General features: G+C 38.0%; 4 protein-coding genes, 1 long non-coding RNA gene, 1 other non-coding gene and 1 pseudogene across 6 annotated transcripts; 2 read left to right on the forward strand and 5 right to left on the reverse strand.

The window, feature by feature from the left end:
- Positions 1-11908: 11908 nt before the first annotated feature.
- On the reverse strand, positions 11909-13232 carry LOC106373484 (methyl-CpG-binding domain-containing protein 5). Its single transcript, XM_048744095.1, has 3 exons — positions 12914-13232; positions 12471-12596; positions 11909-12387 (listed from the first exon to the last, which is right to left on the reverse strand). The coding sequence occupies exons 1-3, from the start codon at positions 13082-13084 to the stop codon at positions 12121-12123; spliced, it is 564 nt and encodes a 187-aa protein (XP_048600052.1). The 5' UTR covers positions 13085-13232; the 3' UTR covers positions 11909-12120.
- A 7053-nt stretch (positions 13233-20285) lies between these two features.
- Positions 20286-22784, reverse strand: LOC106373485. The gene is made up of 3 exons (XM_013813652.1): positions 21994-22784; positions 21139-21720; positions 20286-21072 (listed from the first exon to the last, which is right to left on the reverse strand). The coding sequence occupies exons 1-3, from the start codon at positions 22782-22784 to the stop codon at positions 20286-20288; spliced, it is 2160 nt and encodes a 719-aa protein (XP_013669106.1).
- Positions 22785-22976: 192 nt separating this feature from the next.
- On the reverse strand, positions 22977-24135 carry LOC111201739. The gene is made up of 3 exons (XM_048743807.1): positions 23722-24135; positions 23403-23669; positions 22977-23321 (listed from the first exon to the last, which is right to left on the reverse strand). Exons 1-3 carry the CDS (start codon positions 24133-24135, stop codon positions 22977-22979), a joined length of 1026 nt encoding a protein of 341 aa, XP_048599764.1.
- Positions 24136-32812: 8677 nt separating this feature from the next.
- On the forward strand, positions 32813-36485 carry LOC106373486 (annotated as a pseudogene).
- A 4369-nt stretch (positions 36486-40854) lies between these two features.
- On the reverse strand, positions 40855-43251 carry LOC106374654 (actin-12-like). The gene is made up of 5 exons (XM_013814631.3): positions 43125-43251; positions 42620-42695; positions 42145-42538; positions 41220-41833; positions 40855-41123 (listed from the first exon to the last, which is right to left on the reverse strand). The coding sequence occupies exons 2-5, from the start codon at positions 42677-42679 to the stop codon at positions 41058-41060; spliced, it is 1134 nt and encodes a 377-aa protein (XP_013670085.1). The 5' UTR covers positions 42680-42695; positions 43125-43251; the 3' UTR covers positions 40855-41057.
- A 6976-nt stretch (positions 43252-50227) lies between these two features.
- LOC111201738 lies at positions 50228-50671 on the forward strand. The gene is made up of 2 exons (XR_007318680.1): positions 50228-50320; positions 50409-50671. It is a non-coding gene; the product is annotated as an uncharacterized LOC111201738 (long non-coding RNA).
- A 4869-nt stretch (positions 50672-55540) lies between these two features.
- Positions 55541-55647, reverse strand: LOC125581087. The gene has a single exon (XR_007318798.1). It is a non-coding gene; the product is annotated as a small nucleolar RNA R71 (small nucleolar RNA).
- Between the last annotated feature and the right edge of the window lie 16442 nt (positions 55648-72089).

Below are 72089 nucleotides of genomic sequence, written 5' to 3' on the forward strand. Positions count from 1 at the left end.
AACTTAATGTAAAAAAAAAACGTTTGGATAAGTTATGACCTTTCGTTGTTTGGGGGTTTTGAGTATAACTTATGATGTTTGGGATTTGGAGTTTCGGTTTTAGGGTATTACCAAGTGGCGTCTCTATTTCGTCGTAAACAATAAAGTCATCGTAGACACGAAGTAAATAATGACGAATTAAAGACACAGCCTATTTTACAACGAAGTCACGACTAATGATTTTACGAGATATTACCATTCGTTGTAACTTGGTAGTGATTTTACGATGACTTAGACACTAGCACAATATATTCGTATCTATGTCGTCGTAAATTTACTTGGACATTAGGACGAATGCTTAGATTCAAGCTTATAAATATGGACTTCACTACCTCATTTCAAAATGTACAAGTTCAATCTTCCATTCTTAAAACAGATTCTAAATCTCTTCGAGAGATTTTTCAAACGCCTGAGGATTCCTCCCAAGAAACTATTATAAACAAATTGGGGGGGGGGGGTCCTTAAAGTCTTCCTATAAAACCGGTCGTCGTAACCAAGTTGTTAATTTGGGTTGTGCCAATTTCATCTTTAATTCATCGTAAGCTAAACACAGTCGTCTTTATTTCGTCGTATTTCTTCATGTGGGCGTCTTTAATTCGTCGTAAATGCAAAGTACATGTCGTTTTTAATTCGTCGTAAATTTTCTGTGGTCGTAAGTGAGACGTAAATTACGGCGAAGTTACGACCCACTAAAGACGAAACCTAAATCCTTATATAAACCCGGGGCGTGGATGCTATTTCGATGCTCACTCCTCTCTCTCTAACAACGACCTCGCTTCTCCATAAGGTAATTTTTTTTAATATAGTTTTTAGGTGGTTAGTTTAGAAAGGAATTAGATTAAGCTTGGAATTAGTTTAGGACTGAATTAGATTTAGTTTAGAATTAGTTTTAGAATATTTTTAATAACTTATTTAAATTATATTAATTTCTAAGTATAATATTTTTTTTAACAGATCGACGATATGGCTCCCGGTAGAAAGAGACTTTGGAACCTAGCAACTGCGACTCACCCCACGTATGGGGAAACATTTCTTGATCGGACGGACCCATCAGCTTCGAGCTCCGGCACTGAATTTGCACTGGAGCATGTCCCTAAGAGCCAATCTCAGGGAAGATCATCCGCACAGGAGTATGTGCCTCCTGCTCAGTATGCGCCTCCTGCGTATGAGCTTCCACCATACTATCCTCAATATGAGGCGGATTACCAGCCTCAGTATGAGGCGGATTTCCAGCCTCAGTATGACTAGCCTTCTCCACAGCAGCCTCCTCCACAGCAGCCTCCTCCCGAAGCTCCTCCGGCTCCTCCAGCTCCCCATCCGGATTTGATGGTTCCACTTAATGCTCCATATGCTCGATATACGGTGGAAGATCTCCTCCAGATGCCTGGACGAGAAGGTCTTCCCATCATCGACCCAAATCGACCTCCTAACACTTTATGGTAATTTTAAATATATTTTTAATTATTAAAAATTTAATTATTTTTAATTATACATATATCAGTCTCATAAATTCTTGTAAATTTTGTAGGTTTAAGACGGACTATTGTCTTGGACGGAGCGTTTCGGGAATCATCAAGGCAACCTTTCGGGAAGCGCATCCGAATTGGACTCTTACACCGGACCACGTACGGAGGATGTGGTTCAAGTGCTTTGCGGTAATTAAAATTTTAATTCTAATTAAATTTTTCAATATTTAATTAAGTATATTTATTTTGAAATTTATTTAATTATTTTCAATTTAAACTTTTTTGTAGCAACAATATAATTGGTCTATTGCTGTTAATGAGACGATGAAGGAAGCGTTCAACGAGAAGGCGATGGTTCGCCTACAAAACAATGTTGCCGATTGGAAGGAGAAGTGGAGGGTTTTAGGGGATAGGTCGCAAAAGCCTTCCTATAAAACCGGTCGTCGTAACCAAGTTGTTAATTTGGGTTGTGCCAATTTCATCTTTAATTCGTCGTAAGCTAAACACAGTCGTCTTTAATTCGTCGTAATTCTTCATGTGGGCGTCTTTAATTCGTCGTAAATGCAAAGTAGATGTCGTTTTTTATTCGTCGTAAATTTTATGTGGTCGTAAGTGAGACGTAAGTTACGGCGAAGTTACGACCCACTAAAGACGAAACCTAAATCCTTATATAAACCTGGGGCGTGGATGCTATTTTGATGCTCACTCCTCTCTCTCTAACAACGACCTCGCTTCTCCATAAGGTAATTTTTTTTAATATAGTTTTTAGGTGGTTAGTTTAGAAAGGAATTAGATTAAGCTTGGAATTAGTTTTGGATTGAATTAGATTTAGTTTGGAATTAGTTTTAGAATATTTTTAATAACTTATTTAAATTATATTAATTTCTAAGTATAATGTTTTTTTAACAGATCGACGATATGACTCCCAGTAAAAAGAGACTTAGGAACCTAGCAACTGCGATTCACCCCACGTATGGGGAAACATTTCTTGATCGGACGGACCCATCAGCTTCGAGCTCCGGCACTGAATTTGCACAGGAGCATGTCCCTGAGAGCCAATCTCAGGGAAGATCATCCACACAGGAGTATGTGCCTCCTGCGTATGAGCTTCCACCATACTATCCTCAATATGAGGCGGATTACCAGCCTCAGTATGACTAGCCTTCTCCACAGCAGCCTCCTCCACAGCAGTCTGCACCACAGCAGCCTCCACCTCCTCCACCTGCCCCTGCTCCCGAAGCTCCTCCGGCTCCTCCAGCTCTCCATCCGGATTTGATGGTGCCACTGAATGCTCCATATGCTCGATATACGGTGGAAGATCTCCTCCAGATGCCTGGACGAGAAGGTCTTCCCATCATCGACCCAAATCGACCTCCTAACACTTTATGGTAATTTTAAATATATTTTTAATTATTAAAAATTTAATTATTTTTAATTATATATATATCAGTCTCATAAATTCTTGTAAATTAGGTTTAAGACGGACTATTGTCTTGGACGGAGCGTTTCGGGAATCATCAAGGCAACCTTCCGGGAAGCGCATCCGAATTGGACTCTTACACCGGACCACGTACGGAGGACGTGGTTCAAGTGCTTTGCGGTAATTAAAATTTTAATTCTAATTAAATTTTTCAATATTTAATTAAGTATATTTATTTTAAAATTTATTTAATTATTTTTAATTTAAACTTTTTTGTAGCAACAATATAATTGGTCTATTGCTGTTAATGAGACGGTGAAGGAAGCGTTCAACGAGAAGGCGATGGTTCGCTTACAAAACAATGTTGCCGATTGGAAGGAGAAGTGGAGGGTTTTAGGGGATAGGTCGCAACCCCTCTACATCAGCAATGACGTTTGGAAGGGCTTAAAGGCTTATTGGAATTTGCCTAAGTCTGTTCGGAAGTCTCTCAAGTGCTCCGCGTCTAGGATGACTCGTTACGCTCAGGGCAATTTGCCCATACCCCATACTTCCGGACAGATCCCACACGCCGGGAAAGCCCTTCAAATTGTAAGTCTTCTTTTATTCTTCAATTTTAAAAAATAATTAACTAATTTTTTTTTTGAATTCATGAAATTAATTAATTTAATTTTTTTTGTAGGCGGCTCAAGAAGGAGCACCACCATCTCTTTCTCATCTTTACAAGACGACACACCAGCATTCTGATGGGATGTTTGTGCATCCTGAAGCAGAAAGGATCTACAACGATGTCGAGACTCGGATACAGGAGGTCCATACACAACTGTCCCAACAAAATCCCGAAGCTGAACCGGTTCAGTTGTCTACCGTCGAACAAGACAAAAATTTTGAACAGGTATAATTTTCAATTTTTTTAATATACTTTATATACATTTTAATTTTTCAGTTTTATATATGTACTAATATTCATTTCATTAATTGAGATTGTCCCGAAGAAAAGGGGACGGATGGTCGGGATCGGTACGGTTAACGATGTCCCGAGGGCAAGAGCTGAATATGCGGCGAGAATGCGGGACAATTCGCAGCGTCGAACAGATTTGACAGCTGCCAACCGAGTCATTTCGGAGGTCCGGGGAGACAACCAGACCAACAGAACCCACATTAGGTCCATCGCGGGGATGTTCGATGTTCTTGCAGAGACAAACCCGGCTCTTGCAGCGATGTGGCAAAATGTACGTCCGACCATTAATCCCGATCCCACTCCGTAAGAGCAGGCTGATTTGGAGCAACGGTCTGTTCACCACAGTGCTGAGGTCTTTGACGACATCAACCTTAACAATTAGATTTTCTTTCAGTTATGTATTAATGTTTTCTATTTTTGATATTATAACATTTTGGATGTTTTATGATATATATTATATTTTTCTTTAGAATTTTCCAAATTTTAAAATATTCTAAAATTTCATCTCAATTTTTTGATATTTTAAATTTATAATTAATATTACAAATAATTATATTTTATATTATATTATATTATAACATACGACGTAATCTGGTCGTAAATATTACGACCAATTAACATCGAAATGCGATATAATATAGTCGTAAATATTACGACCTTTTAACAACAGTTGTCGATGTTTATTCGTCGTAATATTTATGACGACATAACGTCAAACTGTTACGTCCAATAAACGACTTCTATAACGAATTATTTTACGTCTATATTACGACGACATGTGTCAGTCGTGAGGATTACGTCTTCTTTACGACGAATCGTCTATTACGACGAGCCGCTATTCGTAGTTAGTTCGCCGTAATCTATGTATTATGACGACTTAACAACTAATTTTGTAGTCGTTAAGCCCGTGTTTTCTTGTAGTGGATGATTTTTTCTCCTGAAAAGAAAAAGGAAAACATAGGAGAAAATAGTTCGGTAAACGGAAATGTAGAAAGTTTCTATGAAGAAAATGGAGATGTAGAAACTCTCCAATCAGCAAAGAAAATATGCTAATAATTGGAGAGATACAATAGCTCCTAATATGTTGGCAGATGCTACCGGAAGTCAACGATGAAGAATAGGAAAAATTTTCTTGTTTAATTATTAAACTATTTCGTATGTTCATGCCATTTTGAGCGTTGTTAGTTTTTAAAATGTTTTACATAATTAACTTCTGAATCTCTGAGGTGAATTTTTGAAATAGTTAGTCTCATGCGATGTTATTGCTTTGGCCTAGTTTATTTTTCATTATTGGAAGTTTCTCGTCTAGGTTTTGTGTTAAAAGTTCGATTTACCGCTTGACTTTGGTGTTATTTATGTTTGGTGTTGTTCCTAGTTTAATGATTATGATACATTTTAAACCACCAACAACGGTGACGCTACAGAGAGTGCAACAACATCTTTTCAAGAGTGACTTTTCAAGAGCGACTTAGTTTGAATGATTATGATACATTTAAAACCACCGCCGATGGAGATGTTATGATAACAACCTCTAAAGTTTACTATTCCCAATTGTTTTGCTTTCTTGCAAAACTGCCACCAACGGAGATGTTACGGAAAGCTTCACAGTAGGTTTTGCAAAAGTGACGGCTTAGACAGGCTGTGAAAGAGAGACAAAAGAGACCGAAGAGATAGAGAGAAGTGGAACAGAGCAAACAGAGAGAAGTGACGTGTTATAATTTTGACAACGGCAAGTACATGTTTTAATTACAGATTTGTGTTAATTGCTACGTTCCTATTCATTTATCAATTTATCTTTATTTTTGTTAAGTATCTCTTCTAGCAGAAAGATTGAACATAATATCTTTAACTAAAATTGTCTATATGAGAGTGATGTTGACTCCCACCTATCAAAATTGATATGTCTAAATTCTCTAGATCTCTGATAAGAACTGAAGTATTTATTGATCAAGTACCACCTAACCTCCCACTCTTAGTCTCTATAAACCAGAGAGCTAAGCCTATTCTCGAATCTCACAATCTGAGATCCAGCCTCTTGATTCATAACAGAATGAATCTCTGTAACTAACTAACCGATCTTTTATATCAAGACTCGTATACAATTTCTATTTATTATTAATTCCCACTTGCGAGCTCATCACTTCCTTCACTCTTCTTATTCACGTTCTGCTTCTTCCTCTTCGATACGTAACCCTTAATGGCATATCAATACCCCCGGGGTGGAGAACGAGCTTGTCCTCAAGCGCATAACTCGAAAAAACTGCCTTTTTAACTCGCGCAACAACATCCAAGAATTGTCGTGGGAAGGTAGATTCTTCCAAGCCACCAACACCTCTAAATGGCCTTCCTCGTTATAAAGAGTTCCCAACAGCTCCTGAGGTTCCACGACCAATTCATCTTCCTGAGATAAGATCGGAGGCAGCGGCAATACCATTTTCCCCCGACCAACCACCGGTTTCAACTGAGAAACATGAAAAACTGGATGCACTTTCGAATCATCTGACAAACGCAGTCGGTAAGCCACTTGACCGATCCTTTCTAACACCTCATATGGACCGTAATAACGAGCCGCCAACTTCTGACACATACGTCTACTCACACTTTGCTGTCTGTAGGGTCGTAATTTCAAATACACCATCTGACCCACTTCCAAAACCAAATCCCTCCTCTTCTTATCCGCATTGTTTTTCATCACTTCTTGCGCACGCAACAAATGCTGTTTAACATCAGCTAACAACTCATCCCTCTCCTTTAACATCTTCTCCAATTCAAAGTTGCTAGTGGACCCTTCTTCAAAACGTAACAATGATGGAGGGTCCCGCCCATATACCATCTTGAAAGGCGTGCAGTGAGTCGCAGTATGAAAAGAAGTATTATACCACAATTCAGCCCACATTAAGTATTTTTCCCAAGTCTTCGGGTGAGCAGACGCAAAGCAACGTAAGTAAGTCTCTAAACATCGGGTAAGCACTTCCGTCTGTCCGTCTGATTGAGGATGAAAAGCTGTACTGAACCGCAGACGAGTTCCTGAAGCTTTAAAACAATCTCTCCAAAACCCACTGAGAAACACTTTATCCCTATCCGAAATGATCGAACGAGGATACCCATGTAATCTAACAGCCTCGAGAAGGAACTTCTGAGCCACATCAGAAGCTGTAAATGGATGCTTCAACATGATGAAATGACTATACTTACTCAGCCTATCCACCACTACAAAGATTACATTAGCTCCTCGAGACGATGGAAGTCCTTCGATGAAGTCCATCGATATATCTTCCCATATTTGTTGCGGAATGTCTATTGGTTGCAACAATCCAGCAGGTGAGAGTGTACTGTACTTGTGGGTTTGACATACTTCACAAGTAGTCACATACTCTTGGATGTGTTTCCTCATATTCTGCCAGTAGAACACCGCACGTATACGCTTCATCGTCTTTAATATTCCAGAGTGGCCCCCTAGCAAGCTATCATGATATTCTTTCAAAAGCAACGGAATGAAAACAGAGCCTGAAGGAAGGACACCGGCCTTTATAGTATAATCTGCCTTGAATCACTGTATACCCCTTTTTAACCGACTCACCATGACAGACTTTAGCTATTAAGCCTTGAATCTTTTCACTCTTATCCAACTCTGCATAAATGTCTTGAGCCTGTAACGATGAAGGCAATGTCAAAGCAAAACAACGCGCCTGCACTTCCACTGACGCGTACTGAACAATGCGAGACAAACCATCTGCAACCTTATTCTCAGTCCCCACTTTATACTCGATATCAAAATCATATCCCATTATCCTTGTCAACCATCTTTGGTAATCTAAGGTGACCTCTCTCTGCTCCAAAAGGTACTTAAGACTCTGTTGATCTGTTCTTACAACGAATCTTCTACCCAACAAATAGTGCCTCCATTTTTGAATTGAGAGTACTATTGCCATCAGCTCTCTCTCATAGATGGGCTTGAGTTGTTCTTTATCAGACAACGCATGACTGAAGTAAGCGATTGGGTGTTTCCCCTGCATCAACACCGCGCCCAGGCCATACCCAGAGGCATCTGACTCTACAATGAAGACCTGTGTGAAATCAGGAAGTGCTAGTACCGGTGTTGTCGTCATTGCTATCTTCAAACTTTCAAACGCCGCTTGTGCTACCTGAGACCACAAGAACTGCTCTTTTTTTAACAACTCCGTAAGAGGTCGTGCTATCATCCCATACGCTTGCACAAACTTTCTATAATAACCGGTCAAACCAAGAAACCCACGCACATCCTTTACTGTTCTTGGAGTTGGCCACTTAACGACGACTTCAATCTTTTGTGGATCCGTTGACACACCCTGTGCCGATATAATATGACCAAGGTACTCCACCTGTACTTGTCCAAAAGCACATTTTTTTCTGTTAGCAAACAACTTGTGTTTCTCAAAAAGTTTCAGAACTTCTGCCACATGAATGACATGCTCCTCCAACGTTGAACTGAAGATCAGAATATCATCAAAAAACACCAGCACAAACTTCCTCAAAAAACTTTTGAACACATCATTCATCAATGACTGGAATGTTTCTGGCGCATTCATCAACCCAAACGGCATTACTCTGAATTCATAATGACCTTCATGAGTTCTGAATGCTGTCTTCTCCACATCTTCCTCTTTCATTCGAATTTGATGGTAACCTGACCTCAAATCTAGCTTTGAAAAATGCTTGGCTCCATTCAACTCATCCAAGAGTTGGTCTATCATCGGGATAGGATACTTGTAAGGAATTGTTGCTCTATTCAACATCCTGTAATCAACACAGAACCTCCAACTTTTATCCTTCTTCCTGACTAAAAGAACTGGACTTGAGTAGGGACTGTGACTTGGTCTTATGATACCCGTTGCAAGCATCTCAGTCACACTTTTCTCCATAATCTCTTTGTGCACCTGCGGGTATCTATAGGGTCTTACACTCACTGGCCCGAGACCAGGCTGCAAAACAATCCCATGTTCGTGACCACGTACCGGAGGAAGCTGCGTTGGCTCTTGAAATATGTGATCAAACCTCGCTAACACCTCCCACAACTCTTTAGGAACATCTTCACTTGCCTGTGCCATTTTCAAGGATTTAACCGGTTGATGTAACACCGAATCACCCAATAACGTCACCAATCTCCCGTTGTACCAGAATATATATTCATGTTTCTCCCAATCGATCTGGCACTTCCCCAATGTTCTCAACCACAGCATACCGAGTATCACATCAACGTTGCCCAAATCCAAAACGATAAAGTCTGTTTCAAAAACCACTCCTTGAAGATTGATCTGGACTTTTCTACAAACTCCGGTACCATTCACAGAAATGCCAGTACTAACAACACTTCCAAGCCTTTTACCATCTCCATCTCCAATTTCAACTGAGCAGCCATTGCTGGTGATATGAAATTATGAGTCGCCCCACTATCCAACATAACTACCATTGTATGTTTCTTGATGACTCCTTTTAATTTCGTTGTTGTTGGTGAGGAAATCCCATAAAAAGACTGCAATGTTATCGTCTTTAATTGAGGTTCCCATACAATGTCATCTTCATCAATCTCCATACTCTCATTACCAATCAGCTCCATTTCTAACCCATTTATCACAGTCAACACTCTCAGCGACGCATTCGGACAAACATGCTGCCTATTCCACTTCGCGTCACAAGTGTAACAAAGCCCCAATCTTCTTTTTTCCGCAATTTGTGTCTCCGTCAAGCGCATGGCTGGTCTTATATTCCCCTGCTGCTTTGCTGGCTGATTTTTATCTTGTTGAGTCTTCTCTTGTTGGACTTGTTTCTGTTTCCACCCTGAATGAGGATTGAAACTAGAGTAAGACTTTGACACCGATGAAGAGCCTCCTGCTTTATCCTTGTTTCGCGTTTGCATCTCCTTCTGCACCACGCTGAAAAGAGAACTCGATTCCATCTGATATGCAGTTGATATCATAACAGGCAAATCCACTGGCTTACACATAGTCACTACTTCTCTCATCTCTGGAGACAAACCATTCATGAATATACCCTTCTTCTGAGTATCAGATAAGCCAGAAACTTGAGTAGAAAGATCCTCGAACGTATGTATATACTCCGCCACGTTCCCCGTTTGTTGAACATTGAAGAAAGGTTGGCTTGGATCTCTTAACTTCACCCTACTGAACCTCGCAAGCAATCGATTCTTGAAATCCATCCAATTTCCAAACGGTTGTCGCAAAATCTCACTGTTGAACCAGCTCAACACGTCGCCACTCAAACTTACGGATACCAAGTCGAGCTTCGTCGCTTCACCGTAACCGCCAATCCTGAAGTATCTTTCTGCCAAAGCAATCCAACCATATGCATCCTCTCCGTTGAACAACGGTAGCTCAATCCGACGAATCAAGCTATCACGATCATCAACCAATCTCGGTCTATCCCTATTCGCATCAGATCTGAAACTACAGCCAGGTTCCAATTCGGAATCGCGTACCTGATTCTGACCGTTCGCCGGACTCCGATGCAAATCCTCCATCACCGGAGGAGCTATCGTCAGGAGATTGTAAAGATCGGTAAACTTTTCCTCCAAACTCGTCATCGACGCTCGTAGCTGCACCGTCGATTCCTGTTGTTCCGCGTAGTTCGTCGCCACCGTCTGCGATAACGACTCCAACGTCGTCGCTCTCGTCATTGTCACGATCGTTCGATCCAGAATGCTCACCCGCACCAATTTGATAAGAACTGAAGTATTTATTGATCAAGTACCACCCAACCTCCCACTCTTAGTCTCTATAAACCAGAGAGCTAAGCCTATTCTCGAATCTCACAATCTGAGATCCAGCCTCTTGATTCCTAACAGAATGAATCTCTGTAACTAACTAACCGATCTTTTATATCAAGACTCGTATACAATTTCTATTTATTATTAATTCCCACTTGCCAGCTCATCACTTCCTTCACTCTTCTTATTCACGTTCTGCTTCTTCCTCTTCGATACGTAAACCCTTAATGGCATATCAATCTCTCACGAAGTTGGGATTTGTTTAGGATTAAAATGAATACAACCATATAAACCAAAAATGAGTTGATAAGATATTTGTTTCACTTATATGTGATTAATTCAAGACTATAGTGCAAATGTATTAATGACGTAAGATTGATTTGCATCTTCTACTTTGGGATAACACCCCATGCCTAAGATTTACGGTTTAATTGATAATCTCACAACTACTACTTCTCTTACTCGATCAAATAACTCTAATCTAAAACTAAAACCATGTACCTTCCTGGCACACTTCTAAAATCCTGGCACACTTCTAAACTCGCCACTTTGCCTATACCTGATTTCTCCAACTCCGTATGTATCATTTCTCTGAATGTCTTGAATGCATTCAAGGAGCTTCTAACTCCTATAATCACAAAATTTGAACCACAGATTAATAAGATGTTTAAACTTCATACCCAACCATGACACAGATCCACTTCACCTATTTCAATTGTTTGAATATAGAGGGGCATACGCACAAATCTTAGATAAGCTACCAAATTAATTGTGTTTTCTGCCAAAATCTGGGGAGGCAGTACAATACAGTGACCAGCCACGCTTTAATACTATATTTGCAAGTATCCAAAATTTTTTAAAGAAATTTCGATTTTGATTGTTTCCTTAACTCGAAGGCAGAATATCGTAAGCTTATTATTTTATCAGTTCATCACAAATGAACGAGACTACAAGAGCATTATCTTGAATGACTTAGTGGCTCACCCTTTGGGGTCACTTTGAAACACCAAAATTTCTAGCAGTAAAGAGTTGCGTCTGCGGGAGTCGAACCAAGTCTATTGCTTGGAATTTTTATGCCCGAATATTCTTTCTCTGTATCACACTGTCGCATCACTAATCGTCGTCCAATTTACATGTTTGAAAGCAGAGACAACTGAGAAGAGAAGTAACAAGCCTGGGCCAACGCCATGCATCAACCGTTAGAATTCATACCCAACTAGTTACTCAAGGATTCTCTCAAAAGGCTATATAGATCGTTCAACAACGCAAAGGCAATACATCTAATATATTTATTGTCTTAGGAAAATACTAAGATTACAACCGAATTAAAGGGTTACTAAACAATCACCTGAGTATTAAATTAACCTGCATTGCACGCTTTAGACAAATGAATGGAAAATCCACGCTAGGATCAGTAAATACTAAGTAGATATAAATCTCTAGAGCGAGTTATTACATTTGGTGAACCAATCTTCTAAACCGACATATTTGCATTTGCGGTGAGAAGAGTGAAGGCTCTGTCCCAATCTTGGCTGACAGATTCTTGAATCTTGTAGTCCCCAATGAAAGGACACCAAGCTTCCTGTAAGCCGTTTGTCCCTGTCCAAATGACCTTCTCGGGGACATTCACAAAATCAAAGTCCAGCGGCATTGGGGGTGGGGGTGGGGGTGGGGGTGGCTGCTCGTTAGCCTTTTTGTTGGATTGGGTCAGCCGCTTATAGCTTCCTCGGTCTTCAGAACGCTACAAAAAAAAAAGGTGAGGTAATATAAAAGACAGAAACGCTGAAGTCTCATAAGAAAATAGAGAAAAATCTCTGAACTCACTTGTGATTTGGTGTCACTGTTGTTAACCGATTTCTTGTTTTTCTTTTTAGGCGTTCCGTGTTCCAAGTAGTACATCACCTCGGTCCTTGACCGGAACTTGCGATTTGTAACAGGTTCGTAGTAGAACTACATTACATAAAAAGGGAAATTAAAAGCATTTGCATTATCTTTCTTTCTTCTAAAGATGGGAAACAACATTACCATCAAATTAACATCCATTTAGAAAAGGATTCACAAAACCTATCCTTTAACTAAAAAAGGTAAAGCAAGATTATTTATGATAAGTCTCCAATAAGATGACGATAATCTGAAAACCGAAGACCAAATTTTCCAATTTTACTTGACGAATCTCGGTCATCAGTTTCTATTCCAATTCTAATCAACAAATAAACCAAAAAAAAAAACAAATTGAGGGGGCTAATCTGCAAATTTCGATCAAGTACCTTGTCCACCAAACCAGCTTTGGTACCGGAGGTTCGAACCTTTTCTTCGGTCGTCCAACCTGGAGGAGGCGCCCAGTTATCCCCCGGTGACGCACGCTTCTTCGGCCTCGATTCCATCGGAAGACTCAACTTTTCCGACGGTGGTTGGGCGTGATCTGTGCCGTTCGACATCCCGGAGCAATCCACTCTAGGTTTCCGTTAGCAGCAGGTCGATCGAATCGAACGGTGTCGAGAGGAATGAATATTCTTTATGTCGACGCTTTCCATTTTTTTTATTAATGAGAACCCAAAAGGGTAATAGAGACGTTGGGGCAAGCCCAATCTGATGCCCAACTTAATCTATTCATTATCTCTAAGACAAAGTTAAGAAAAGTTCCACATATTGAATGTGTAGAATATAATAAAATTTTATTCGATTAGTTTACCAATCCAAAAAACTAGGTATATATAATTCTATGAATCCATTAAAAAAAAGCAAATTAAAATTACTTATTTTTAAATAAATATCCAATATATATACGAGTATATAAAGAACCATATATTGCTGACAAAAAAAAGAACCATATATTAATTGTATAATTATTTTTATTCTACATGTTTAAAAATATATATTTTTTCTAAATTAATTATTAAGTTACTAAACATTTTAACAGAAAATATTTTTTATTTAATAATGAATTTTGGTTTAAAATATTTACAAAATTTCACTAGTAAAAATATCTGAAATAGCCACGTACTAGCCACGATAAAATCACGAACCCGAAGAAACCATGACTTTATCGAATCCGTGGTTAATCCGTAGCAAAACCAACCACGATATAGCCACAAATAATCAGTGGCTACCGCAGGCACGGTTTAGTCACTAGATTTTCGTGGCTAGGTTGCCATGTTCACGCTCTACCAACTATGCAAATATCAGTTTAAATGCAATGCTCAACGCTCCTTCAAGGCTATCCCAGCAAAGTCTGCATCCAGACAAAGTGAATGGACCTTTATGGTAAGTTGTTTACCTTTGTTATATGTTTTCTTTCTCATTATGCTTCTCTGTTTGTATTTACTAATTGTTGTGGTCTCTTTATCATGTTATTAGGTTCGATATTGGCCCTTCTGTCAATATATTTGTTCGCTCAACATGGCAGGGGTATTTCATGGGACCTTGGAGGAATTGGAGTAAAGTGCCTGAAGAGAAGAAGCAAATGTGGTGACAAACCTTTGTGGTTAGTGTTTGTATCTCTGATTGTAATTATTTTACATTTCCAATATCATTTAGCAAATCCATTCATCAATACTAATACTATTGGGAAACACAATTTAATGTGGTGGCAAACCTTTGTGGTTAGTGTCTGTGTCTCTTCCTTTGTAGCAACAGTACTATTGGGAAACACAATTTAATGATCTAGTCTACTTCCACTGGAAAAAAGAGATTAGGATAACAATATATGGACGCATCAGCACTAAGAAGAGGAAGAACAAGAAACCTGGCTACATTAGTGGTGAGAACTGGGACACTCTCTTGGCGTATTAGGCCGCAGAACCTGCTCGAAAGAAGAGCAAAACAGCTGTTGCTTGCCGCAAATCTGATCATGTCAAGCATAATGCAGGACCGGTAGTATTTAAGGATTGAATATAACATGGAACTTTTTGTCTTTATTTTTCACCTATCAACAATTTAACTACTGTTTTTGCCTTTGTTTTCCAGATGGTTTCCTCCGGTTCTCCACCTTACATTGAGCTACTGCGGAGGACACATACATGCAAAGATGGAACCTATGTTGACTACTGTTGTAAGACTCGATCTTGGGTTCCTCGACCCAACCAGACCCGCGGCCTTACCCATGATTCATTTTAACTCCATTATTTTCTAAGTCATTTCCAATCATTTGAGGTTTATATCAGTCGAACAAGACAAGTACAAACATAAGGTAAATCGGTTTCTATATTAACCATAAAATGAGATTCAATACATAGGTTTAAGTTGGACTATAGGTTATCATAAGTTCATTCCTAATCTGATCTACCCACACAGTACACAACTTCACATTGATCGAGTCTTCACGGCTCCTTGGTCTTACCACGATTAACTTCAGATCTTGAAACCACATACAATAACATATCAATCATAAACCGATATCCTAACAATCGAGTCTAGCCATGCATGGTTCGGTTCCCTTAGTTACTACCAAGTATCTACTATAATTCTACTCAAAATCAATCGACCCTAAGTTAGAGTTACTCCAAGTATAATCGCAAGCCAAACAAACCCATAACTGGATCGCCAATGATCCAATCCGACCACACGGCAAGGATCTAGGATCGATCGGTTCAGTCATAAGTCCGGCCAATGTGCCTAGGACTGTCTTACCTGGACCGGCCAAGGCATTGGTCCAAGAAACCGTGTAGAGACATGACACAACTGTGTAGCCTTTTAACCGACTAGTCCAATCGATCTAACATGCGGACGATCGGACCGTACTTGCATCCGACCCATGGCCATGGATTGCGATTTGGGTGGAACCGGCCTAAGCCATGGTCTGCAACACCATAACCCAAGCATCACACCTATTCGTACATATCGAGTGTTAGGGGATTTTTTGTGTAAGATCTTTGTGAGTACCACGAAACGATGGATAAGCTTGAGAATTCGTGAATTGTATTGAGAGTATGCAGGAATTGAGACTAAAAGAGATGTTTTATTGATCGTTTGAGCTGGGACTACAACAGTTCTGAGTAAGAACCCTAGTTCTAGCCGCCTAGCTCTAATCTCTAAGTCTTGAAGTATCGATCCCTTGCTCTAGGGTTTAGGCTCCCTTTATATAATTGTTTTAGGTCGGCATATAGTCGGTTGGAGTAGGTTAAATTCTTCCATATTCGGAAATATGGAAGGTTCTCCTTATCGGAAGTTTTCTTTTTCCCGGAGGAAGGGGGCGGTCCCTGGGACTGGACCCAGAATACTTCACAGCTGGGACCTGGGGCGTCTCCCAGCGGGGACTCAGAGGCCGGTGTCCTGCCTGGGGTCTGGAGGAATTCTATACCTGAGGTTTTTTCCCCAACAGTTTGCCCCTTATTGCTCGATTTCGTCATCGAACTCGGGGAATAACCTGTGCACTCATGTCAACGGAAGTTGCTCATTCTCAGCAGGCTTTCCCTAGGCAGGACATCACTCCAGTAATCCTGATATCCCGGGTTCCTCTCAGGCTGGAGCCACACTCTGAATCCGGGGAGGACCGGTTCCCTGATAACAGACCGGGGTCTGGCGCTATCTTCTTGAACAGCTGATTGCTTGTTGAAGATGGAGAAGCTCAGGGCTTTTGGCGGTGTCTTGGAGATGGCGATTTCCAAAGAAGAGGTCTGAGTACTTGAGCATGATGCATAAAGGCATGTCTGGATGCTTCGAAGGATACTATGGTCGACTCTTCTTTTGGAGGTATGTATCTTTTTGCAAAACTTCCTTTTTAGGGAGGATTTTCCCTTTATTTTGCAAAGACCGAGTTTCCTTTTTTAATGTTTTGTCGTTTATGCCAGAGATTCATTGAGATATTTGGAAACATCCCTATTTCCTTTTCCGGCTCTGCAAGGATGAGTGATCCGGATGTATATAAGGGCTCGCGATATCCTCTAATCGGCCTCAACCCAATTCCAGCGCTGACTTCCGGTTGAGAAAGGTAAATCCCGAACTGCTTGTGTTTCCGTCCTCACTCGTGGGTGGCCGTCCAAGGCCACGTCATCTTTTCACCGATCCTTTCTCATCTCCCATCCCTTCTTGGGGAGATGTTCCAGAGGCTGACAGCAAGGCGGTCCCGATGGCACCCCTGAGGCGGCGCCATTCCTGTTTCTTTGATGATGGTCCCCGTACCGAGATCCGAGAGGGAGACCTTGCTGACATGCGGAGGAAATATGCGATTCATCCTTCAGTGGGGATGAGGAGCCCGTCTGAGTTCGAGCGTGCTCCAGATGGAGGGGCGAATGAGATAGCTATTTATGAAGCATATCTGGAAGCAGTCTTCCGGGGTGTTATCCCTTCCCTTATAGGCGAAGTATCCTCTTTCTTTGGTTTCTGTCTTTCTCAACTTACTCCCCTTACTTGGAGGACTTTAATGGTTATCCAAGTACTTGGGGAACTTCATGGGTTTTCCATAGGGGTGCATGAGATTCTATACTCGTACTGCTTTGCCCCTCTGGTGAACAAAGCAGGGTTCTACCATCTCTGATCCCGTGATGGCACTCCTTTAGTCGAGGAACCTTCGAGGGGTATTAGGGGAAACTATCCCTTCGGAGATGGCTGGAACAATCGGTATGTATTCGTGAAGATCCATGAGCCTTTTGACTATCCTACGTCCTGGCGTACAATCGGTAAGTTCCTTTTGGGTTTCATTTTGGGTTCGAACTTTGAGTCTTACCGTTCCTTTTGGGTTTCATTTTTTATTGACGCCTGGTTCTTGCTATAAGATGTGTCTCGTCTGGTTTCCTTTGCTGGAGAAGCAGTAGCGAAGCTTATAATGGGAGTTCCTTGGTGATTTCGATGGGTGACTTTCCTGGTGAGCAAGGAGTCCTTGCGGCATAGCCGCGTTTGGGGTAAGCCTTCCCTTTTAGTTTTCACCTGATAGGACTCTGTTTTCTTACTTCCTGCATTGCTTTTTCCAGGGAACGTGGTGAGGCTCTCGGTGTCGGCCATTTATGACGAGCACCAGAAGGCCAAAACGTGGAAGAGGCGTCCTTTTTATACCCCTCCCCCAAGATTGGCGAGGGCCACTTCGTTGGTTAATGGCTTATCTTCCACCTCGTCAACAGGTGTTGAAGTCGTACTCAATCATGACCCATTGGGGGATGCTCACCGGAGGTTAATTGGCGAGGTGTTCTTTCTCCGTAGTCAGGTGCAGAACATGATGGCCTGCCGGGATCTGTTGATTCAGCAGGTGAAGGCATCGACCAGATGGGAGCTCATGAAGGAATGGCTGGAGAAGCGGGAAGAACATTGGGATCTTGAAGAAGAGTACCATCGACATCTGCTCCTGTCTGGAGGGATCGACCAGCAGTCGGGGAGTTTCTCCCGGGTCGCCACCCCGAGATCCGTCGTGGGGTCGCGATTCTCGGAGGAGCCTTCTTTCTGAATGATTTTTCTTTTCTTTTTTTGCTTCTGAAACTCTGGCTTTTTGTTGAATCTCCTTGTTTTGAATAATGGCTCTCCGTAGCCCCCTTTGGTTTTTGGAATAATCGGCTCTTTATAACTTTCTTTCTATGCACTCTTTCCTATTGTCTTGCATGCTCTGATGATAGTACTTCAAATTTTTAAGAGGATCTTCCCCGCCTGTTTCTCGGTTGGGGCGAGACTCGTAGTATATGATCGCTCCTTATCCTCTTTGTAGGTTAGATAACTGGACCCTGGAGTGAACCGCTTTTCTTGGGAAACGTCATGAAAATTCGGAGGTCATCTATGGATGTTGGGGTTGCCCCGGACCTGAAGATTACGCAGGGACCAGAAGGTAGCCTAAGAACCCGGAGGTTGCAGCTAGGACCTGAGAGATGGGCTCTGAACCTGGAGGTTTCAAGCTTTCTAGAATATGGACTCTTGGAGTCTGGAGGTTATTTTCGTAACCTGAAGGTCGCGTAAGGACCCGGAGGTCGCCTGGGAACCCGTAGGTTTTCCTTTAGATCCTGAAATCATGATTGGAGCCCGGAGGCTGTATGAGGACCCAAAGATTCTTCGTTAGATCTGGAGACCGTACTTGGAACCCGGAGGTTCTTGAGATCGTGATTGGACCCTGAGGTCGTGTGAGAACCTAGGGTTTTCCCTTAGATCCTGAGATCGTATCGGGACCCTGGTGTTTGTGTTTGGACCTTGAGGTCATATGGGAACCCGGAGGTTCTTAGAGATGTAATGACCCCGATGCGCCTTAGGCTAATTAGGAACCCTGATGCCAGATAGGAACCTGGAGGTTCTTCCTCAGATCTTTGCTTGGAACCCGGAGGCTATATGGGAACCCTGAGGTTTGTCTTTAGTTTTTATACATAGGACCCGAGATTGTATGGGGAACCGTGGGTTTCCTCTTTAGATCGCGGGTTTGTATATGGGCCTGGAGTTCCCTTGAGAACCCAAAATATTTGTTTTCGCAGGGACCGTACTCCACCTCCCTAGGCAAGACTACTACTGGTACCTGTTCGGATTTTGCATTCTGCCGCTCAGAAGCTGGCTACTATCGAGTTCCTATGATGTATTTTACTTCTGTAGGAAGTCACTGACAGGCTTAGAGGGTGCTGGTGTGGGTGTTATGACCCAAGTGCCGGGCTTTGCTGCTTTCCACGTCTGGATAAGCAGAGATTATGAGGTGCTCCTGGACTTTTGCACTTTTTCTCTCTGTATTTCACAGTACTTTTGCAAGTAAACCCAGTGTTCCCTGTATTGTATAGCACATAGTGTTTTAATACAGGTACTTTCACATGTGGTACTCTAGGACCCCGATGCGCCTTAGGCTGCACAGGGATTTTAGGTAGTTTTGACAGCATACTCAGGCTTGCGCATACCCATTCCTGCTTTATGTCTCATACCCATTTTGATTTTATGTGGGCGTGCCACTTTTTGACAAGGGTTGCTCAGGAACGGAGGTATCCGGAGACCTGATCCAGCTCGTATGCCCCTTTAAGTATAGTGATTTTCCTACTGCCTTTATAGTCGGAACTATTTTTTATTATAAGCTTTGTCTGGAGACGTTTAACATACATAGGAGTAGGAAATCATAATGCTTAAATAGTATATAGTAAGATAGTAGAAATCATGGTTCGGAGACCGTATTAAAAATGATAGGCTTTGAGGTGCAGGGCGTTCCAGCAGTTGGGTTGTATTTTACCTTTGCAATCATGTAGCCTGTAGGCTCCTGTTCTCCGCACCTCGATTACCTTATAGGGTCCTTCCCACCCGGGGGTGAGTTTTCCTGTCATTTTTCTGCTCGTCGTAGAACCCAGTCCCCTTGCTGGAAGGTTCTGGTTCTGACTTTCTTGTTGTACGTCCTGGCGACGTCTTGCTGTTATGACCAGTTTCTTAGCCGAATGGCCTCTCTCTTTTCGTCGAGTAGGTCGAGGCTCAGCGTCATCAGCTCATCGTTCTCTTCTTGAGAGGTAGACCCTGAGACTGTTGTTCTCACGTGCATCTCTGTGGGTATTATGGTTTCAGAGCCGTAGACTAGCGAGTAAGGAGTTTCCTGCGTCGTCGTCTTGGGAGTGGTCCGGTAGGCCCAAAGGACTCTGTGCAGTTCTTCCGTCCACTTCCCGTGAGAACCCTCCAATCGCTTTTTAAGCATGTTGACCACGGTATTGTTCGTGGATTTGGCTTGTCTGTTAGACTGGGGTGTCAGGGTGTGGCGAAGGTAAGCTTTATGCCCTAGTCCTTGCAGTGCTCCTTGAAATTGTGGCTCGTGAACTGCGGTCCATTATCGACGATGATCTCATGGGGGACCCGGAAGCGAGTGATTACGTTCGTCCATAGGAATTTGCGGATCTGGAGGTCTGTGATCCGGCTGAGTGCTTCTGCTTTGACCAATTTGGAGAAGTAATCAGTGACTACCAGAAGGAAGACCTTCTGCCCCGGCGCCATAGGGAATTTTCTCATTATGTCCATGCCCCACTTTCTGAAGGGCCACGGTGAGCTTATGGACTTGAGGTTTTCCGGAGGGACTTTAAATACTGGAGCGTGCCTCTGACACTGGTCGCAGTGTTTGGCTTGCTGGTTGGCGTATGCGGCCATCGTGGGACAATAGTAGCCTGCTCTTTTGGCCCTGAGCACCAGGCTCCTGCTGCTAGAGTGGGACTCACAATCTCCTTCATGTAGTTCTACAAGGATTCTAGCGGCTTCTCGAGGTGTGACACATCTCAAGTACGGCCCTGAGAAGGATCTCCGGTATAGCTTCTCCTGGGAGATACAATATCTTGCGGCTTGCTTCTTGATTTTTCTGGACTCTTTGCGATCTTCTAGAAGAATGTCATTCTCTAGGTACCAAACTAGGGGAGTCATCCAGGTTTTGCCCTCTACGATAGCGGAGACCTCTTCGGATTGGGGTTCCTCAAGGGTGGCTGGCCATTGAAGCACATGCAAGGGTATGCTCATATGACTGTTTGTTTCGAGGGCGGACCCTAGATTAGCCAGGGCATCGGCTTGCGAGTTCTGTTCCCTGGGGATTTGAATGAGCTTGCAACTCTTGAATTCCCTGATTAGTCGCTAGGCGACCGCCAAATACTGGATCATGCTGTCGTCCTTTTCTTGGTACTCTCCGTGCACTTGGTTGATTATCAGCTGGGAGTCACCGAAGACCTGAATGTTTTCTGCCCCCATTTGATGGGCGAGTGTTAGTCCTGCGATTAAGGCCTCGTACTCGCTTTCGTTGTTGGTCGCTTTGAAGTTGCATCTTACGGCCCTTGAGGCCGTGTTCCCTGTCGGCGAGGTAAGCAATATTCCTACATGGGCTCCTCTGATGTTGCTGGATCCATCGACATGCAGGACCCATTCTCCTTCTTCCTTTGTTTCGCTTCGGAGGCGTTCTTCTTGCTCCAAAGCTGGGAGCAAGATAGGAGAGAATTCGGCCACAAAGTCTGCCAGGACCTGTGACTTTATAGCTGTGGCTGGTCGAAAAATCACATCGTATTCCCCTAGTTCCACAACCCATTTCGCTAGGCGTCCAAAGACTTCAGGCTTGTGGAGGACCAGTTTTACGGGGAAGGAGGTGACGACCACGATTGGGTGAGCCTGAAAGTACGGCCGCAACTTGCAGTGGCGACTATCAGGGCTAAGGCCAGCTTCGCTAGATCGCTGTAGCGGGTTTCTGCATCCAGGAGAGCCTTACTTACGTAGTAGATTGGTAGTTGCTTGCTTCCTTCCTCGCGTACTGGGACGGCGCTTACGGCGTGCTCCGAGACTGCTAGATATAGCAGCAGGACCTCAGCGACCAGTGGCTTGTATAGGAGAGGAGGAGTGGTGAGATACGCCTTTAGCTCATGGAGGGCGGACTCGCACTCTTCCGTCCACCCAAAAACCTTTGGGTTTTTGAGGGTTCCAAAGAAGGCTAGAGATTTTTTCAGAGAGTCTGGAGATGAACCTGCTCAGGGCTGCCATTCTTCCCATTAGCTTTTGGACCTCCTTGACTTTCTTCGGGGAAAGGATCGAATGAATGGCCCTGATTTGCTCCGGGTTGGCTTCAATGCCCCGGAGGGTTATAATGTACCCGAAGAACTTGCCGGAACTGACCCCAAATGAGCACTTAGCTGGGTTGAGCTTCATGTTGTACTTCCGGAGAGTGGAGAAGGCTTGCTGCAGGTGAGATATGTGATCTTCAGCCTCTAGGGATTTGACCAACATGTCGTCGATGTAGACCTCCGTGGTTCGCCCTATATGGTCCGCAAACATCATGTTCACCAGCCATTGGTAGGTTGATCCCGCGTTCTTTAGACCAAAGAGCATAACTTTGTAGCAATAGATCCCTCTAGATGTCATGAAGGACATCTTCTCCTGGTCTTCCAGATGCATGAGTATTTGATTATAGCCGGAGAACGCGTCCATGAAACTCATCAGTTGATGCCCGGTTGTGGCATCGACCAGCTTGTCGATATGAGGCTGAGGGAAGGGGTCCTTTGGGCAGGACTTGTTGAGGTCTGTGAAGTCTATGCAGACTCTCCACTTCCAGTTTTTCTTTTTGACTACGACCACGTTAGCTAGCCATTCCGGGTATTGTACCTTGCGAATGAACCCCGCGCCGAGTAGGCTTTTGACTTCATCGTTGATGATTGCATCCCTTTCGGGGGCAAACTTCCTCCTCTTTTGTCTGACGGGTTGATGTAGGGGATCTACCTGCAGCTTGTGCATGATGATCTTTGGATCGATCCCGGGCATGTCTGCGTGGGATCAAGCGAAGCAGTGAGAGTTAGACCTGAGGAAGTCTATTAACCTCCTCCTTAATCCTTCGGTCAGCTTGGAGCCGACCTTGAGATGTCGGGACTGGTCCCCTTCGATCAATGACACGTCGTCCATTTCTTCGACCTCCGGTTCCTCGGTGTGATGAGCCGGAGGGTTGCCCTGTAATTGCTATAAGACCTTGGTCTTTCCCTTCAAAGTAGTCTGGTAGTAGGAGCGGGAATATTCTTGATCCCCTCTGATTGCTCTTTTGCCCCAGGGTGTAGGGAATTTCACCATCTGGTGAAGAGTCGAAGGGACGGCTCCCATGTCGTGAATCCAGGACCGTCCCAGGATCATGTTGTAGGATGAATCGCAGTTAACAACAAGGAACTTGGTTGACATGTTGAACCCTTCAGCATATACCGGGAGGGTCACCTCTCCGGCAGTCTGCTTGACTTCTCCGCTGAACCCAATGAGTGGGGTTATCCTCCGAGTTAGAGCGCTTTCCTTCAGCCCCAGATCCTTGTATGCGGCCTAGAAGATGATGTTGTCGGAGTTTACATTATCTACCAGTATCTTTTTCACCAAGCAATTCACTACAGTGAGCGATATGACCAGGGCGTCGTGATGTGGGGTGAGAACCCTTTCCTGCTCCTTGGCCGTGAAGTTTATTTCGTCCGTACCCAGGAGTAGGCGTTTCCGCTTGGCTGCCTCTAGGCCGTGCTTGGCGTTCCAAGTGCTCTTATTTGCAGCCGCGTGGCTTATACCGCTGGTTTCCGAACAGCCCGATATGATATGGATCACTCGGTCCTGTCGAGGTGGTGAGACGGGAGCAGCTTCAGTGGGCTTTGCCGTTGTCTCCTTGCTTAGATGGCTCTTGGTCTTTTTCGGAAAGGAACTCTCTGAGGTGTCCTTTCTTAAGAAATTTGTTGACCGCAATCTTCAGTGCGACGCAGTCCTCCATTTTGTGACCGTGGTCTCGGTGGAAGCCGCACCAGAGGCCAGGGTTCCGGAAAGAATCATACGCTTTCATCTTCTGAAGCCACTTGACCTGTTGGCCCATCTGCCGCAGAACATTGATCAGCTCCGGCCTTGAGACGGAGAGGTGAGAGATGTCTGGCCACGTAGACACTTCCATCCCTTTTGTCTTCTCGATTGACAGGTTCTGGTATCTGCCCCAGTTTCTGTTCCCGAAATCCCTGGTTGGTCTTGGAAAGGGTTTCTCGTCTCGTTCGGTTCGGTCCAACTTGACCGCCTTGGGGTCTTCCTTTAGCTGCGCCTTAGCGCGACTGGCGACATCTTCCTCCCATTTTACATGTGCCCAGGCTCGGGACAGAACGTCTTCCATGGTCTTGCACTGATATTTGGTTAGTTCCTTATAGAGGTCCCCATCGGAGAGCAAACCTCTCATGAAGGCAGATATGGCAGTGGGGATGGTTCATTTAGGAATGGCCACCTTCTCTTGATTGAAGCGGGCTATATAGCTTCACAGGGGTTCCGCCCGATGCTTGAGGATTTCGTAGAGACCATCAGAGGTTTTCTCCAGGTCCTTGCTGCTGGCGAATTGTTCTACAAACTTGTCGCTGAGAATAGCAAAGGAGGCTATGGACCTGTAGGGTAGGTTGATGTACCATTGCAAAGCGGGTCCGGTTGGGGTTGAGCCGAACCCTTTGCACATGGTAGCTTCGCGCGACTCCTTTGGGAGTGCTACAGCGAGCATCCTTTGTTTGTATTGGGCGACATGATCGTTCGGATCGCTGGTGCCGTCATACGCCTTTATATTGGGAAAGGAGAACTTCCTGGGCATCTTGATCAGGGTGATCTCATCCGTGAAAGGAGTGTCAGCATAAGAATCGGGGTTGCTCTTCCGGATGGGGGGAGCTACCCCTGGGAGCCTTTCTACCATGGATTGCATGGCGTCGAGCCTCTTGGAGAACATCTGCTCCAGGTAAGCAACCATAGGAGACTCCGTTTTTTTCTGTTCCGTCGGGTGCTTCCTTATCAGGTTCCGGCTCAGATTCGCTGTCTTCTACGTCGTAGGTCTGAGCACCCTTAGCCTTTTCGCGCGTTGCTGCGTCTCCTTACGACGTCGTAGGCGGGGGAGTCGTGCCTGTCCCAGAGTTAGGTGTTTCCAGAGTTGGCATGGGTCGGATCTAGGCCCGAAATCGACGCTTTTTGTTACTTCTCGTCTAGGAGGTTTAGATTCTCCGATTCGAGCTGGATGAGCTTTTCGCCGCTTTGCTCCAGATGCTTGGAGTGTTCTTCGAGCTTCTCCTTCAAGCTCTGGACTTCCTAGGAGAGCTCGGGATTCTCCTTAACCTCTATTTGAGCTCTGTTTAGCTTGGTCACTTGGCTTTGTATACCGCCGAGTTGCCTTTAGAGCTCTGCTTCTCTTGGAGTAGCTTCGGGTAGGTCGTTCTGCTCATCCACCACCATTATCACATAGTTTAGATTTCTCCCCTCCTTCTAGCGCAAAACTGTTATGGGATTTTTGTGTAGGATCTTTGTGAGTACCACAGAACGATGGATAAGCTAGAGAATTCGTGAATTGTATTGAGAGTATGCAGGAATTGAGACTAAAAGAGATGTTTTATTGATCGTTTGAGCTGTGACTACAATAGTTTTGAGTAAGAACCCTAGTTCTAACCGTCTAGCTCTAATCTCTAAGTCTCGAAGTGTCGATCCTTTGCTCTAGGATTTAGGCTCCCCTTATATAGGCTTTTTAAGTTGGCCTTTAATCGGTTGGAATAGGTTAAACTCTTCAATATTCGAAAATATGGAAGGTTCTCCTTATCGGAAGTTTTTTTTTTTCCGGAGGAAGAGGGAGGTCCCTGTGACCGGACCTGGAATACTTCTCAGCGGGGACCCGGGCGTCTCCTAGCGAGGACCTAGAGACCGGTGTCCTGCCTGGGGTCTGGAGGAATTTTATACCTGAGTATTTTTCCCCAACATCCAGAGAGATTGCATCGCTCTTACGCGGATTCGAAATAAAGATCTAATTTCTCTATAAATTTGTTTGGTTGTCTTTTCATATTTTCTGCATTTATTTGGCCAGTTGTCGTTTGCTATCGCACATAATTCGGGACTTCAGGAAAAGTTAGAATTTCTTGACTTTTCTCCGATTACGAAAATCGATGGTGTGAATCTCGGTTTCCACAAACGCTTAATGAACAATCATTGAAATCCCATTAAACATTGACAAAAATCAACATTAAGATACAATGAAACATATACTAAAAGAAAGAAATAGTAAGTTCATAACTCTAAATTATTAAAACTGTATTTGGAGATCGAACACATAAAAACGAAAAATTTTATTTGTATTAATCTTATATTTATTATTATTATTATTAATAGGATAATTTTTTTGCTGTCTCATTCTCTAAAGAGATTTGTATAATCAAAATTTGAAAATGTTATATTATTTAAAAAAAACATTCATGCACAAATCAGTATTTATTCATATACTTTTATATTATTTGAGGAAAACTTTTATTAAATAATCTTACCTTCATGTGTCATTAACCAAAATGCAATTACTTAAGTGTCATCCCTAGAACCCTTCTCATAGCCTTAAATAAAATACCTTTTTTTTTTTTTGTAACTGATAAAATACCCTTTTTTCACCAGATTAATTATATAAAATGCCATTACCATCCAACTTTGTGTAACCATAATAAAAATCATACAACTTAGTTATTGGTTGGTATGTACACTGTCATAAACCTTTATTTTTTTTTAATATAGAAATTCAAACCACTCAAAGAGTCCCCATTAACATATACTTTTTCGTCTATTGGTTTGTCCCCAAACATATACTCGAACATGAAAAGCTCTTCAAATGTCGACCTCTTACTCATGACTAACACATAGAAGAATCACATACGAGCCATAGACAGGCTACTAATGAACAAAAGATATAACAATTCATAGATAAACAAACTTTCAAGTATAGTTATTGTTTACAAAATGAAAATTAAAAAAAAAAAAAAATAGTTTCTCTAAAATTTTATCTTTCTAAATTTTCATCAACAAGTATTCAAATGCTTCGTAACACATGTGAGAAAACAAATCTTCTTTATTCGAGTAAGCCTAGCCTACTCATGAACAATTCGTCAATAATATGTTTTAAAAGTGCTGTCAAAAAAAAAAAAAAATATTTTAAAAGTATTCAATTTCGCTTCTCTAAACTTTTTTCTTCCTAACATTTCGTCTACACTAATTTAGGCATATTAATTTTAGAAATAACTGACTTAGCTTTCCGATTTGTGTAAGTAAAAGTTTATATGAGGATACATATCTTTGACATTAAAACTATTTTCTCACATCAAAACCTTATATACTCTTTGCTCAATATATATATATATATATGTATATGTATATATGTGTTGTGAAAAACATCTCCTCATCATAATTCACACTCATAGACATATCAATATCCAAGTTCATTCTAGATTCACTAATGGCGGGCTTCATCTTCGTTGCCGATATGAAACCATTCAAAAAATAATATGGAAGATAAGGTGAAAATCATATGCCTTTGGAAATAATAGTTTTTTTTGTTGCTGGTGGTCTATATAACCATTAGAATGGTTCTCATTGATTCTAACTTGAGTTTTCATTTTGACATAAAACAATATAAATTCAGTATGCTTCTCATCCACTACACACCGCAAATATAACTGAATTATAAATCAATCTATTCAAATATCAACGTCTATGAACCGATGGATGCATGTTTGACATATAGCTCTAAAAGGAAGATGAACACAATAGCCCATTTCATTAATTTATGTCCCCTTTGGCCGAATAAATAAATGTACAACAACAATATTGTCTAACACAAAGTAAAATTTGTGAATCACTATTATGTAATAGAAAAAAAATTAAATTCTAATAAAAATATTTTATGTAACATAAAATTTTTTTTATAAGTTTAAAATAAGGATCTCACTCTGCGCACGGGTCACTACCTAATTAATGTTTTATAACAATATTGAATACTCATTAAATTAGGATACTCACCCTTTCGTTGGCCAGTTATATAACTTTAAATGTTAATTTCCTTGAATATTATGAGAATATTGTTAGGGTTGTTGGTAAAATTTATAGTTTAATTAGAGATGCAAATATATATTTAGCGGCAAAGAGATAACTAGTGGCAAGAATCAATAGAATAAAATCATTTGGGATACACCATATTAGATGTGTAAATTTTTCTATAAATATTAGTTCATTACAAGGTTACAAATCCACTAAACTTCTTGAGTTTATACTGGAATCATAAAATTCCAGCAAAATATTTTAATTTCAGTGATCAAATCTGTAACAAACTCAACGATCATTTCAAACATAGCATTCGAAATAACTTATTTCGTCTTATTCAATGATTATGTATTATATAATACATTGATTTTAACCTAATTTTCAAAGATAATTTACAAACATATCATTATAAATTATATTTTAAATTTACTATGGGTTTGAATCCTAGTTTAATTAAAACCAAAGTAAAATATTAAGAAAAAACAAATATTTTTCAATATGGTAAAGTATAATACTTCTAGTTTATTAAAATTATTTAGAGTTATTCTAGTTAAATTTTTTTTTGTAATTATTTGATCAAAATTGGTTTATAATAAAGAAGTGTTTTTAGTTTCCTTTTCTAATATATATTATCTTGCTCAAAAAATTTCTTTTTGAAAATTATTTAAATTATTTAAAATAAATATCAATTTGGGATTTGATATTTAAAAGTCATGTTAAATAAGTAAAAAATTTAAAAATTAATAGATATCTTTTATTTTTGTAGTCTGATAAAGATGTAAAGAAAGCTTAAATTTTTTTTTTTTTGACATCGAACGGCCATTCTATTACTCAGGCTTGAGGTGGTCTGGGTAACCAGACCGGAATAGAACAACCAATGAAAAGTAACTCCCTATGGAAGGATCTAGCATTCTTAGCTAAAAAGTCTGAAAATTGATTTCTCGCTCGTGGAACATGAGTGATGCTAAACTCCGGGAAGCATATCCGTAGCATCTCTATCCTCTCCAATTCCGTCGCAAAGCTAGGCCACGCATGAGGATCATCTAACATTGCGATCAGCTCCTTACAATCCGTCCCAAAGCGCTGGCATGTTGAGTGATGTAGCATATTCTCCATTGCCCACCGTAGCGCTTCTACTTCCGAATGCAAGGCTGATTCACGTCGAGGAAGATTCTTCATCCCCATGAGCTGAGTATTTACCGTATTGTCCATCCAAACCCATCCAAGTCCACTGAAGTTGGCAGATGTTGTCCAAGATCCATCCAGCAAGCAAATATTACCCAAGCTTATGACTTGAGGGTTCTCTATATTAGTCTCTTGTACCATAGGTTGTGATCGTTCGCAGCAAACCAAGCCTGACATTCACTCTCTTCATAGCGGACTAACTCCAAAGGATCTCTATCTATCCCCTTGAATAGTTTATCATTCCTAGCTTTCCAGATATACCAAATTATCCAGGGAAAAGGATCTCTGTCTTGTTCCGGCTCAATAATAGATTTTTTTCTCCAGAATAGGTAGTCCATATTGGCGTAGACACTTGGCAGTGGAAATACCTCAGGGCTTGTTGGGGTTGTCGATAAGGTCCAAGCTTGTAGCGCTGGCGGGCATTCAAAGATAGCATGTGTGATTGATTCATCCAAATCTCCGCATCTTGGGCAATAGTTATCACATCGCATATTACGTCTTGCTAAATTCCTTGTTACTGCAACATGCCCAGTCAATAACTGCCAAATAAGATGACATATTTTCGTAGGCGCTTTTAACTTCCAAGCAAAAGCTTGAAGCTTGGTAATACTCGGTTCCAATATCTCCTGTGCTTCCGCCGTCTTCAATAGATTATGGGCCACCCAATATCGAGATTTAACCGAGTATTGGCCATTCCTTGTGTAGCTCCAGCAAAAAGTATCGTGCCGGTGAGATGAACTTATGGCCAAACTCCTTATAAGCGGTATGTCCTCGGGATTTACATAATTCTCCAATAATCCAACATCCCAATCCTTCCCTATCTGATCAATGAGATCGCTTACTCTCATGTTAGGATGCATTACTGGTGCCACAGGGACAGCCGGCCTCGCTGGGATCGTTGGGATCCACGGATCCTCCCACACCTTTACTTCATAACCTGAGTGTATCTTCTGTCTGATTTCCAGCAATTACAACTTCCTTGCAGCAGAAATGCTAGTCCACACATAAGATGGGCAGCTAGCCGAGTTTACTCTCAGCGGCGAAGTTAATTTGTAGTATCTCCCCTTCAAGACCCGAGCGACCAATGAGTCTGGGAATTGAACCAGCCTCCATAGTTGTTTTGCCAACAATGCCAGATTGAACTCATGGATCATACGAAACCCAATCCCTCCTTCCTCCCTTGGTAGGCAAACTTTTTCCCATTTCGCCCAGTGAATTCCTCTCTTTGGTGGGTTTGAACTCCACCAGAACCGTGCGATGGCACTAGCTAGGTTTTCACATATCTCTAAAGGGAGCAGGAAAGTAGACATGACATAAGTCGGAAGAGCTAGCAGAATAGATTTTATCAGAACTTCCTTCCCTCCTTTTGAAAGCCACCTACCCGTCCATCCATTTACCCTGTGCATTAACTTGTCCTTGAGGAATGCAAACAATTTGCACTTGGATCCGCTTATATCTTCCGGGATACCTAAGTAGGTTCCCATCCCTCCTTCGTTTTGTATACCCATTGTATCTTTGATCTCTTGCCTGGTATTTGCATTAATCCGCTTACCAAAGAGTAAGGACGACTTATCGAAGTTGATACATTGGCCAGAAGCTTTACCATATTTCCTGACTACTTTCATTACTTCTTCACATTCACGGGGCTCCGCCTTACAGAAGAAAAGGCTATCATCAGCAAAGAGAAGGTGAGATACCGAGGGGCACGCGCGTGTGACACGCATCCCCGTTATCTTCCCTTGATTCTCTGCATAATTAAGAAGGCTAGCGAGCGCTTCCGTGCATAGAATAAAAATGAAAGGAGACAAAGGATCTCCTTGTCTTAAGCCTCTACCAGGAACGATATTTCCTCTTGGTTGACCATTCATAAGCACCTTATATTTTACCGACGTAATGCATCGCATTATCCAGGTTATCCACGTCTCTGAGAATCCCATTTTGCGCATGACGGCTTCAATGAATGACCACTCCATTCTGTCATATGCTTTGCTCATGTCCGTCTTAATAGCCATCCTTTTACTGCGACCACTTGGTTTAGTCCGCAGCGCGTGAAACATTTCTTGGGCAATCATAATATTGTCTGAAATCTGTCTTCCAGCAACAAAGGCTGACTGGATCTCTGAAATCAAGCCTGGTAGCACTTTCTTTAATCTCTGGCATAAGACCTTCGAAATTATTTTATAGCTTACATTACATTTCTTTAAGCTTGAATATTTTTTGGAAGAGGTTTGTTGTGATTGATAAAATTAAATTAAGTATTGATTCACAGAATTTTCGCTGGACAATACTTAATTTAATTCTATCAATCACAACACCACTCTTCGAAACGAGGTGCATTTTCTCGGGAATCTGTAACTATATATACATTTGACCCCCTGTTCGAAACTACGCTAGGCGCTAGTCGGGCGGTGACCCCGGGCCTAGCGAGTTATCGAAAAATCGGGGATTAATCGGGGTATACGCGGGGACTAGTTTTTATTATTATTATATTTATAATAATATTTAAATTAAATATATAATATAAATATATTAGAATGTAATAGTTTTTTGTATATTATTGAAGTTTTAATTTATTGGTTTAACAAAAGTTATTGTTAATGTCATATTTTTATTACAATAATGTTTATATATGTGTCAGTATATGTACATATGTCAAAAGACGTTGTGGTCTATTGGTGTTTGATGCTGTCAACCTCTTATGAGGTACAGGGATCGATCCACCAATAAAGTGTTTTTAATTAAATTTTTTTTTTAAAAAAACACCTATGAAACAAAGTCCCACATCGGTTAAACACAAGGAGGGGGTGATGCTAAAGACGCCTATAAATACTCATTTAGAGTTGCCATCATTATAACTTGCAATTGGGTTTCCATAAACCTGTTGTTTCAATTTTTTTTAAGTTTTAAGCGTTTAAGACTGGTAATATTACGCGGTCAACGCAGATAATACGCGGTCAAAGCGTGTTAACGCGGTCAAAGCGTGTTAACGCGGTCCAGCGCCTAGTGTGACCGATCAGGTCATAATCGCGGCGGTTGGACTCCGAGCAACGCCTAGGCGGCCGCGTTTTCGAACAGGGATTTGACCTTTTCTAGGAAATATACACACACTTGTCCTTGGGACATGTATTCACATTCATACATTCATGGGAACACGCAAACGTTTCTACCGTTGTGTGGTTTCACTGACTCTTCATGGTTATATACATAGAGGTGTAACCCTAAGTTCCTGTAACATTCAAATTTGATACTTAATATACACAACTACTAGTCTACTTTTCCCTTTTATTTCTCTTTTAACTTTCACTTTTCTTCTGATGGCAAATTCTGCTGCGAAACTTGCAATTGGGTTTCCATAAACCTGTTGTTTCAATTTTTTTTAAGTTTTAAGCGTTTAAGACTGGTAATATTACGCGGTCAACGCAGATAATACGCGGTCAAAGCGTGTTAACGCGGTCAAAGCGTGTTAACGCGGTCCAGCGCCTAGTGTGACCGATCAGGTCATAATCGCGGCGGTTGGACTCCGAGCAACGCCTAGGCGGCCGCGTTTTCGAACAGGGATTTGACCTTTTCTAGGAAATATACACACACTTGTCCTTGGGACATGTATTCACATTCATACATTCATGGGAACACGCAAACGTTTCTACCGTTGTGTGGTTTCACTGACTCTTCATGGTTATATACATAGAGGTGTAACCCTAAGTTCCTGTAACATTCAAATTTGATACTTAATATACACAACTACTAGTCTACTTTTCCCTTTTATTTCTCTTTTAACTTTCACTTTTCTTCTGATGGCAAATTCTGCTGCGAAACCCAAGTTTAGTCTGAGACTTCTCATTGTCGAGGAGAAAAACAAAGTTGTATTGCTGAAGTTGGGAAAGATTTTGTCGATGTACTTTGTAGTATTCTTACACTTCCTATGGTTACCATTGTTAGGTTGCTGGAGAAGCATCAAACTCCTCAATCTCCCATTGTTGGCTGTTTCCACAAGCTTTACAAAAGTGTTTCAGACATGAGCGTTGATCATTTCGAGACACAGGCTTGCAAGAATCAGTTGCTGTATCCACGGAGTGTCAGGGAGAGTTATGGCGGAAATCTAAAGCTGAACATAGATGACACCGCGGCGACAGGGTTCTTTATCTGCCCGTATTTTATGTCCAATGATTCTTGCTGTAAGGTATACAGCAACATTAGTACCTCAAGTTGTCGTTATTGTGGAACCTCGATGAATCGTTCCATTCCGGTTCAAGAAGGAGTGCAAGCTGATAGAGTATTCCCTAGTTGCAGAACGTCATTTATTATCACCGATGATCTGAAAGTGTCATTGAACTCGATTGGTCTTGTCCTGAATATCCTCAACGATCTTGGTTATGCTTGTTTTGATAAGCTGCAAGAAATGGTCATTGATGTTGGTTCTGAAGAGGTACTTGAATATCTTTAATTTTACCGTTTCTGTATGTCTTTTTTCTAACCTGTTTATTTATCTGAATGCAGGTGCTAACTTTGCTGGGTTGTTTATTCACTTCAGAAGCTCCTTTGACTGACACATTCCTTAGGAAACATTGTACGACAAGGAAACGTAAAGCGCTGACACCACTGGTGCAAGAAAATGCTGTTGCAGGAGATGCAGACAAATTTGTAGCTATTAAAGTTTATATAAGAAAGACCGACAAGATGATTCTTTATGCGGAGTGCAGAGAAGATTTCATTGATCTTCTATTCACTTTTCTTGCTGTACCGCTTGAGTTTGCCTGGGACCTTTCTGTTGGCATTGTGAATATCGGCTGCGTTGGAAATCTGAGCAGAAGCGTGAATAATTTGAGCTTTGAGAAGCAGAAAGAAGCCACAGTTTCCGAATGTGTGCTTCCTTACTATTATAAGTTCAGGGCTCAACTGCTTGATATTGTCATTCAGGAAGAAGATTCAGAATATGAATGTTTGGTCCCCCGCAACGGATATCCGAGTTCAAATTGCAAGTTCTCCAGAGAGATTAAGAAAGATGTGCTTTTTAATGGTGAACGGATTGTGAAGTTCACCCCAATGCATTCAAACACAAGTAGTTACGCTGGGGTTGGATTTGTTAAGGGAGAAACAAATTTCATAGTGTCAGATGATCTGTTTATCACACCGATGAGCACATCATCAACAATCTCATTACCAAGCAAGTTGCAGATGAACATCAGTGATATCGATGAGCAAGTGATTAACATTAGCAAGGCAGAGGTATGCTTTTACATCTTTTTATATCCTATTTTCTTTACTTAATAATTTTATTTTTGGTTCTTCTATTGAATATACCTTTGTTGCAGGCAGTTGGTTTGCTGAGAGCTTCCTTGATCACAACTTCTGCATTAACCAATGGTCTCTCCAACTTCCTCTCAAAGATGAAGCCACAAGAAGCAGCTCAGTCAACATCGAAGATTCCAAAAATCTGAAAATTCTCTTTTAAAGCATGGCTCTTGTTACTTATGGCCATTTGAATCCGCAATTGTTGTTTTTTGCTTCGATTATTATCTCCATCTTTACTTTTCACATAATTGATTAATAAGTCAATAACTTTTTATTAAATAAAAAGTTTGTTTAATTATTCTAAGTGACTCTCAAAGACTATAACTAGAAACAGAGGCTATTGGAATTTATCATGGTTCTGTCGAAACATAATATTTTTTTCACTCTCTGGTTTGCAATAACCATTTATCACTAAAATGGTGAATATAGTTTGGTTTCCAGTTACTAGTATAATAATAGCAGACTCTTCAATATGTTTATAGAAGGTGGAAGAACTTTGAAGTTAAACTAACATTGATCTAAAATCCGAAAACACGTCAGATAATCTGTTGTTAGTCCTCAAAAAATTTATTATTTAAGCAAGTTGTGTAATCAACGATCAAACAAGTGATTAACACTAGCAAATGAGATGTCTATATTATTCTTGATTCTATATTATTTTTGATTCGTGAGAATCTCATTTTCTCTTCTTCTCTTATTAACTTCTTTGAGTAGAAAAAGTTATATTGAATCTAATGAAAATTATTGAGGAAACAGATGGCTTGCTTGCTCCATTCAAGAATCGTCTTCTAGTGATTTACCGCATAGCTCTTTGTCTATGAATCTGTTTTAATATACTTTTGATTACAGTAAGTTACATTAAGAAACCATTTGATCATTGCCAACGTTAGATATAAAACTAATCATGTAAATCAAGCACAAATAAAACGTTCATACTATTCGTCTCACAACCGTTGGAATTGTTTGGATAAATGACTATGGCCAATATTTCAGTGTCTTTTCCGGGTAAGTCGATTGTGGGAATGAATGATTTTGGAAACAATAGATTCCTTAGTGTGAACTGATGGGACCGTATTATATAAATTACGGAGAACTGAATATTGTAAATAATAAATTTGATAAAATTATATCAAAGATTGAGAAAAAGATGATTCAACTGCAGAGGCGAGATATTATATCTTTCTTTAACTCAAAATATGTCATGTAGTGCGACGGTTCGATAACGTAATGAGTCCCAAGATACAACTGCAAAAAATCTTCTGATTTGCGTCACTCTATCAGAAGCCAGACGAAACTAGTTTTGCGTATACTCTACTTGAAAAAAATGAAGAGAAGACACAAAAAAGAAATAAATAAATAAAGAATCAAATATTCAAGTGGGAGAATTCTTTTTACTATACTTGTTCTATGAACCTGTACTGAATGAGTATTAACATTGTCACATTTATAGTTTCAACAAAAGAAACCGACGTGGTGTTTTTATGGAGAGTTAATTCAGATATCAATGTCATAATGAAGATATGATTCTCCATTGACTCTTTTGATAGCAACTAACGGCAATATAAATATATTTTGTTTAGAAACAATAATATATTTATTTAAATGAATTTGCTTTCTTGTGTCTAAACAAACACAAAAGATCATCTTAAATAAAATTTATAATGATATGTTAATAGACAATGTCTCATTAACAAATCCAAACTCAAATCAAAATTCAAATACTCAAAGTGAAACATTTGCTAATTTTTATACTTAGCCAAATCTAAAGCTTTACAAGCTTTGTAAATCATCCACTTTGGATCTCCATTTCTCATTCAAAATAACTCTGATTTTGACCAACAAATACACTAACTCATAGTGTTACACGGTGACGATTACATCGTGCCAAAATTCCGGTTCTTCCGACAGACGTCTCTGTCGAAAAACCCATCGGAAAAATGGTCCACACCACTTTGTCAAAAAAGAGTTCCAACAATCCCCCACATGAATAGAAATGACTCTATACACATGACTCAAGAAAAGCAAAAAAAATAACTTTTGAGAGTACGAACGAAAAATCCACTGCATGATGAGTTGGTAGCAATTTTTCAGCCTTGAACCAGTCATTGTTAATAGCTATTGGATTTACTAGAACAGGAGGTGGCCATGATGTCTTGAACCCCCCGAACTTTGGTGTAAACCGAGACAATAGCTATAACACAGCTTCATTCTCTCACAAAACTAATTTCTCTATTGTGTTCATTTTGGCCTTGAACATTCTTGGTAATCATGAGTGAACTTGGAGAATATAGCATTTCCTTCATTCTCCTAGAAACGGCCCCATTTCACACTCACAAGATGATTTGCCATTGCTTTGTTTAGAGGAATATCATGTACTACTCCATTCATATGTCAAAGCTATGGACAAATCATTAAAAGCAAATGCTTATCCTCTGTTCCTTACATGTAGCATTGTTTACTCATTCTGGGAACTGGGTATAGACCGAAGTCTTACAGTGCTTTGGGCAGATTTAGTTTGACTTAGTTGTCTCCTTGAACCTATTTCTTAGGATCTCCAGTCAGTTAGGTAGAGTTACCGCCAAACCTTATCTTAATTCACAGGCTAACTCATTCCTCTTGATGATATACAATATGATCTCATGACACACCTTTAATATAAGGATCCTAGGTTGTCATCATAATAAACATAATCTCTTGAGATTAGTCGAGATCAATTGTCTAATGATTTTTGTCATCTTTATTCAACATACAATTAATCATTGTACAAAAAAAAATAAGTGTATGACACTAGGTTTTTTTTTTTTTAGTTAAAAAAAATCACATTGTGATAACTATCACTAAATACATTTGGCTTCTTGCCAACAACTTTATATGATAAGCAAAGCTTGCCCCCACATGTTCTGGGCTAACCCAGATTCCTGCAACATCGCATTCATCATCTCTTTAAGAGTTCGGTTTTACGCTCCGCAACTCCGTTAGATTCAGGTGAATAGGGAGCGGTGGTTTGATGAATAATGTCATGCTCTTTACATAACACATCAAATGGTCCATCATACTCGCCTCCTCTATCACTTCGAACTATCTTTATAGTTTTATCGAGTTGGTTTTCAACCTCGAGTTTATATTCCTTGAATTTTTCCAAGGCTTCATCTTTGCTTCTTAGCAAATAGACATAACAATATTTTGTACAATCATCTATGAAAGTCACAAAATATTTTTTTCCATTTCGAGTTTGAACAAATTTTAAATCACACAAATCTGTATGAATTAAACCAAGAGGTTCTGTTGTTCTCTCAACATGAGGGAATGGAGTTTTAGTGAGTTTTGATTGTACGCATACTTCACATTTCTCTTTGCTCAATTTGCATTTCGGAATTAGGTTTAAATTAATCAATCTTTTAACAGATTTATAATTTACATGCCCTAATCTTTCATGCCAAACTTTGAACGGTTCAACCAAATAAGCATTTGGTTCATTTGTGAATAAGACTGTCTTAATACACATTTTGACCAGTCCATCCTCAACAAATCCTTTGCCCAAGAAAATATCATTTTTCTTTAGCACAAGTTTATCAGACTCGAAAGTTACTACAAATCCAGCTTTGCTTAGTAGCGAACCGGTAATAAGATTCTTTCGCATATCTGGGACATATTTCACATTTTTGAGAATTATCTCTTGTCCAAAAGTTAGCGCAAGTTTCACTTTGCCACAACCTTCAATAACGGACGAGCCGGTGTTACTCATTAACAACCGCTCCTCATCATTGCATTTTTTATAGGTACTAAACATGTTCTTATCAATGCATATGTGAGTGGTGGCACCTGTGTCATACCACCAGTCTTTTGAATTATTCTCAATCGTATTGACTTCTGTGACCATAGCGCACATGTCATTTTCAATCTGAATGCTCTGATTATTTTCAGCAGACATCTCAGTTTTCATAGCAAATGAAATCATAAATGGCAGACCACTCTCAAACTTAATTTGAGGCGTCGACTCATTTAATCCATTGCTGATCACACCACTTGATCTATCAATGATCAATATATTTGTGTTGTAACTCATCGTTGATTTTCAAATCTGCTCACAAAGACTAAGATACAAATTAGTTTATTTCAATAACACTCACAAATAAGTTCAACAATTTTTTTAAAAAAATATCCGATTAATTCAATAAAAAAATCAGAAAAATAAATTCTGAGACCGTAACGTTACGCAAACGATCAAATTTTACGTAATAACAAATCGATTGAACGTCAAATCAAACACACAGACACAAGATATTAAAAGGTCAACTTATAAAATAATATTACTTACTTTACCACTAGTAACGATATGCAAATGATAATATCAATAACAAAGAAACGATTGATTGCTGGTTGGAAATTAAATTAAACCAGGAACGTAAACCGGGTAAACCAAATAATTGAACCACTACGCAAATCAACCTTTGACAAATAAAAGACAGCAGTAAAAAAAAAATTTCTTTTTACGCTTGACGTTAAACAAAAGAAAGCAACGAGGTTAAAGAAAACGATTTATATATTTTTAAAGACTTTTAACCGAATCTGATTGAAATCCCGTTTAGAAATATCAATACAGAAACGTAAATTGCAGAAATATATAAAAATAAACCAATAGATCCTGCAAAATAAAAACGTAAGAGCAAGAATATGACTTTAACGCTGACACCGAGAGCAATCGGGGCCCAATCCGATTCCAACACCTTTTTAGAAAATATCAATCAACCTGTTCTTAAAAAAAAAACTTTTACAATAATCAGTCCGGTTAGTGCAAAAGAATAAACAGGTATTTTGAGTTAAGACTGATGGGACCGTATTATATAAACTACGGAGAACTGAATATTGTAAATAATAAATTTGATAAAATTATACCAAAGATTAAGAAAAAGATGATTCAACTGCAGAGGCGAGATATTATCTATTTCCTTAACTCAAAATACGTCCCGTAGTGCGACGGTTCGATAACGTAATGAGTCCCAAGATACAACTGCAAAAAATCTTCAGATTTGCGTCACTCTATTAGAAACCTGGCGAAACTAGTTTTGTGTATACTCTCATACTCGAAAAAAGAAATTAAGAGAAGACACAAAAAAAGAAATAAATAAATAAAAAATCAAATATTCAAGTGGGAGAATTCTTTTTACTATACTTGTTCTATGAACCTGTACTGAATGAGTATTAACATTGTCACCTTTATAGTTTCAACAAAAGAAACTGACGTGACGGGATGAGTCAGCTCTACTGGTTAGAGCTTTGGGGGCCAATTGTCATGCTTCCGGGTTCGACGCCAGCCGGAGGCGAACTGCTCATCTCTGTCACTAAAGTGGGTACTGGGCCTTCGGGCTCAGGGAAAAACCTCCCGGGTGAAGCTGGCCCGCTGCCTAACCGGGCCCAGGGAATGATCCGCGAAGCGGGGAACCCTGGATTATCAAAAAAAAAAAAAACAAAAGAAACTGACGTGGTGTTTTTATGGAGAGTTAATTCAGATATCAATGTCATAATGAAGATATGATTCTCCATTAACTCTTTTGATAGCAACTAACGGCAATATAAATATATTTTGTTTAGAAACAATAATATATTTATTTAAATGAATTTGCTTTCTTGTGTCTAAACAAACACAAAAGATCATCTTAAATAAAGTTTATAATGATATGTTAATAGACAATGTCTCATTAACAAATCCAAGCTCAAATCAAAATTCAAATACTCAAAGTGAAACATTTGTTAATTTTTATACTTAGCCAACTCTAAAGCTTTACAAGCTTTGTAAATCATCTATTTTGGATCTCTATTTCTCATTCAAAACAACTCCGATTTTGACCAACAAATACACTAACTCATAGTGTTCACGGTGACGATTACATCGTGCCCAAATTCCGGTTCTTCCGACAGACGTCTCTGTCGAAAAACCCATCGGAAAAATGGTCCACACCACTTTGTCAAAAACGAGTTCCAACATGAGCACTATGAGATAGTGTTTTCATGTGTTAAAATCCGATTGAATAAAAATGGAGTTACAAAGTGGTTATAAAGCATAAAATGAAAAAAAAAATTTAATGTGCCACATTGAAAATATGAGGTTTCGGTAGCTTTAGACGCAAGTCTCTATCTCTTTCTAAGTCAGAGAATGAATCCTCAGTCTATAGGAAATCCAATTCCAGCTTCACCAAGTACATTGAGAATAAGAAAGAGATCAAAACACTGGTTTCCTTCTAATGAAACTGGCCACTTTCCTCAGCCGTTAAAGATCGACTCAAACGAGGAATCTGGGAGTCGTATGAAAGAAAATATAGGTCCTGAAGATGATGAGAACACAGATATAAACCCACCTTTGTGTTGTGATAAAAGGAAGGGTCAAGATCTAGCAAAAAAGAAGATGAGAGGCAAAAGTAAGCATAACGTCTCATTGCTTGGTGAGAGCACAAACTAAATACACTTGATATGAAGTCGCGGTCGGTATAACACAGCTGAGAGAGAGAAAACTGAGAAGATGATAATGTGTGTATACCAATATGTATAAAATATAAATAATAATAAACACTCTGTGAATGGCTGATCTGTTTTTGACTTTATTTACTTCAAAAGCAAGATTATATAGTAATAAACAATGAGGAAGAAGAATAACAAAAACTCAGAGGTTAGGAATGATGACAACTGGCTTCAGCGTGAAAAGAATGATATCAAACTTTTTATCGCATTTGTATCACTTGGTGGCTGTGATCAGAAGCACTTTCTGTGGACAATGGACGGTCCAGATTCGTCATACTCAGCCTTTGCAATCCACATCTGCAAATTTAAAACATATTTGTGTAACAATTTATCACAAATTATACACATAAACACAAACAATGGACTATGATGTAAGATTTGTATGTGAATTACCTGCTGGAAAGTGCTGAGTGAAGCCAAGATAGAGCCACCAATCCAGACACTGTACTTCCTTTCAGGTGGAGCCACCACTTTGATCTTCATACTACTCGGAGCCAAGGCGGTGATCTCTTTACTCATCCTATCACCAATCCCACCGAACATTGTGGTTCCACCACTAAGCACAATGTTACCGTAAAGATCCTTCCTGATATCCACATCACATTTCATGATTGAGTTGTAAGTAGTTTCATGGATTCCCGGATTTTCCATTCCGATCATCGATGGCTGGAACAGGACTTCAGGGCACCGGAAACGCTCTGCCCCAATGGTTATCACTTGACCGTCTGGCAGCTCAAAGCTCTTCTCGACCGAGGAACTGGTGTTGGAAGTTTCGAGCTCTTGCTCGTAGTCCAAGGCAATGTAAGAGAGCTTCTCCTTCATGTCTCTAACGATTTCACGCTCAGCAGTTGTGGTGAAGGAGTAACCACGCTCTGTCAGAATTTTCATGAGGTAGTCAGTCAGATCACGACCCGCAAGGTCCAGACGCAGGATTGCATGTGGCAGAGCATAACCCTCGTAGATTGGAACCGTGTGGCTCACACCATCTCCAGAGTCCAAAACAATACCTAAGCAAAAGAAAATGCAAAAGAGGACCAGTCAATAGAAGAATTATAGCTAGTTATAGAAATAATAAATCTAACCAAATAGAGATTTATTTAAATCCAAACTATAACAATCTTTCTGTACTCAATAAACCGAACCGAACTCACAGAAAACAGAATGCACGAGGCCTAGTTATCGCAAACCAGCAAGCTATCTCTTGATGTATCATTGAGAACAACGCAAAATATTTGTGATGTGTTGTACGCAAAACAACTTAGACAGAGTCTTGTTCAAGAAAGAAACATAAGAGTTTATGACTTATGAGTGTACTAACCAGTAGTACGGCCACTGGCATAGAGGGATAGAACGGCTTGAATCGCAACATACATAGCAGGAGCGTTGAACGTCTCAAACATGATCTGAGTCATCTTCTCACGATTTGCCTTTGGATTAAGCGGGGCTTCGGTAAGCAGAACCGGGTGTTCTTCAGGAGCGACACGGAGCTCATTGTAGAAAGTGTGATGCCAAATCTTCTCCATGTCATCCCAGTTGTTGACAATACCATGCTCGATTGGATATTTGAGAGTTAAGATACCACGTTTGGACTGAGCCTCGTCTCCAACGTAAGCATCCTTTTGTCCCATTCCAACCATCACTCCCGTGTGACGTGGACGGCCAACGATACTTGGGAATACAGCTCTTGGAGCATCATCACCAGCAAAACCGGCCTACACGCAAGTTGAAAGTTTAATTGATTCACTTTCAACTTAATCACATATGGTAAAACATTTAAATCTTGTTTTAGTTACCTTGACCATTCCGGTCCCGTTATCGCAAACGAGGGGCTGAATATCTTCACCATCCGCCATTTTCAAATATATTTAGCTGATCGCATGAGCAGAAGAGAAAAAAGAATTATACATCTAAAATATGAAAATATTAAACATCGCGTAATCAAGAAAAGGGGTCAGATTTTTTTTCTAAAAAAGCACCAATGGGTTAAAGCCTAATTCGCATAACCAACACTATTAAAAAATCAAACACATTGGCCCAAATCTACAGACCAGAGTTATGCCCAGTTACATATATAAATATTTAAACTTCTTCGATTTTTGAGATGCAAAAAGAGAAAGATACCAACATGTTCGCCAAAGTTCTCTAATAATCAACACACTAACATTACGATTACTGGAAAAAAAAAAAATTCTTCGACCGGTCATCGAATCCAAATGATCCACGAAAAGAATTTTCGAATTCTCTCTCACAATACATATATTTTCCAAACTAATAAACAAAATAAAAAATAACATTTACCTGATGAATTTACGTATAGACGAAGAAGAGGACAAAGAGGCTCTCTGAAAAGGGTGCCTATGAATTGGGTTTTTCAAAATGTCTAGAAAACGGAAGGAACTTTTGGCCCTTAATATCGTTTGACAAAAAACGGACCTAAGCCGTTAGTTTTGTACCTGAGCACGATATCTCAGCCTGTAATGCCACGTCTCACCTATTTTTGGGTCGAGAAACGCCCGTCTGACCGAAAAATACGGTTCCAGGCTCTGTTTACCGGAAGAATAGGGTCAGAGGAAAGCTTTGGGCCTTTTATAATTTTAGGCCATTCACTAAATAAAAACCATCGCTTTGAAATTTGTCATTCTTCAACCTAATTATTAACTTTTTTTTCCCTTATGTTCTTTTCATGATTATCTTTTAAAGCTAATATAAAGAAAATGATATACTGAAAATGTTATATTTCATTTTCTTTATATTTTTAATGAAATATATATATATATATATATATATATATATATATATATATTTTTTTTTTTTTTTTTTCAAAATTCAAGTGTTTGTATAAAGATAGCGATCCAAATGAAAGATATTAGGGGACAAGATACAGTAAATGTTGTCAAAAAAAAAGATACAGTAAATTACTGAAAAGGCTAGGAGTGAATGAGAGTACTGATGTAGGCGCTGCCGCACTGGAGAACTGTGGTAATTATGATGGGGATATGGGTGGAGCTAAAATAATGAAAGCATGAAATTTTATTATATAAACTTCCCTAGTTGTCACTCAACCCTTCTTTATTTTCTTGTTTGGAACCATGCTAGGCGTAATGCGTGAGCTTTCTTATTATGCGGTGAATTAACCAGGATCAAGTTTTAAAACTATTACTAGATTTTGATCCGTGCGGACGCACGGGTGTTTGTTTTTATAATATATTTTTAGCCTTTTCGTATTAATCAATCTAATTGTTTAAGTTCATTTTATAGATTTATATGCTATTCAGTTCTGACATTTGTTTTTCTTGTTCGATGTGTTTTTAGCGTTTTGAGCTTTATAAGCAGTGTTTTGAAAATCGAACTGGCCGATCGGACCATGATTCGCTATTCTAACTGATTCTAGGTTGTGTTAAAACCAGATTTGAGTTTAATCGGTACATCTAGTCAAAAACTGGTTAAACTCGCTAAAACTAGTGACTCAGTTTGATTTTAAAATCCATTTTTTTCAAATTCAAGTTTAAGAAAATACAACTTTAAAAAAGATATCATAAAATGCACATATTTTAATACATATCTAAATAAATTAGTTTTATCATATTTTTATATTATTTTGAAGTTTCATTTTATTTTCTTATCATTTTTAGATTATAACATTGATATAAGTTTTATCAAAATAATTTTATAATTATACTTATATATATATATATATATATAGTTCTAATTTAAAATTAAATTAAAATTTAAAACTCGGTTGGACCCGTCCGACCATTGACCCAACTACAATTCCGAATCAATGTCCGGTTCGGTTTTCAAAACATTTTTTATAAGTGAAGAGTTTGTGTTACAATGTTTATTCATTTTATTTTAACAAAATTAAAACGTAACATCAGAGTAATAAGAATACTTATGGTTTTTATTAAATTAAATTATATTTTGATTTAAAATTATTTAATTCAGCAAAATTTTGATATTGGAATTTTTTTTAAACAACTACATGTTTTGAAAGAAACATTAAAAAATAAGTATAGCTTTTTGAAAATTTTAATTAGCTAATATTTTAAGCTATTGAATTGAGTGATTTAGATAATCATGATAAAGAGTTATAATTTCAAAGATTAATTGAGAATATAAAACTTGAGTTACACGTTCTATACCGAGAATATCCCCTAGACTATATTTACGAAATGATTTTGCCACATGTCCTTTTCACAATCAATTTCACAAAACAAATATGACATGGCTACTGAAATTGATGACATGGCTTCCAGAAAAATATGACATGGATAATTTCATTTAATGTTGATTAATATTTTTGGAAAACTTATTAAAATTTGGTAATTATTCATATATTACATTTAATATTGATATTTCTTTTTGTTAAACTTTTTTTTTAAATATGGTAATAGCTCATACATCATCTATAAAACATATATATTCATAAATAAAATTTCAAATTTCGAAATATTATTATTTTTGTATAATTATAAAATTTGTATTACTAAAGCTTTCAAAATTTATACAATTTAAAAAAAAATTAAATATCTAATCGTAAGATTATTAGTTTCTTATATATCTACAAATTTTATAAATATTGTTTAGGTTACATTTTTGATAATTATACAATTTTATATCATTTTTATTAGTTTGATACAAATTGAATATATATCAAATCTATATTAAATATTCGTAAGAAAATAGTAAAAACTATAATATTTAATAAAATGTATTTTTAAATATAAGTTAAATTTAAAAAATTCCTTCTTGCACATGGTGCAAGAAAACACCTAGTACTATTTTAAAAACATAAAATTATTATTCTCTGTGTTTTGAATAGATAATATATGGTTATTTAAGATAAAATATTTAGATTTGTTACTAAAAAGATGACAATTTTTTTTTAAATAAAAAATAGCATGCAATAATTATATATGATTACTTAATCGAATATTAGTTAAGTTATATGGAATATACTAAAGGAATATGGAGATTGTGTTAGTAAATATGATATTATTTTGGTTAATAGGAATTGAATTTCGAATGTCCTTGAATGTAGGTATAAGAATACCTGTTTAGTATAACATTCAAAATTTCATCTTTCCGCAAGATTTTGCTAAGGTTATAAATAAAAATATTTGTGAGATCACTTTGGTTAATTTCATTATATTCGTGATTTAATGGCAAACCAAGTTTAATTGTGTAGTTTGTTCTGCTATTTTTATACAGAAAATATGATTCATATTCCACTTATCTAATCTATGCATACCGATATGACAATTGATTGGTTGTATACATATAAAAACTTTTTATACAAATCAAGAGTTCCATGTTAGTTATCATGTCAGTATATATAATCTTAAAAATATATCATATATATAAAGATGTTAGTGACCCTCCTGTGATGCCACGTGGAAAGTCGTGCATCCTAGAAGCTACACCTGTCCCCTTTCACAAAAATGATGCGTTTCATTTATTTTTGTTTGTGTTCTGTCTGGGTTTTCGTTTTTTCTGTTGTCATTATTTTATTTTATAAAGTCCAGTCCACTAAGAATTAACTCCAAATATAAATTGAGCTACTTTGTTAAATTGGGCCAAATTCTAATCTTAACAAAATAATAAAGTAGAAAATATAAAATGATTTTAAATCATTAAAATATTACAGACGAAAATAAACAGAAATCATAATAAATCTAAATATAGAATACTTATGTCGGAAGAAGAAGATATGACAATAATGGCGATGGTGGAAGAAATGACAACGGTGGTGTCTGGAACAAATGACAGTGCTCAGTTGCAAATATGGTAAATGTAAACAGCGTCGGTGGTGATGTGTAAATGGTTCTCTACGTTCTTCTCTAAGAAGTCAGATCTGAAACATGCAAATGAAAAGGAAAAAATAACTCAAGGATAGAAAAAAGGCCAAGACAAGAAAATGAGTGTGTTGGGAAGAAAAGAAGTCAAAGATCTCATAAGTTAATGCAACTATTGGATTTAAAAGCAAAGGATGTATGATCAATGAAAGAAAAGAAACAATATATTAAAAGAAATTAAAGTAAACGTCAAAGCATAACCTATAAAAAAACGAAAATACATATAATCTTTTGGATTAAAAGATGACAAATTATGAAACTATAACAATTTAAATCAAATTATATTACATATTGGCCATCTATCGGTTCAATCGATTTAGTTTCGGGTTTTCGTGATTTTTTAAATATGGATATTTTAAAAACCTAAATTGAATTATCGAACCACCGGATTAATCGGTTTGACCATGGGTTCGGATCAAATTTAAAAACACTGATTTAAATGCAAAAATATTTTAAATACAAAAAATTCTTAAAAATTAATAAAATATTTATTAAGATGTAGAATTTGTAATCATAAAATATTCAGCGCTTGCAAAACGCGGATCAAAATCTGGCTTACATTATTTTTAAATTATCATCCCGCCCGTAGGGCGGGCCGGCCCTAGTATATCATATATATATATAAGACTTTTGAAAATTAACGGACTGTTTAACCAGAGGAGAATGGGACAAATCTATTTGTGAAAGGTGAGTTGTCTTGCTTAATGATTATTTTATGGTATAGGTTAAACATCATATATTTGTTTGGTAAATTAATTTAAATTGACCGAACTATTGAAGTGCAATTTAAATTAAAATTGCCGGTAGTTTAGTTGAAGTGCAATTTAAATTAAAATTAGATGGTTTGATTTAAGTGTTAACATGGTTTAGATCAGTGGCATAGACTTGTAATATTTAAGGTGAAGTAAGAGTCAATTCCAATTTGTACTTCAATTTTAATAGATTAGATTAGATTTCGACCTCCCCTTCAAAGGGTGAGTATATTTTTTGTTTTACATTTTTTTATAAATTTAGTTTTTCATATTTATGTTTTTTTTGTAATCATATTTGTGATTTTTTTTGTAATCATATTTGCGTAAAATATTTTTTTTAAATGGTTAGTAAGAAATTTTTGTTAATTGTATTGAATTTGTGATGTTGCATAACTATACACTTGTGTTATAGCCATTTCACACATTAATTTTGTACTTTATTCCTAAACAGTTATTTTTTTCAATAACAGAGTATAATTACAATTTTGTATAGTGATCAAATAGTAATTAAATTGATAAAGCTATATGTTTTTCATTAAATTTTCATGATTTGATTTCATATATAATGATAATAATGTTATTATTACACATAATATTACACATAATAATTTTTCATGCAATTAAAAATGGATTTTGTAAATTTTGATCCAATGTAAATAAAAACCACGTTACCTTTGTAATCAGAAAACAGATAAATCAGTTAGATCTATACTATTAAAGCAGAATCCCACCTATTTTTAACCCCCGCAGTACCCTTTTATTTACTATATATGCCACTGATTTTTCAAAGATTTTCTCTTTCATCAAGGTTATTTCCATAAATTATTAAACACACGATTTCTCCCCTATTTTCGCGGCTCTTAATTAATTTGGCTCCAGTAACAAGTTAATATTTGGGCTGAAAAATAAGCCCACTTTCCTAACAAATGCAGTGGTTTAGTTTTTGATTTTTGAGCTTCAAATTGCCATGGAAATTGTCATTTGAAAAAGAAACATCGGAACATAATTTTTCTTCCTTTTCTGATTTTTTTAATGGTTGGTCATAGAACACACATATTGCGTCGGTACAAATCTATTTCTTTGGGGCATTGGGGCTAACAATAATATTTGTTATATTTCCACAATATTTTCGTTTGGGCCATTTCAAATATTTTTTTTTAACATCAAATACTTTGTTTATATGAACAAAAATTAAACACATGATTATGTAACCTTCCTTTTTCTCTATATAATTTAAACTTTCATAAAATATTAGAATATACTATACTAAAAGGGAGATATAAGCTCCTCTTAGAATGTCTACGTATGCACAAAAAATCGTCCAATCAGAACATTTTATTTTCACACGTCACTATTGTCTGAAAAAAGGTGGGCTTCGTTTTTTTTGTGAGTCCAAATGTTGATGTCAATGGACAATGGCCCAGTATATTCACTAATAGTTACCTTCTCCGATAACGCTTCTTTCTCCTCCAACAAGTTTTTTTGTTATTAAAAGATTTCACCAAAAGTTATAATAATTTACAAAACGTAATCAATAAACCACTCATACCGTTTACGTTTTTTTTTTTCTCTGTTCTTCGACTGTTCTTCAACCTCACCGTCTCTCTACTTAGTCCGAAGTTTTTTCTTTCAAACTCTTTACCTTCCTTAACGCTCAACGAGGCTCAACGTATCCTACTAAATTCTCTTAATTAATGTGATTCTCATTCAACCCAATAACATTCTCGACCTCTCCGTTTCCTTCCTTTTATATATGATTGGAGAGGATTGCGAGTGGGATGAATCTTCACAATCACTCTCAATTAATTGATCTTTCGAAAATGTCTTCCTCTGATGTTGTTGCGCAATCCGCCTTCGATGTTCTCTGACTGGGTAGATCTTCACAGTTCATTGTTGCTCGCCTACTACGTTTTTGGACTCCAAAAACATCAAGAAGTATAGTGAATTCATGGGAATCACTTTCTCTCTCTCTGCAAATAACATGATTCTGATTGTTTATATGTTTTTTATACCTGTAGCATCAAGCTTTACTCTGGCTTGAAGCCTCAATCTGCAAGTATGTTTCTTTTTCTTCTGAATCTTTTCGAAAGTTTCTGTCTTTAAATCGAAGCCTCAATCTGCAAGTATTTTCCTTTTTCTTCTGAATCTTTTTGAAAGTTTCTGTCTTTATATCGAATATGGTTAGTCCCTTACGAGTGAAGTGATTTATTTAATGTTACTACAACTGTTTGTCGGAATTGTGTTCAGGCTTTTTGACAAATGGGCATCAGAATTTGAATAGGAGTTCTGTGGCAGGATCCACAAGAGTTTGCAATCCAGGTATTTCTCAATGTTCTTCTTTTGGAATAGGCTTGCCTTTGAATGTGCTGGGTTCATTAACTTTGTGGTTTGTGTTATTGCAGTACAGAGAAAGCGAGTTGGTCACAGGTGAAGATGGTGCCTATAGGTACACCTACATAATGGGCTTGCCTAAAACTTTGCAGGTTTTCTTCTTGCTGCCGCTGAAAAGGTACTCTTTATTTCACTTTCTTTTGAAGCATGTGGAAACCAAATTGATCTTATATGCTAGCTAGACTCTGAGGAACTTGAAGTTGAATTATTGTTTTCTGTGAAAGGGTCAACGGTTTGCGATGCCATTGTTAAGGATCGCTCTCCAGTCACCTGCTGGTGCAGCTCGTGGTCAGCTGGTGCAGCTATAAGCAGCTTATCTCTATGGACTATAAAAAATATTTTTCCTCTCTTATAGTAACATGGTAAAGCTATATATATACACTTGCAAAATTCCTTCAGGCTAATGATATTCAAAATGAAGCAAAGGAGCTTTCAAGGATAAGAGATTACCTCTTCAACTAACAAGCCAAAAATACAGGACAGCCTGCGGAAAAGGGTTAGTTTTGTTGTCATAATAACAATTGACACCTCTGAGTGCATATGCTGCTGATGATGAAAATAATTAAACAATGATGATGATACAGATCTTCAAAGATTTGAGCAGATTGAAAAGGTTCAACTCAGAAGAAGCTATAGAGTACGGACCTATCATTGTTAGACCACCGCGCATCAAAGACGACGCTCCTCTCCAGGATGAAACCTGAGGTCTCGGTTAATCTGCTTTATTAACATTCTGTAATGTCAAAGTCTTACAAGCTTGGAGTTGTTGTTCTTTGTGCGATTGTTACCAAATAAAATCATTTATGTATATAGAGTTATTTAATTATCATTGGATCTTGAAACCAGTTAAGAATTCAAAAGTTTTTTATTTATCGCGATGGTTCAAAAATATATTAAAAATTAAATATTAAATATCAAACAAGTAATAAAAAAAGGATATAAGCCTTAGATAGAGTGTACACATAGGTGACCAATGAGAAACTATATTTTTGTCATGTCACCTCCTCTATTTGTTTTTACAAAATGATCCTTTTACTTTTTACTTAAACAATTTTAACCAAAAATATTTTTTTAGTGAAAATATATTATTTATATAAATATAATTATATTTTTTATTTACATAATAGTTTGTAAAGAAATATTTATTGTAAATAATATCATAATCTTATAAAATACTAAAATAAATTGGGTTGGTTTTCAACTTTCACAAATAAAAAATATTATTTGTAAACTTAGAAAAGAATATATCAAGAATATTCTTTTTCAGGAGAGAAAATAGAAAAATACATCGGAGACAAATCCATCTCTATTATGAAATTCATCTATTTTAGAGAAAAAAAATAGAGGAATACATTGGAGATGGTCTAAGGCATGACCGACGTAAATGATCGACGTTGAGATTTCACCTTTTCTGATTCTTACTATTCTAATGTTTCAATATAATTTGAATATTCTCTTTGTTTTATAATATAATGGTTTAAAAGTATTTTTTGTTTCATTATATAAATTGTATTTATATTTCAATGTAATTATATATTTATTGGATATTGAAACAGATAGTGTAATCTATAAACTAACTCTATATAGATATGAAGCTAAATCAGTTTTCTCTAGCACAAATACTCACTTCATTCTTGGAGTTTAAGCTTTTCAATCTGATGATATTAGTAGTTTGATCCAAAAAAAACAAAAAACGGTCGAACTGTACATTGTAATTGGAGAAAGAAAACAAACAAAAATCAACCGAAGAATTTTGAGGTATATGAAACAAAAATTGAAAATAGCAATTCTCTGCAATTAAAGAATAAGAGAATAAAATTGTTAAATACAAAATAAAAAAAAAATATACACAGAAAGAAAGCTTTAGTAAAATAAAATCATAATATAATTTCCATAATTGATAGTGCTCAGTTACATTAAAAATTCTAAATTTACAACATGCACAATTTTATTTGCATCTTTAAACCTATTATCTAATTAAAATGATTCTAAAAAAAAGTGTTAGCATGAAGAGTTAGAAAATATACGATAAAATATAATACATAACGTTAAAAATACATTATCACTGATCACTAAAAAAAATATGTTAGTAGTAATAAAAATGAAATGACAACACATTTATTAAATCCATAGAACGGCACGCAACAAGGTGTTATGTAATATACAAACTACAAATTAAATATGCTCAACGCAAACACACATAAAAATGAGACATCATATTTGGATATATTTAAATAAATAATTTTAAATATATTATATTCTTGATAATTTTAAAATTACTTAAAAGAAGCTAAATTATTAAAAATTAATATAAAAATAAAACTAAAGCAATATTTTGTAACGTCAAAATAATAAATGAATAAAAATATATTATGTTAATAAAATATATTTTAGATTTTAAAAACTTCTAATTCATGTAATATTACAAAATTCAAAATTTGTTTATTACAATTCTTATTTTACCGTTAGATATATTAAAATAATATTCTAGATCGATGTTCAATTGTCAGTTTTCAACTATTACACGTAAAAGATTATTGTTCCGTACGCTTTTTTTAGAAAAGAGGGTTTTATATTTTAAGCAGGTTATTGGAGTACTTTTTATTTTTGTGAATTTATTCGAGATGAGATTCCGATGTTTTAAACTAAGGCCTTGATTGGTAGAGCATTAGCATTAGCAGTAGCAGTATGCTATAAAAGCAGTATGCTGCAGGAACTGTATGTTTTTGCTAAACTGTTTAATATGATGATTGGTATAGCAGTATGAGTATGATATTTAAAATTATTATAAAAATTAATATATAACATATAATATATTTATTATTAATGAATATATTTCTAATATATATATAAATATATTAACTTATAAAATTAAAAAGATATATAATTAATTTATTTTATTTAACAATTTAAAAGTTATGTTTATAAAATATCTATTTCTAAAAATAATTTTTCAAATTTGAAATATATTAAATTATATTTTAAATGTGAAATACTATTTTTCCTTAAAAATGTTTTTTATTGGAAATTAATTTTAGAAATCAAAATTTTATTTTCTGGATATAAAAATAATTTGATGATATTATTAGATAAAATAAATGAATTAATTATATATTTTCCTTAATTTTATAAATTATAAATGCAAATGCTCTTCTAAAAGCTTTATATGAGAGCATTGGCTAGAAAACATTGGTTAGAGAGTATTTGGAGAGCATTAGCATTTAGTAAATGCTTCTCTAATTGCTTTTCTGACAATTGTTGATTGGATAATGTAGAGCATAGTCAAGGCCTAAGATAATTTATGTTCTATACATAATTATATTTTTTACATAACCCTCGGACTTGATTTTTCATATTTTATTAGTTAATTATGTTACATATAATAGAAATACTTACTTCAAACTAAAAAAAAATCAAATTTAAAAATTAGTTATATATAATTTAATATACAAAAATTCAAATATAAATAAAAATAATAAATGTAACAAATTTAAATATATTATCCGCGCTACGCGGAGAAAGGATCTAGTATTTATAATGAAAGACGTAAATCTTTTGTTAAAAGAGTATATAATATTTTATTAACAAGTTAAGTCAGTAAAAAATAACTTTAGAAAGAAAAATTCAATACATAATAAAATTAATTGATTAGAGAAATACTGATATCTTGCATATTTGCATTGTTTTAGTCATTCATTCTTGCACATGTTGAATAATTTAGATTAATATTTAGGCATCTTTAGGTTCCATATTGCATACATAAGTCTTTATTAGGTGTTGGAGCATCCTTTGGAGTTTTTGGAGGTATTTGGAGACATTTGGGCTCTTAAGGAGTAGAAAATGATCATCTTAGCGAAATGGGAATTGGAGCGAGGTTCTGAAGCGACCTGATGCACCCGTTCAAGACGATTGGAGTGTAGAGCGACCCACTGGAGTGAGGTATGACACCCACTCTGTACCAGAGCGACCTCTCGCAGCGAGGTAGCGTACCCGCTCTGGGCCCAACATCCCGTCGACAACTTTCGAGAACCAGAGCGACCAAGACGGAGCGAGGTGGGTACATCGCGCGTCAAATCCATGAAGTGAGAAGGAAGCCATAGTGACGTCCAGGAGGGAGGTGGCGAACCCGCTGTGAAGCTGGAGCGACCCACCAAAGCGGGGTCACGAACCCGTGCGCAAGATTTATATTTGGTCGATTTTTCATGTTTTGTTGGACTTTCTCAGGCTTTTTTTTGAGGTCCACTAGGTTTTTAGGAGTCCTATAAATACTCTCTAAACCTAAAATTAGGATTTATCTTGTTATCTATCAAATAAAACACCACTTTGGAGTGAAAGATCTAATCTTGATCATTATCTTTTGTGATTGCTTGATTGCTTTGATCATTAATCATGTTTAGACTTAGATCAACTAATGATTTAGTGTCAACCATGATAATGAGTGAGTAGTCATCTTTGGATTCATGGGCTAGGATGATTAGGATGATTAAGTGAAGATCTAGAATGTTTTAGAGTAGATTAATATGTTTTCTTGCTTGATTGAGTGATTTTAACGCTAATCTAGAGTTAGCCATTTTAGATTAGAACTCTAGACTTCATTGCCCGGAAGGTGTTCGATGAAATGTCTGAGCCAACTCAACATGCTCTTAACTTACCCTACCAAAGGGATTTGATGTTAGGGGAGTTTAGAAAGTTGAATGATCTGTTCTTAATGATTGCTTGATTGACACAAACTAAAGGAATTTGATGTTTGATCAATGAGAGTAAATGAGCTTTTGTCTTGGAAAAGAACTTCCTTAGAATTGCTATCTAGAATTAAGGGGATGTGTTGATTGAAACATTGTCATTTTAGATTAAATCTTATTCATCTGAAATCAAAATCCTATGCCCATGATTCCTCCTTTATCCATTTGATTGAAATTTGCTAGTTAGTTGTGTTAGAACCTTGTTAGTTTATTCAAACCACTTTAGTGAACTGAATGCACTTTGATTAAGTTTGAACATGCATTCTCTTTGCATCAAAATACTTAGAAATGGATTGACATCTTAAATACTACATGATTTGAATCTTGAACCCTTAAAAAGTCCATTTCAAATTTGGCGCCGTTGCCAATTCTAGGTTGATTTTGATATTGAGATTTGGTCCTTGCTTGAGACTAAGTCTTATTTTCTTTTATCTAGTTACTGATTCTCTCTCCTAGCTCTTTTGAATGTCATGTACATGAACTTGAGGAGTTGAAAACATTAGAGCTTTTGAAAAGGAGATTGCAAAGAAGAGAAGAAGAGAAGAAGAGAAGAAAGGAAAGCTCATTTGGACAGAGTTGAGCTTGAGATGGAGGGGAATCAGCGCCAAGCTAGAGCTATTGGCACCTATGATCAACCCAATATACATGGGAGTAGGCTGGGTATCAGGGCACCAGCTGTGGAGAACAACAACTTTGAGATCAAATCCAGCTTGCTCAACATGATAGAGAACAACAAGTATCATGGTTTTGCTTTGGAGGATCCACTTGATCACTTGGATCAATTTGAAAAGTACTGTGGCTTGTCAAAAACAAATGGTGTCTCTGAAGATGCCTTCAAGCTGAGATTGTTTCCATTTTCTTTGGGAGACAAAGCGCACACATGGGAGAAGAACCTTCCAAGTGACTCTATCACCACTTGGAATGAATGCAAGACAGCCTTCCTCAACAAGTTCTTCTCTAGCTCAAGGACTGCCAAGCTTAGGAATGAGATCTCTGGGTTTCAATAGAGGAATCTTGAAGATTTTAGTGAAGCATGGGAAAGGTTCAGAAGCTACTGGTCTCAAGGCCTACATCATGGTTTCACCAAGGAGAATCTGCTCAGTACCTTCTATAGAGTAGTTTTACCTAAGTTCAGAAGCCAACTGGATACTGCTAGCAATGGGTTCTTCTTTGGGAGAACTGAAGAAGATGCTGAGAAACTTGTAGAGAACATGGCTCAGAGTGATTCAGTCTACAATGATGAGCATGATAGAAACAACAGAGACAATGGAGGAGATGATCAGAACACAATAAAAGAGTTGAAGGCTCTACAAGACAAGTTGGATAAGCTTCTCTCATATAGAGCTAAACAAGAGAAGGTGAACTCTGTTGGTGAGCAGAAACAAGAGGGGATTGCTGTGGTTAATGAAGTTGATGGTCTAGAAGGTCAAGAAGAGTTGTGCTCTGTGAATGCTAATGGGACATGGTACAAGAAGGAGCCTAACTTTCAGTACCACAACAACTACCAGCAAAAGCCTTCTACAACAACCAACAAGGTGGTTACCAGTCTACACAAGGCCAAGCTGGGTATTCCACTTCTGCCCCTCAAGAAAGTAGCACCAATACTATGTTGAAGCAAATATTGGAGTCTCAGAATAACACTGCAAAGAGCATTGGAGATGAATTGAAGATTCTCCACACCAAGAGTGATGGGAACTACAATGACCTCAACAATAAGTTCCTACAACTCTCCTCTCACTTCAAGGCTTTGGAGAATCAGTTTGCCTCTATGCCTTCAACCTCCAAGCGCCCAATAGGATCTCTACCAGGGAAATCAGAGCAGAATCCCAAAGAGTATTGCAATGTTATCCTCTCTACTACTTCTCTTGAGATTGAGTTGCGTGATCATGAGAAAGAGGTGGATCAGATTGAAAACCTCTCGTATAGAACACAATTTGTTTCCCAAGCTGTAGCACAAATCGTGGATAAGACTGAACACAGGGCTATGAAAAGGGTTAAGGCACAAGCTGAACTAAAGGTTACAGCAGAGATTCTGAAGAGAGATAAGCACAAGGCTGAGAAACAAGTTGAAAGAGAGGCTGTGCAGAAGCTAAAGGAAGTTAAGTCGGAAGGAACCACTGAGGTTGAGCAGTCACCTTATGATAAGCTCCCATTTCCACAAAGGGTCCTCACCAAAGCTCAAAAGAAGGTGATCTCCAAGTTCAGAAAGGACATGAGTGCTGTAGGAGTCAAGCTTCCAGAGATCTCACATATGCGTGACGCTCATGTCCAAATGATGCTCATCAAGGACATTCTAGCTCACAAAGAAGAAGTAGCAGAGCTTCTTGACATCTCTACTTTGCAGCTTGATCCACCAGTCAAACCAAAGTCTATTCCAAAACTAGAAACCAAAGGGAAATTCACCTTGTCTTGCTCCCTTTGTAAGTTCACACTTGATGATGCTCTTGTTCATTCTGGTGCAAGTGTAAATGTGATCTCAATGGAGATGGTGAAGAGTCTTGGGATTGAAAACATGGAGCCAAACACATCCTAACTAATGTTTGGGGACTCCTCTTCTACAACTCCAATTGGTCTCATCAAGGATTTTCCTTTGAAGATTGGAGCTTGCACCATTCCTATTGACCTCACTGTTTTGAAGATGGCAACTGAGAAGAGAGTCTCATTGATCCTTGGCACACCATTTCTCACAACAGTAGGAGCTTGCATTGACTTTGCCAACAAGAAGGTCACACTCCTCAATGTGAACAAAGCTGTCTCCTACCCAATCAAGTCTCCAATGATGAATGTTGAGTATTGTGGAACCATTACTTATGGAGAACCTTCCATTGAGAAGCTCAAGGATGAAGTGATTGTTAGTGAGAAAAAAGGTTTTAATGGAGAGTCCTCTAAAGAGATGTGTGATGAGCACTTGGAAAGTGCTACAAAGGAGGGGGTGAGTAGAGCCATAGAGGCTACTCATGACAAGAAGAAGATGATGAAAGAACCTCACCCTACTTCTGTTGAAAAATCTTCACACATTCTCATTCTTCACCCAATAAAGTTCAAAGATGGAGTGATTGAGTACAAGATCAAGTGCAAGGGAAGGTCTAAGTCATTCTCAGGTGCAAGAGCCATCATAACTCCTCAGCTCCAAGATGATCCACTCAAGCTTCAAGAGCTCCTCTCTCAGGTCCTCACCATCACTCTTGAAGGTGGGAAGGATCCTCCTTCTCTGTTCTCCACTTGAGGTACCACTCCAACCTTTCCATTGTATATACCAGTTTTTCTTTGCATTTATTCTTTCTTTTGGGTATGTCTTTCAACTTACTAACACATATACTGTGTGAACTAAGTTTGGTGGAGGTACCAAGTATTTGATCATGTTTTCTTTGATGATATTGCATTGAGTCTTGCATTGTACATACATATTTGCATAGAAAAACCAAAAAATTGAAAATTTTGAAAAACACAAAAAGAAGCATGTAGTTGCATCTCTTGCATTCTTAGGAGTGAGTCTAGAGCATATAAGTTGCATTCACTTGCATATGGAACAGCAGTTGAAAATGCCTTGTAAAGAACACTTGTCTTGCACATAAATTGACACCCTAGCTAAACATATCAAGTAGCTTAAGCATCTCTTGAAAACCTTGCATGCTTGATATTGGCATTGCTCTTAAAACCAGCTCCAAACTGAACTTGGCTTGAATGAACTTAATCTCTCTTGCATATGGGCACTTGCATACTTGATCATGGATCTCATACACATTTGGGTTATCTTATTCCATTCTACCACTCTTTGTTAACCCAAATGGCAGTCCATACCCTTCAGCCCTAGCCATTCTTTGAGACCAAACATTGATTTGCTTGAGTGAGGTCTCTTCTTGATAGCTTGTCATGTGCAAAATCTTGAGAGTATTGGGAGCGATATAGTTTTTTCTCATCGTTTGCTAACATAGGGACCTCATTTGAGTTAGCTTCTAGGATGGAGAATGGGTTGTGTATTCTAAAGGCTGATATCTTGGGTTTGGAAAGTGAGAAAGATGAGAATGATGAACAAAAGAGTGTAAAAAGAAAACAAAAACCCTAGGGACCAAAGAAAGTAAGAAAAGAAGGCTCTAGATGTGTCAAGTAGATCCCCCATTTAAAAAAAAAAACAATAAGGTAACGGGGGAAGATAAGAGAAAGAGTTAGAGCTAAGTGCTATAAAATGTGTAAAAAAAAAAAGTCCCTAATTGGTTGAGTCAAAGGAAAAAGAGAGTTGTTCATTGGGTGAATGATGTGAGAGGATGTTATTTTAGGTTATTGGAATGAAGATGTAAAGGGTAGAACTTGAAATCACTTAGGAAAATGGTAGAATGATGAGAACAGATCTATGTATGCATGAATTGCTCCTAGTCTTAGATAAATTTTGCATAATGATCAAGTTCCTTGTCTTTGAGTGATTGCCACCTTAAATTGTTGCATTTAAACCTCCTCTTCATTCACATTAGACCATTTGCTCACCTAGCAAATGATTGAGATCATGTGCCTATTTGTAAGAATTCACGTTGTGTGTGTGTGTGTGAATTAATATGAGGGCTGGTTGAAGGAACTTGTTGGTTGATGAGTATTGCAACTTGTGTAGAGGCATAAGAGTATTGATAGGCCTAGAGAAGCTAGAGTATAATAAGAGAGTTTGCTCATACTATTTGCTATATTTCTTTAGGATGTTAAGTTGAGTGCTAGGAAGTGTTTCTTGTGGCTATGAGCTCCCACCTTCAAACATCTTCTCCTATGAGCTCTTGAAAGTTCACTTGTGGACAAGTAAAGGACAAGTTTGGGGGAGTTGATATCTTGCATATTTGCATTGTTTTAGTCATTCATTCTTGCACATGTTGAATCATTTAGATTAATATTTAGGCATCTTTAGGTTCCATATTGCATACATAAGTCTTTATTAGGTGTTGGAGCATCCTTTGGAGTTTTTGGAGGTATTTGGAGACATTTGGGCTCTTAAGGAGTAGAAAATGATCATCTTAGCGAAATGGGAATTGGAGTGAGGTTCTGAAGCGACCTGATGCACCCGTTCAAGACGATTGGAGTGTAGAAGGACCCACTGGAGCGAGGTATGACACCCGCTCTGTACCAGAGCGACCTCTCGCAGCGAGGTAGCGTACCCGCTCTGGGCCCAACATCCCGTCGGCAACTTTCGAGAACCGGAGATACCAAGACGGAGCGAGGTGGGTACATCGCGCGTCAAATCCATGAAGTGAGAAGGAAGCCATAGTGACGTCCCAGAGAGAGGTGGCGAACCCGCTGTGAAGCTGGAGCGACCCACCAAAGCGGGGTCACGAACCCGTGCGCAAGATTTATATTTGGTCGATTTTTCATGTTTTGTTGGACCTTCTCAGACTTTTTTTTGAGGTCCACTAGGTTTTTAGGAGTGCTATAAATACTCTATAAACCTAAAATTAGGACTTATCTTGTTATCTATCAAATAAAAGACCACTTTGGAGTGAAAGATCTAATCTTGATCATTATCTTTTGTGATTGCTTGATTTCTTTGATCATTAATCATGTTTAGACTTAGATCAACTAATGATTTAGTGTCTACCATGATAATGAGTGAGTAGTCATCTTTGGATTCATGGGCTAGGATGATTAAGTGAAGATCTATAATGTTTTAGAGTAGATTAATATGTTTTCTTACTTGATTGAGTGATCTTAACGCTAATCTAGAGTTAGCCATTTTAGATTAGAACTCTAGACATTTCATCGCCCGGAAGGTGTTCGATGAAATGTCTGAGCCAACTCAACATGCTCTTAACTTACCCTACCAAAGGGATTTGATGTTAGGGGAGTTTAGAAAGTTGAATGGTCTGTCCTTAATGATTGCTTGATTGACACAAACCAAAAAAATTTGATGTTTGATCAATGAGAGTAAATGAGCTTTTGTCTTGGAAAAGAACTTGCTTACCAGAAAAATCTTGTATTGAAAAATAAATAGTTGGACTAAACATATAGCAGTTACCAAATAATTGTTTCTCTAAACATATATTAATGTTTAGAAAGTGGTTATAGTTATTTAGATGCAGTTATATTTTAAGTTGGACATAACTTTTTAACAAATGATCATGTTGTTGTTTTAATAGAATAAATTGCTATATGTACGTAATATATATGTGTAGAATCAAGATTTTGACCAGTTGAATTGAAACCGGTTCCAGATGGTATTCGGTTTAGATTGCTGAAAGACGAGATGGCCGATTTAGTGATTTGAAGGATATGGAATCGTGATCCCAGTGGTTATGGGAAATGGAGAAAAATATGGAAAGAAGATTTTGCAAAATCTTCATGAGCCATGGTATATAAAGAGAGTGGTAACCTAAGAAAGATGTGCGCTTTTTGAGAGAAGATATCAAGACATTAAGGTTTTAAGAGAATGACAATGAGAGAACTGTAAGGGTAGCAACTAGGGTTGTGGTTCTCACGTTCGGGTAGATTAAGGATTGGTCAGTCGTGATACACGGTTGTGTATATTCACAGAAATCTGATTAAACAAAACTATTGAGTTTTTTTTAAACGATTCTTAATAAAAGTATTGTTGAAGAAAGTTCAGTGTTTTCAAACTCTTTACATATTAGGTCTCTGTTCTAGGTATTTTATTTGATATCAAAGCAGTCAACCTTTTTGATCTCAAGTATCGTTTACAGGTTGAGATTTTGGTAAGAACATGGATCACACGAAGGAGCTAATCGCTGTGCATAAGCCAATCATGTTGGATGGCGGGAACTTGAACACTGGAAAGTCAAGATGAGACATGTCGTTCGTGGCATCGATGAGGAAGCATGGGCTGCTGTTGTAAATGGTTGGTCAGAGCCTACCATGTATGATGACAAAAGGAAAGAAGTGGCGAAACCATTGGATCAATGGACGACATAAGAAAATCATATTCTAAATTTAACTCAAAGGCAATCTCCACGATATTCTCAGAAGTTCATATTGACCAGTTCAAAATAATTCAAGCGTGTGAATCAGCCAAGGCTGCGTGGGATACCTTGGTCAATTACTTTGAAGGGGACACAAGTGTAAAAATGACTCACCTTGATCATCTTGAGACCAGTGGCGGAGGCATGATTTATGTTTACAAGGGTCAATTTAATAACAGTTACAATTTACAAGGGTCAATAAGTTAATTCTTCAATATTTGGGAAGACGACCTATTTCCACACCAGAACTATCATATATTAATAAATGTACACAATCTATCAACCTCGTCCTAATTGCACATCATTTAAGTTTAACAACCTAGTTCCACACACGATAAAAGTTTGAAACCGTTTCCACCTTAACTTTGAAAGACAAACTAAGTGGGAGAATCTGAGGATGGTCGTCATCAAAGTTTAAGAAGGAAAATACAATATTTTTTTTCATATGGGTTAACCGACCACCTTGGTTACACCCTAGTTTCGCCACTGCTTGAGACTAAGTGGGACAATCTGAGGATGGAGGAAGATGAGCCTCTGGGAAGCTTTACTGCTAAACTGAACACCATTTCAAGTGAGGCGGCAGTGCTAGGTGAGAAGTACTCATAAAAGAAGCTTGTCAAGAAGCTCATCAGGTGTCTCCCCATGCGGTTTGAGGTATACAAGGCTGTCATCAAAGCTACCATGAACTCAGATGAGACCAAGTTCGACAAGCTGGTCAGACTACTTATGTCATTTGAGCTAGAGCGGACTGAAGACCAGCTACCTCCAGTGAAAGGCATTGCATTCACGGCTAACTCTGAGGATGAGAGAAAGAAGTTGGAAGCTGATGTCAATCTGATGGCGAAGATTTTCAACAATATGGTGAAAAGACTTGACAAAGGAGTGTGTAGAAGTCTTGGTCGGTTCAACAGAGGTGGAAATCAGCGGAACTCAAGAACGTATGAAGAGCGAAAAGATTGAAAGAAGGATGTTCAATGTCATGAGTGTGAAGGTCATATTCAACGGGAATGCCCTCTGTTCTAAAGGAAAGATATGAAGTGTTCTGAATGAAAAAGCGTGGGACATCTGAAAACTGAATGTCTAATTTGCAGAAGAATGGTGAGAAATTGCTTATGTGCTTTAGCGACACATAAACTGAGGACGAAGATGACTACAAGGATCTTCTACTAAACTTTGTTGCACTGGTAGGAGCTAAAAAATCACTTTTGGACTCTGACTTATCAGATGACGATGACGGAGATGAGATAGATTTCAAGAAGGAATATCACGAGTTGTATGATTAATGCATGAAACTCAGTCATGAGAATATTCAGCTGATAAAGGACACAACTATGCTGAAGGCTCAAGTTAACATTCTGACTATTGACTCAAGCAGTTCAGAGGACAAAGAGAACAAAGCACCTGAATCCGATATTTTTTTGAGAAGCGTGAAGGATATAAAGCAGGAGCTTGTTGATGAAAACCAGAAAAATCTTGTATTGGTAGATCGTGTAGCAAAAATGTGGCAAGCGTTCACAGACGAACAAGAAAAAGCTCGAGGGTTGGAACATGATCTGACTGAAAATCACAAAAAATACTTGGATGCTGAGCAGAGGAACCAAAGATCTCGATCAACTCTTGGTGATAGGACAACCTCCAAAAGTCAACTGGGCTTGGGGTACAATGGGAAGGAGTCTGCAGCTATGTGTTTGTGCATGGAAATGAACCACTGCATGAGCAAGTGACCATCACCGAGAATGGTGAATGCTCGGGGCCAAAGGATCCAAAAGAAACTCAGATCACAGCAGGACATGTGCATGCAACACTGAGCACTAAAGGGAAACACGTATCGTATGCCAAAGAGGAGAATCAAGTGAAACCAGTTACTCCATCAGCTATAAAACATAGATGATGTTTTGCATGTGGAAGAATGGGGCACAAGAAGGTGTTTTGTTATAGATTTTCGCGGAAGAGTCATCAAGCTTGGAAGGCTGGTAAGTGCTTTATTGAAAGGAAATGGTTCGGAAAGGTGTCGATAGCTAAAATAGACTTATATCCTAGTTGGGTCCAAGTGTTTGAATCAGAGGACATACTCTACAATCATGTCATGATCAGTGAAGATGAAGATGCGATAGAAGAAGACCTTAAGATTGCACTTACTGCGAACGAGCAAAATATAGTGAGAGCCTGGTACTTTGACAGTGGTTTCTCTCAACACATGACTGGAGATGGTAGCATACTCAAAAATGTGCTTCAAACAACTGGAAAAAGGTTATGTTTGCTGATGGAAAAAAGGGGAAAATCCAAGGAGTTGGATCAATTGATCGATCAGAACAACCATATGTCTATCTGGTAGAAGGACTAAAGTCAAATCTAATCAGCATAAGTCAGATGTGTGACGAAGGTCTGATGGTGATGTTCACCAAGATCGAATGCAGAGCAGTAGATGAGGAAGGAAAGGTTAGACTCTCCAAAATTCGGACTGGAAGTAACTATTACATGTGGAGATCAACATATATGGTCGGATCAACCAGTCAACAAACTTCTTATCAGAACAGTGCTAAGTGGAAAGTCTCTACGGATAAAGAATTCATGGAACTGTCCAGGTCACAAGTGTGGAAGCCGCAAGCATATCTGAAATGCCTTCAGTGTTGTGACGACTTAACGCATGAGCACGATCGGTTCAGAGGTACAAAAAAAAGCAAACATTTGCAACATGAATGAAGGAGGTTGTCCATATCAGTGGAAATATGAGTATCAGATGAGCATCATGGGAGAACTAATGTAATTTCTGGGGTCACGGGAAAAGCATGTGGACAATGAGTTAGAGGTTCTGAGTCTGGCTCGACACTTCGACATCAAATCGAGCAAGCTGGTAAGCTTGAAGAACAACATCAATGGGTTGTTCAGTGCAACAAAGCATTGATGATCAGTCTTGTTTACATCACCGCCAGTTAACCAGATCTCTGTGTTGATTTGAGTCTGTGTGAAGAAACCCGGTTGATGTCTAATCCATATTGTCTTCATGGAGTAAAGAGAGTGATTGAGTTCATTCGGAGAAAAATTATGCGTAATTTTAATAATCTTACTAATAAAAATGTTTGTCTTGCAGTACTGCATGATGGATGCTGGTCCAAGCTACAAGAGCTGTAGATCGGTGTAGCCAGGACAACTCTCTAATCATACAACATGAGTACTTCGCTCTTAGAAAGCGATGTGTTCAGATTTTGTGGATGAGGCACCTGATAAACTGCTACGGTAACATCACAAAATCTAACATGTTTTCTTGTAGTGATACAAAACGCGATCGCTTTATGTGTCAAAGAAGAGATGATGTTAGGTCTAGGCATATTGATGTTAGACACCATTTTGTGTTAACCCTGTTGGAAGAAAAACTAGCCATTTTCGGGCATAAAACCTCTAAAAATCAGCTATCATATGTGTTTAAGAAACTCGTTGATCTCAATAGTTTCTTGTATTTGTGAGAGGCTATTGGGATTCATCGCCTTTTGACAATAAACTGTAACCAAGATGACTTCCCACTGTAAATGATAAACTCCTTTAGTCAAATAAGTGCTTACAACCTAGTGAGGAGTATCAACCTATCTTAGGAAACTTAGGTGAAAATTAAAAAAAATCAGTCTCAAGAAGATAAACACTCATGTCGGATCAGGCTGATACAACAGTTTGTGTCTGAGTTTGATCACTGTTTGGACTGAATTGAGTCAAAACTTGCGAAAAAAATCACTATATCTTGTAACGCCTAATAAGTTCTTCAGTTTAAAATGGGCAAGGTTATAGAGTATTATGAAGAGTCCTGTTGAAATCTTAGAGCAAATAAAAAAAATTGGTATGTATGCATCTCGGATGAGAAAAGCAGTACCAAGGAAAGGTTGCAACAAATTATGTGTGATTAAACAGCTATAAGACAACATGATAACTCTTTCGATAACATGAAGATTTCGTTAAGAGGGGTACTGATAGAGATGTAAACTGAGTCCTGAAGGAAAGAGGTACCGCAGTGGATAGATAAGATTGCATCTCGGCTGAGAAATGCCGTATCTTTAGGTTGAAATGTTCTCGATTGACTGTGAGGTGGCAAGAGTTTTCAGTATAGGGAAAAATGATTCAATAATATGGTTATCATGTCTAGTAGAGGTGGTTGAAAATAAAAAGCTGAGTTGGGTTGTATGTCGGAATGGTTATGTTCGATGTGAATTACGTCTAAGCAATTAGAAGTATTAACATAGTTTATGGTGAACATTTGTGACAAGTGGGAACATAAGTCGTTGAAATTCCTTGAACATGTTTACAAGTGTATCTTGTTTTGAGTAACTGTTCATTAAGTGGAATACATGTAGGGTCCATCTTCTTGTCTTACTGACCACGTTTTAAAGATAAGTGATTTCAGAAACATGGTTCTCATCAAAAGACAAGTTTCATGGCTCCAGATCGGTTCGTCTCCGATTATGTGCTCATAAGATACAAGAGTCTCTCTCTCAGAGGGTTTTGTCCTCAACAAGTTATTTTCGTTCATGTTCCTACGTTCAAACCGGTTATGAACCTCATTAACAACGTGGGTTGGAGAGCTACAGTGACCGACGTTCGTGCCTTCACGTCAATCTTGGTCAGAGAGTTCCTCGCAAATTTTAGTGAATTGAACTCGACAGTTCGAATTAGGGACGAGGTCTTTCAGATTACTGTGGGAACCGAAATTCGCACTGTCGATTTCTGTTGAATTAGGAAAGATAGGAAACCCTAAATTTCCCAGAGGTCCCAGATATCTGCTAAATCACACGCCAAGCAATCAGAGACACAAAACAAACAGACGAAATAAAATATAAGAATCGAAAAAAAGAAAGCAAAGGATGTCTTATTCCGAATCTGCGTATGAGCGTTACAACAAGGTAAGAGCCTTGGCTGCAAGAGCTGCCCGCGAGTTCCCTAGTTCTAACAACCTAAGACTGCAAAAACCTAGTTGAGTCGCCGCTCCATAACAAAAACGAAAAGTTGCCTGTTGTTCTAAGTGCTAAGTTTTTATGTGAATGTAAAAAAAAAGTCTCCCATGGGCCTCTCGCCTTCGCATCCCTTATATACTCCTCCTAGGTCAGTTTTGGGCTTTCTTTTTCCATTCTTGGGTTGAGTTTATCCTTTGGCAGAAATTTTCCATTTTTCCCGATCTTCATGATTATCCCCTGAAACTTTAACATTTATCTTCGAACTTGATATTTATCTTCGAATTTGATCCGAAACATGACAAGGCTGATCCCACTCGCCATTGGGAGAGTTGAAAGTGGCTCATCCAACTCGCCCAACGGCGAGTTCGCCTTGGCTAATTCTCGCTGGTCGAACGGTGTTGGTTCGGTTGTTCCGATGCTCGGGAATTGTTCGTTCGATGGTTTGATTGATCCCTTGCGAAGGACTTGTCGTGTAATAATATTAAGAATACAAAATTTTAGTTTTTTGTATTCTTATTTTCCTTTTAGAAAGGTTTTCGGGAACTTTTCGACATTGATTTCGTCTTTACCGATTTTGACCCCAACAGTTAGCCCCTCAGCTCGCAAGTCTCAAGTTTGATTCTTGCATGCGATTAGGTAGGTTAGGCAAGTTAGGTGGAATCAATGACCAAAAGTCCGAGAGTGAATAGTAAGTTGTCTTTTCCAATAAGTATGGGGAGTAAGTTTTCAAAATATTTACTTGCTCATTTGCACAAGAACTTCTTAAGGTAGAAAAACCTTTCTTTCCCTCACCCCCCTTTGTTTTTTTTTATCATGTCTAAGAAACCAGAGAGCTTCGGACCATGTTTTGCCTTCCTGCTTTAATCCTATGAGCCCTGAGACCTCAAACGGCGAAACCGTCGTAAAGACCGAATTCGTCGCGCATTCGGTTGATCCTAAGGAAGCCGATGTATACTGGATGGTTACATGTGGCCAGGTGGTTCCGCCGACCGATTCGTGGTCTCCTCCTAAGCCTGGCAACGATAGAGTTGCTGGCTGCCCGAGTTATAGCCATCCCTCGTACCTTAAAGTGATTCTACACTTTTGCCGCGTTCCAGACGCGGTAGAATTTTGACTTCCACGGGCTGGAGAACGTGCTGATTCTCCGCCGGACGGTTACTTCACATGTAATGAAGCTCATTTATTGTGTTGTCGCTTCTGGTTCCCCATCCCGGAGGTAATCGTTCAGGTCCTGAATCGATATGAACTATCGATAAGCCAGCTTATGCTTACTGGTTTGCAGCACCTTGTTGGGATCGTGGTTCTGAGCTATGAGCGGGGCATGATTCTTAATGATGACTGTCTCGAAGCTCTGTTGGCGCCAGTGGCAGTTCTGAAGTCGCGAATGTGCCGTTTGGCTCCGAGGCCGCGTATGGGGATAATCAAGGGATTCGCTTCAAACACGCACTCATTTTGGGAACACTTTTTCTTTGTGCGCATTGAAAGTGCATCCGTCGAGGAGAGCTGCATCCTGTTCTTTCGGAGTCAATGGGGTCGAAAGGGTATCTTGACCGGATAACTGTTAGTGTTCGTTTTAGAAGACATTTAACTTTGCTTCCATTCTCTTCTTTCTTTTGCAGAGACCAACATCCATCCTCCGTTTCCCGAGGATATACTCGCCGTCAGAAACATTGTTCGGGGTGGAACGTACTTTTGGGGCCACTTTTCCCTGGAACGAGTTCGTCGCGCGGTGGCTTATAATCGTTCTCAACTTAAGCCCGATTTGCCGGTTGAAGGGGAGTCGGAAACGGATATGGAGGAGTTCGTTACCTATGACATTCCAGGTGAGAGGGAGAGGTCAAGATCTCCCAAGAAAAAACAAATTTCTGTGGAAGACTATGGTGCTGTCGATGGGCTGGAGTGTCTGTCGGATGAGTAATTCTGTAACTTTCTTGATGGCCAGGCCAGTGGGAGTTGTGCTGATCAGACTGATCCGCCGGGATCCAACGACTTCGCCCCTGATCTCAACGGCTTTTTTTACTTCGGGATGCCCTCGAATGTAGGTGATTCCGTCGAGTTGAAGGCGTATAGGATGTGCAACGGGGTTAGTTTTTGTCTTCGTAAAATAGATATATATATATTTTTTACAATTATACATATCTCTTTAAAGAATTCGCTAACTCCGGAAATCTTTTGTAGGGACTTCACCTTGTAACCGAGACTCTTAAGGCGTGTATGGCCTTGTTCAAGGCTGAAGTTCCGGAGAAGGAGCTTGCCCGTTTGAAAGAGTAGGCTGCAGCGAACTCCATTCGTGAGAAAGAGTTGACTGCGGAGGAAACTCGCAGAGCCTATCGGAAATGGAAGAAGGAGGTTGCCGACATCGTGAAGAATCGCTTTACTAAATTTTTAATACATTATTTTTGTACATGTAGTGGTTTATTTTTCGTATATGTAGCCATCAGTTTTTAATTTTTAAATAACCAAATATCTAAAATATAATTATAAATAATATTTTTTACCAGATATTTAAATTTATCTGAAAACTTAATGACACAACAAAATAAGTTACCCTAAAGTTTTCAATCATTTTATCGAAAAACATCTAAACCCATTAATTACTTGATATTCTTACATAAATCATCTGAATTATCCAAAAATATTTAAAAAACAAAACAAACGGGAACTAAATCTTTCTAGATATTAGATGGTTATCGGGCTTACTACATGAACCTAAACAACCAAAACACCCAAGCAAAATCGACAAGAATTGCATAAATTGTTGGAACTATTTTTTGAACATTATGAATAAGATATTCATATGTCAAAAATGAAGTTTTATTTGAATGAGAAATAGAGGTCTAATGTGTGTGATTTAAGAATCTTGTATAAAGTAGCAAATACATACATTAGATATTTGATCTTGGATTTGGGTTTTGAGTTGTTAGTTGGACTTAATGTTCATTAACTTAAATCAAATATATGTTGATCTTTTATATTGATAAAATATAAAAAAAGAAATTCATTTTAAAGTATATTATTTAGTTTAAATAGGTCAAACAAAAAATAATTTTACTCTTTAATTTCTTGGTCAAAATGTGGAATAAATTCACATAATAATTGACAAGAATTAAAGATTCCATTAGTGCACTATGGAGGTTTCATTTTTTGTGTTGAAAAATGAAACTTGTGCTTCTCATGATTTTTCTATAAAAAGGCTTGCTAGCTTTATAGAAAATACACACATTGATACAATCAAGAAACATTTATCCCACTCAGAATAGTTATGCTAGTATTTTTTTTATTTTGAGTCTGAGAGTACATCACAGAAATAGGGTTGATAGATTCTGTTTTTCGGTGATGATAAACAGAAACAATGCTGCAGTTGTATCCTGGGAATCTGAGCGCCATGAAACCGTCACACTACGGGGCGTTTAAAGATTTAAGGAAAGAGATTAACTATCTTGACTCTGCAAATCTTCTTTATTTTTATATTTCGGTATTGAAATTTTAATTTATGTTCTTATTATTCTTTACAAATATTATTTGTCCTATGATAGTAAAATAATGTTCCTACACTCTTAAATCTTTAAATATTGTTTATGCTTTTGCACTAACAATACTGATATGCTTTTGCACTAACAATACTGATATTTGTTAAAAGTTTTTGTTTTTTAAGAACAGGTTAAAAGATGCTCGAGTCCGATCTGCTAGATTTTTTTAAAATATTTTTTCTGCCACTTGAGACAATCGGTTATTAGTATTAATCGTGTTCAGTCAATAGTAGTGATCGATCTTTTTTTCAGCACTAATGATACTAACATTGGCTTAAGTTTTATGAAACTAGTCAACAAGTGCTGATCGTGGGTTCTAGCAATCGAACGAGAAAGTAAATAGCAGGTTGTGGTGTTTGATTATTGATTATATTAAATTGCAAAATTTAATGATTTTAAAAAAAAAAATTCTATCAGTTTTGATCAGTTTCAATATGTTTTTTTTTTTAAAAACAAAAAAGAAAAGAAAACTGATGATGATTTTATATCAAACCGTTACAAATTGCAAAGGAAAAGGGTTTATTGCTTTTGGTCAAAAATATATTTATAACTATTGGTACTTAATTAGTAAAACAATATGTTGAATAAAACGTTTTCCTGATTAGTTATTGTTGAGTTATTGTTTAAACATTATTAGTCATATGTTTGGTATTGAGTAGTATATTAATCTGGGTTTGGTTTCTATTGAACAAACTCATATTTCAATATAGCTAAACCAAAGTGATTAATAAAATCTCGATCTTTAAGAGATCGAAAGGTATATATATGGAAATGGATTTAGTGAGTCGACGCCCCAAAATTAGTTTGGGAGAGGTCTGCCACATATAAATCATTTGCCATAGAAAATAAAATGTTTGTTGATATTGATCAAAACATTTATATTTTGTCAATGCTTAAATGCAATTTGTAAAAGGATTGACCATGAAAAAAAAATGAAAATTCTAAAACCAATATGACTGAAACTAACATGTGTTTTGTAGTTTCTAAAGTCAATATGGTTGAGAATAATCATATAAAATTGTGTGATTTTGATGGCAAAAATAATATCTTGTAATGATATGTATATTTGCTAAAAAAGTGTTTGGAAAAGATCCAAAACATACAAGTTGGATTTATTAATCAACTTGAGAGAACTATGAAAATATTTGTATGTAAAATGTGAATTTCTAAGAATGAAACACATTTTTCAAGAAAATTGTAATAATTTTTGAAATTGCTTTTTATTCATTTAAATCTAAAAGAGTTGTAGATTAACTTTCTAAACTCTTAAGAGATGTTAAATGTAAATGTGCATGTTTTTTGAGTTATCTCAAGAAATATGGGGGAAGCTTTCCTTACCATATAAAGTCATTGGCAAGAGGCCAAATGAACTTAGTGATAGTTATCACAATATTTTTTTTAGAAAACAAGTGTTATACACTGAGTTTTGTGTATAATGGTTTATTGTATCTTGAAAAACAGATGACAAAAATCATTAGACAATTGATCTCGACTAATCTCAAGAGATTATGTCCACTAAGATGACAACCTAGGATCCTTTTATTAAAGGTGTGTTATGAGATCATATTGTATATCATCAAAAAGAATGGGTAGCCTGTGAATTAAGATGAGGTTTGGCGGTAACTCTACCTAACTGACTGGAGATCCCAAGAAATAGGTTCAAGGAGACAACTAAGTCAAACTAAGTCTGTCCAAAGCACTGTAAGACTTCGGTTTATACCCAGTTCCTATGATGATTAAACAGTGCTACATGTAAGGATTATAGGATAAGCATTTGCTTTTAATGATTTGTGTCCATAGCTTTGAGATATGAATGGAGTAGTACATGATACTCCTCTAAACAAAGCTAATGGCAAATCACCTTGTGAGTGTGAAATGGGGCCGTTTCTAGGAGAATGAAGGAAAGGCTATATTCTCCAAGTTCACTCATGATTACCAAGACTGTTCACGGCTAAAATGGACACAATAGAGAACCTAATTCTGTGAGAGAATGAAGCTGTGTTGTAGCTATTGTCTAGGTTTACACAAAAGCCCGGGAGGTTCAAGACATCATGGCCACCTCCTGGCCGAGTAAATCCGATAGCTATTAACAATGACTGGTTCAAGGCT

Source organism: Brassica napus, chromosome C1 (genome assembly GCF_020379485.1).
Source record: "Brassica napus cultivar Da-Ae chromosome C1, Da-Ae, whole genome shotgun sequence".
In the NCBI taxonomy this organism is placed as follows: Eukaryota; Viridiplantae; Streptophyta; class Magnoliopsida; order Brassicales; family Brassicaceae; genus Brassica; species Brassica napus.

Excerpts from the sequence above, each read along its gene's own strand:
- LOC106373484 (XM_048744095.1), bottom strand. The coding sequence starts at position 13,084 with ATGTCGAACGGCACAGATCACGCCCAACCACCGTCGGAAAAGTTGAGT. Across the intron at positions 12,597-12,913 it reads AAGCTGGTTTGGTGGACAAG|TTCTACTACGAACCTGTTAC; the intron begins GTACTTGATCGA and ends TATGTAATGTAG. Across the intron at positions 12,388-12,470 it reads ACAGTGACACCAAATCACAA|CGTTCTGAAGACCGAGGAAG; the intron begins GTGAGTTCAGAG and ends TTTTTTTTGTAG.
- LOC106373485 (XM_013813652.1), bottom strand. The coding sequence starts at position 22,784 with ATGCCCGGGATCGATCCAAAGATCATCATGCACAAGCTGCAGGTAGAT. Across the intron at positions 21,721-21,993 it reads AGAATGGCAGCCCTGAGCAG|AAACCCGCTACAGCGATCTA; the intron begins GTTCATCTCCAG and ends TCCTGGATGCAG. Across the intron at positions 21,073-21,138 it reads AAGGACGACAGCATGATCCA|GGAACAGAACTCGCAAGCCG; the intron begins GTATTTGGCGGT and ends TCAAATCCCCAG.
- LOC111201739 (XM_048743807.1), bottom strand. The coding sequence starts at position 24,135 with ATGGAAGACGTTCTGTCCCGAGCCTGGGCACATGTAAAATGGGAGGAA. Across the intron at positions 23,670-23,721 it reads GCGTCGCACTGAAGATTGCG|ACCAAGAGCCATCTAAGCAA; the intron begins GTCAACAAATTT and ends TTTCCGAAAAAG. Across the intron at positions 23,322-23,402 it reads CCCCACATCACGACGCCCTG|GCCGCATACAAGGATCTGGG; the intron begins GTCATATCGCTC and ends ATCATCTTCTAG.
- LOC106374654 (XM_013814631.3), bottom strand. The coding sequence starts at position 42,679 with ATGGCGGATGGTGAAGATATTCAGCCCCTCGTTTGCGATAACGGGACC. Across the intron at positions 42,539-42,619 it reads ACGGGACCGGAATGGTCAAG|GCCGGTTTTGCTGGTGATGA; the intron begins GTAACTAAAACA and ends ACTTGCGTGTAG. Across the intron at positions 41,124-41,219 it reads CACTCAGCACTTTCCAGCAG|ATGTGGATTGCAAAGGCTGA; the intron begins GTAATTCACATA and ends TTAAATTTGCAG.